Source organism: Diospyros lotus, chromosome 12, assembly GCF_014633365.1.
Source record: "Diospyros lotus cultivar Yz01 chromosome 12, ASM1463336v1, whole genome shotgun sequence".
In the NCBI taxonomy this organism is placed as follows: domain Eukaryota; kingdom Viridiplantae; phylum Streptophyta; class Magnoliopsida; order Ericales; family Ebenaceae; genus Diospyros; species Diospyros lotus.
This window is the reverse complement of record NC_068349.1, coordinates 8453284-8525372: the sequence shown is the minus strand read 5'-3', so window position 1 is coordinate 8525372 and position 72089 is coordinate 8453284. Positions and strand designations below refer to the sequence as shown.

The window sequence follows — 72089 nt, the reverse complement described above, 5'->3', positions numbered from 1 at the left end:
CCGAGCGTAGTTTGAAGCATAAAGGGATGCTTAATGATTAATTTCACGACCTCTAACAAACATTTAAGAAATAGTTTTTACTCTATAAATTGAACATGGCATAGAAGTTTAAAACAGGAACTAAATAAAGGCTTTATTGGGAGTAGAAAGCAGAGATCCCTGCTACCATCGCCGCCTCTCTGCTCCGCTTTCTTCTCCGCTCCCCTGTACATTTCCCCTTCCTCTCCATTAATTCCCGCTTCGACATTTTCCAGCTTGATTCGGCTTCCCTTTTCGTCGTTGCGCCTCTCCCACCTTCCTTCCTTCTCTGCACATCCCCTTTCCTAAACTCTGCCGCACCTTAACCCTAAACGTAACCATGGCTCCTGCCTCTGTTTCTAGAGTTCATCAACAATGTTAATATTTTATGATGCTGAAGGATCATCAAGTACGTTAACATCCAAACTCCTGTAAAGACCGGATTTTATCTTTCGATACAGTTTTCGATGATCTAAGTTAGATTCGATATCAATTAAGGTAAATATTTATATGAGTGAGTCACTGAAGTTAAATTTATTTCCTTGTTGAGATCTTACCCATTATGTAAGCAACAATTGAGTGGATTCCCGCCAAAATCCTTCCTCAAGATTTTTGGACTTTGAGAAAGATATTTTAAGGATGAACCACTTCCCCATTTAATAAAAGAGTTGGTAGGTCACATGTTATGCTCTAGCAGATGAGAAAGTTGACACACTCTAACTGGTGAGACATATGACATGTCGTTATTGGGTTTCCTCAAACGGGGTAATGCGGGTGAATTTATAAATAAGCCATAGTCTCAAGTCCCTTTTTTATCACTTGTCTCCCACTCCTTAAGTTAAACTCACTAGAGATTAGGTGGAGTGTTACAAGTATGAGTCTTTCTATCTCTTCCCTTTTTGTATGTCTTGTTGGGTTTATTATTTTGATTCAAATTAATTGATAAATAAAGGGTATTATTTACTTATTTTTGGATGCTTGACATGTGGCATCAAATAAGCATTTAGTGGCTGTTGATCCATTATAATCCTATGATCTAACAGCTATTGTTGTTTTCTCCTTTATATATATTGGCTATTACAATTTCTAATTGAACACGGAAGACAAATTACAAGTAAAAGAGGAACAATCAGAGCCCTAACCCTAATCAAGTGTTCATTCTTTCACTAAAAAATTCACAAGGTTGTGTATGAGAGAGGTGTAGATGATTGTTTGAGAGTGCTGGGAATAGCTCGGGTTTTTGTGAGCTTTGTACTCTGTTTGATTCGTCTTCTTGATTTAGTAAGTTGGTTTTGATTCGTGTTGTATTCTCGTAATCCGTTTGTTCTTTATATTAGTGGATTAACTAGGGACGAAATTCGTGTCATGAGTAGAATTCATTTACGAATCCGAACACGTAAATACTGTGTTGGATTCTGTGTGAGCATTATGTTCTTGTTCTTTGTTTTGGTTTTTCTTTTTCTTTTTCATTCTTGCTTCTACCATGGTTGTGTTGTGTTGGTCGATTCCAGGTTTTACATGTCTCTTACTCACTCCTTGGGGTTAACATCAAAGTAAACATCTAAGATCACATCAAGTCATCAATCTCAAGAGCAAAGAGCGTGATCGAACATCAATTAAACTCCCTTCTCAATCTATAAATCATTTTTCTCCCATCTTTGCTTCACCTCCTTCATTTGTAAATTCATTATTAGAGAGAGAGAGCTTGTGCTAGGCACTCCCCATATGTCAATCAATCACCTTACTCTGATGCCTTTCATCCATCCAACCAATTTTTCTCCCTCATCAAACATAGGTATTTCTTCTAGTGACTCCCAAAACCCAAGATGTAGAGTTAGTGTGAGCTTAGAAGAAACTCAAGAATACAAGCGATCAAATTCAAGGAATAGATCTTTAGGTTGTAAGCCCCTAAAAAGACCATTTGTAAAAAACATGGAAGAGGTTGATGCCTTCTTCCCATCTTAGCATATTATTGAAATGTCTGAAAATGTGGGAGTAACTAGGGGTCTTTCCTAGGACTTAATGGAGGACCACTTGCACTACAATAAAAATGATTTGTTGAAACATCTTTTTTAGGGCATTTTTTAGAACGTGTTCTCTAAAATACCATTTTAAGGCACAATCTAAAAAAGTGCCCAAATATAATAACTTTAATGAGGCACAACAATTAAGTGCCCTATAAAATATCATTTTAAGGCACAATTTAAAGAAGTGCCTCAATAAAACAATTCTAATGAGGCATGACAATGAAATGCCTTAATAGACAAATATAAGTGTCTTAATAGATAAATCTAATAGGGCAAAATTTTTGAAATGCCCCATTAAAATAATTCTAACAAGATATTCTGATGAAGTGCCCTAATAGACAAATCTTAAGTGCCCCAATAGAATAATTCTAATGAAACTTAGATATACTATAAAATAAACATATGCACATATGTTAATAAGATGATGTGTAGATTAGGTAGTCATGAGTGTGTAAGAAAAAGGAAAGGTTCAGGGTTCGAGCTGAGGGAGAAGTAAGTTAAGAGTTAAGAGAAGGCCTTGTAGGGGATATGAAAAATAAATTTATAGTGATTTTTGAGATATTTTTAAGTGTCGTAACAAATTTAAATTTATAATTGTTTTTGAGTGATTTGTAAGTGCCTCAATATATTTTTGGGGCACAATTACACGCGGCATTTTTATTAATGCCCTAATAATTAAAATGCCCCAATAAACTATCTATTAAGGCATTTTTAAATGTCTCTTAATCTAAAATTTGTTGTAGTGTTGGTTCTCGAGAATGAGAACATCCAAACCTTAGTCAGCAAATGCAATATGCCCATGAAGGACTTCAAGTACCTTGTGTCTGACCTAACTCCTAGCTTATTAGGCCTAGATAGCTAGTTGGGTAATGTATGAGTATGCCCTAAAAGCAAGCTTGTGCCTTTCTTTAACCCATCTAGTCTCCTTGACCTTTAAGCTCCTTGACCTAAGCCCTTCCCAATTGCACTAAACAAGTGGAAGAATTTATTCTTCTTCCTCTTATATTGTTGATCCAAATCCATTCTTCAATATGCCCAATTATTCTCAAAGATGTTTAGGGAGACGTCTTTAGCAAGAGTAAGGTCAAATACACTATCATAGCTACTCAAAGGAAGAATTTTTTTATGGATAAACCCTTCTCGATTAAGAAGTGGAAAGAAACATACTTTTTTGTGAAGTGGATAGGTGGAGAGAGGTTCTTGTTTCCAACCAAATTGAACTTGGGGTGAACTCCCAAGATTAGACTAATTTAGTTAGAGAAGAGAAGCATGGAGATTCTAGTTGATCTAGAGCATGTCAATGCTCTCAAAGTAATCTCAAAACAAGCATTAGCCTTAGGCTTCCTCACTTCGAGTCCTCACCAGTAGTTTGAGAAGACCCTAGGTTATTTGTCTTCTATTTATTTATTTAGGCTTCCTCACCCTTACTTGGCTTGTTTATCTTGGGAATAGCTATGGATCAAGGTGGCAAGAGCCTTAAGCTTATTCTTTTATTTCTTATTCTCAAATGGTCTCTCTACCTTGGCATTTTTCTCATACTCTTTATGTATGAATCACTCTTGCTCTTGCCTTTGCCCTTGATCTTGTTGTTGGGAGTGGTGAGCCAAGGGATTATGTTGTTGCTACTTTTGTTGGTCCTAAATGAACTCTCAAAGCATCAATGTTAATAACCAAACTTGCAACTAAAGATTACCAATGCATTTGGTATGAAGCCTAATCAAGAAGAGAAGGAAGAGAAACTCCATTAGCGCTTGACGAAGCTCGCAACTATCCACATTGTTGGTCTAAGCTAAGGGTGCATGGCAAGGAGGCATGGTGGGAATTTTTGAGAGTTTGATTATGCACACTACCAAGTGATAGGCCCCATAGTGAGTGCCAATTAATGATGCTTGGGAAGATCATCGAACATGTCAACATCCAAATTCTTGCAAGAGTGGGACTTTATCCCTTAAAATAGCCTTCAATAATCAAGTTAACACTCAATGAGGAGTTAAAGTAAATATAAATAAGTCTCTAAATTCAAATGTGTTTACTTGCTAAGATCTTATCCATTATATAGGTCAAGCTTGCAATGGTTAAGCAGGATTCTTGGAAAATCCTTCCACTAAGATTTTCAAATTCCGAACAAGATATTTTAAGTGTATATTGCCTCCCCAACTAACAAAGGAATTGGTAGGCTACATGTCACGTGTTTTAATAGATGAGACACATGACACGTGATTAATTCTTCTCAAATGAGATACCAAAGGTGGATTTAGGATTATAAATAAGTGATAATTCTGGAGTCCCTTATCATTATTCAAAATTTTCACTTGGAGATATATAGCCAACTCTAAAGCTATGGAGCAACTCGTGGGATTTCCTTCGAAGCTTTACACATGGGACCTAGGAATAATTTCAATCCATACATAATTTTCTCTTAGAATGCCTTTTCTTGGCAACTTTTTTCCATAGTTCTCTCAGCCCGTGGCCAATTTGTAGCTTGTTGAGAGACAGTCGATAAAAAAACTTGGTTTGATAGCTGACCCTTGTCCTTTTACATCAATTGTGCCACTAGTAATGCTTTTAACTTTTGGCTTTGGTGTACGGATATGCTCTTCTTTTACATCAATAGTAAAACTGGGATTTAACTATTCTCTAGTATCTTTCTCGTAAATACATATATTAATATATATATATATATATGTGTGTTTGTGTGTGTGTGGGCATCACTTAAAAGTCAAAACCTATCATCATATCCTCCAAATTGTCACTGAATTAAGGTATGTCACCATTTTGAATTTTATTATTATATATATTTCTCCTATTTTAACCATTATCTTATCAAGTTCGGCGAAAACTGGACTCATTGTCATCATCGCTAGACAAGTTTGATTTAATTAGTAAATTAAAGTCAACTATCTTTTTTCTTATAATTAAATTTTTAATTTTAAAATAGAAATTTTATTTATTTATAATTAAAAATACTCTTCCATCTCCATTGAGTGTTCACCCGTGGATAAGATTTTGAGAGGGAGAGAAAATTTATCTGTTGGGGGAGGGAGTGCATCATGAATCCATGTCATATATTCACAAGGCTTGTCTGTATGTAACCACCAGTGCTATCCAACGAAGCAGCCTAGCTACAAACCTAATTTAATACTTTGCTGATGGCCATGCATTCATTAGATAAGCCTATATACATATATATATATATATATCAACAGTCTACCGTTCTCTTAGCCAATTTGCAAGGAGTCCACACTTTTTGGTTCCGCTTAGTTAAAATTGAACCTAACTAATTAGTTTGGTTTGATTTGATTTGATTCTATTTAAGGTTTTTTTTTTTCTTTTAAATGATTTGGTTTAAAAATTAAAAGAAAATTGTGGCTTGCCTAAAAAAATATTTTATAGATAAATTATGAGCCTTTTTTCGGTCTAAGAATTCGTGTAGCAATTTTGTGCAAAGGAGTTTCTATTCTAACTTCTCATAAATTGACCCACCCCCATTCCCATTATTTTGCCCATTCAATCTAATGTCTTGAGCTAATAAAAATGGTACAATTGCATGGTTTGGGACACATTCAAATAGGGACTTGTAATTCAATTTCTACTTTCTTTTAAACCTAATCAAATTGAACCCTACACAATTTTTCTCCACGAAGTCAAATTATAGGCAGCAGCATTAATTGTCACCAATTAATCTTTGGATAAAATTTATAATCCAGTCAGTATTATCCTAATAATATGGGGGTCAAACATTCCATTATTAGAGACATATGTAAAGTAAAGATGAGGTAAGATAGGGAGAGTCTTATTCAAAACTCACCTTCATTAATTCTTCTTGATCTATTTATAGCAATTCCAAGCGTGTTTGGCTACTTCTACGTACTTCAACCTCTTTTGATTTTTTTTATTAATTTCATTTTCAAAATGAGTTCTTCGAATTCTAAGTCTAACACTACAAATGGGGAGTGATGATAATGAAAATGAGATTTGAATAATTATTACGAGTATATTGTTTCTGTACAATCAACAGAAAAGTGTGATAATGTAGTAATTATCAAGTGGCAGAGGTTTATGGTTAGGGCATTCATTCATCAATTTTGTTTAGCTCTTCTAATTTGATGCTAACTAGACTCAAACCAATATTTATTTAACATCAAACCCGAACTAAATTATAAAAAATAATTAATCTCAAGTCTACTCGCATGTGCTATATATAAACTAAATAATTGACAAAACGACTTCGATCAAGTAGGAACGGATATTTCAATGTGATAATGGCAACGAAAGTAATTAAAGAAGTAAAGGTTCCTGATAAATGGCAACAAACATAAACAAAGAATTAACTCAAGAATTAAATATATATATAGCCGCAAATTGAATTGTATGCATATGAAACGATGCTTTTGCCCTTGGAAGTATTCCTCGATCAGATCAGGCCAGCGACATACATGTTCTCCATCACATCGAGGAAGACGAAGACGAAGCAGAAACGAACAGTCGAATCTCCTCCAGAAAACTCCTATCCTTGGACCTCAGCTCTTTCTTCACGTACCCGGCGCTCTCCTTCTCCGAATACTCGCTGAACCCGACCTGGCCCGCCCTCAGCCACAGCATTTTCGCGAAGCTCCTGTGAGCGTAGTAGGCCTCCGCCGCCACCCCGACTGCCTCCGCGCCATCGGGGAGGAGCTGAACGGGGAGGCACTCGTAATGGCCTAGGGAGATGCCCTCGAGGTGGTCTAGGCGGACCAGGCCGGCGTCGGAGACGGAGTAGAGCTCGCCGCGGACCCGGTGGCTCCCCGATCCGGGGAGATTGAGGAGGAAGGGCACGCTTTGCGGGCCGCAAACAAGGGGGAGGGGGTCGACGGTGGCGTAGCGGCCGAGGAAGGCAGCATCGTTCGAGGAGATCAGGTCCTGCATTAGGCCGTGGTTGGCAAAGCCCTGCTTCAGCGTTCCGTACGTGAAGATTAGGGTTTGCTTCTGCTTGGCTTCGTCTCTCTCCGCCATATTTGTGAATTGTGAATCGGAATCAATAGCTAGTGAGAGATTCAGAGAGAAGAAATAGGACGGGGAGAGAACTAATTGATCTAAATTATTCTTGGGCTTCCGATTGGGCTGGCAAAGGACCGAATTCTCATATTGGCTTGTATGGGTAATAGGCCCATTCAGCCCATTATAGCCCCTCCTTGATTATTGATTGTATATCGTTATCGCCATCATAGATAGGACGTTTTATTTTCTTGTGAGATCAGCAGAAGAGGAAAAGAAACCATAAAATTTTGAAGAAATTTGAGCATCCATTATTTTTCTATAATCTTACTATCTGTCATGCCTTCGGATATCCCGAGCCATGACACGCGGCAAATTATAACCAAACAAGGCGTCTTTTAAGCACTTTTTCTAATGGTATTTTTGGTAAGTTGATTGTTAAAATTATTTTCTTCTTATTGTTGGCCAATATATACATACATACATACATAACAATATTAAAAATGCTTCCAAATAATTTAACAAAATACTAAGCCCACCCCAATACCCAAGGAAAAGCTACTCCACCCATTTTTAAATAGAGGAACACATAGAGAATTTTTCTAGTGAGAGAAGTTTTTGGTATGTTTATTTGTGGAGAATGTTTTTTATTTTTTATGTTTCTATTTTTATAAAAAAAATAGAGAAAAATAAAAAAAGTATTTATTTCTATTAAATATGAAACTAGTTTTAGAATTTAAAAAAAAAAAGTGTGTTCAAAATTATGTAGAAGATGAGATGTAGAGATCAATGGTAAGGGAAGAAGTGAACAGTCAAGGCTGCTTGATAAAAAAAGTTGTTGTAGTGACCGTGGCAGAGCAATGGTGTTAGTCAAGGGATGAGGATGGCAAAATGAGAGGAAGAAGAGGCTAGTAGTGTTTGTTGTCATAGTAATAAGGATGAGAACGACAAAGAAGAGGTTGGTTGGTGCTCATTGTCACAATGACAAAGGGTGAGTGGGGAAGAGGAGAGAAAAGTTCGGTGAATGGCTGGCTGGGTAGGTGGGTGCGAATGAAGTATTAGAAATAAGAGAAACAAAAAGGAAAAAATATATATTGTTTACAGAATTTAAAGTATGATCAAATTAAAAAAAAAAACCTATTTTCCTTAAAAATATATATTTTTAAGATGGTTTTTATTATCTAATTTATGAAAAATAATAATTTTAAACACAATTTTCAATTTTTTTTATCTTTATAGGGATATTTTTTTTAAAAAAAAAACTACTCTATTTTTTTACAATTAAACTGACCTTTAAATTTTATTACTTTGAAAAAGTTAGAAATGATGGAAGGCTTTTTAAGGGTGTGCATTCGCAGTTTAAAAAAAAAATTAGAATAAGCTATATTTTAGGGATTGTCTATTTTTTAGATTATAATTAATTTATTATGTATTTAAAATTATTCAAATTATAACTTAATAATTTGAGCAATTTAATTAGTTTGAGATGACAACTAATAGGGTTAAAAAAAATAACAATAACAATGATGGCTTTCTTTTATATTTGTGTTTAAAATAAAAGCTAAAAAAAAAAAAGAAGTTGTCAATTAAGATCGTCACATACCTACATGGGAGGGTGAGAAGTCTACTATGCTTTCGGTCAAATTGATATTCCATCATATCTAGAAGAAAAAAGGTTATGGCAGGGCACACGGCATAGTTTTGCTGGCAAAAAAAAATATACTCTTGATGAAATTTTTTGAGCTCTCAGATTTAGTGTTTAAAGCCCTATTTAGAGAAAAAATTCAGCAGTCAAAAAGATTTTTAAAGTTAAAATTACTTATTACCCTCATTTTTGCAGCAAGACTAAGAATCTGGACGCTAAGGAAATCATTTCACCCCATCCAGATGGACGTTTAACTCAAGTGAGATGGATATGAATTTGAGCAACAAGCATATTAACGTAAAATTTCTCAGAAGATATAATTGAGGCAACTTCACTTCATCCCTTGCGAGTTTGCTACCCAATCATATATGGGTTTTGCTAAGGAGTAATGCTTGTTAAGGTCAATTTTATTTTTTTTTTTTGGAATTTAAAATATTTGTATGGTGAAAATAAAATATATTAAAAATATTTATTATCAATAAAGATATATTTATTATTGATTGATAAAAATATTTACATAATAAAAAGAAAATATATCAAATATATATATTAACAATTATCCTAGAAACATTATTTTTTAAAAAGCCTACTTAGATTCACTCAAGATCATCCTTAAAAAATTGTCCGGTACCAAAGGGATGCTGAAAACAAACACAAACGTTTCATCTTCTTCATGTCCTTCGAAACACACACCAACGTCGCCGTTTTGACCAAGTAATCTCCGCCGGAAACAGGCAAAGCTCCCGATGTGGATTTACACGAATATCACCGTGGTGGAAGTGAAAAACAAAGCATCCATTCACGAATCAGCGGCTGGCACGTCGGCAACGGTTCAGTAAAACTAAGATGGATCGATGCGCCTCGGCAGTTACAAAGCCGATGCCAAGGAAGGAAGTGAGGGGGGAAGAAAGGAATGAATGAATGAAGGAAGGAAGCGTGTGCGCATGTCTGTCGCTATCTGTGTTGTTTGTATGCATGCGAATAGAGGAGTGGGAAAAAGCTGCGATGGAAGTGCGTGCATGGGCCGACCGTTGACATGCGACCAATCGCAACATGACAAGTTCACGTGTACGGTCTCTCCTCACCCGCCCCACGCACCCACACGTGACTCATTCTGCTGCCCACGTGACTCCCACGTTCAACTTTTTCTCTTTTTAATGGACGTTATTTTTAAATAAAATATATAAATAGTGCTAATTATTATCTTAAAAAATAATAATTAAGCAGTAACGCTTCTCTTACACAATTATAGCGAAACTCCTCCTCAAACAGAGCCAAATGGATGGAGACAAAGTTGGGCAAAATGTTCCAAAGGACAGGCAAATTGGGACTAATACGAAGGAAGCCCGAAAAGACAAGGCACAACTAACAAGTTGCGATATAGAAAAGGCTATAAACATAAACAAGTTGCAGGAGGAGACCACGCAAAAACCAATACGCTTCAGTTCAGACCTCTACAGCCCTTAGAAACTTTGTTGGAACCCCCTGTGATAACCTCGTCTGATTGAAATTTTTTAAATTTTGAGTAAATTATAAAAATAAAATACTAAATTTTTAAATTTGTTGTAATTTTATAATAAAATTTTAATTCTAACAATTTATGGACTGAATTTATGTCATGGTGATGAATTGGACACAACAAAGATGATGCTGACAATAAGGTGATTTTTACTTGTTACGCCATCTCTCATTTTATGTTCACCACTTAACAATGTCGATTAATTTATTCAATTCATCTGCTAAATTATTATTAACCGATGAAGATTAAGGTTTGTAATGGTGTTATGATTATAACAAATTAACAAGTTTGATTAATGAATTACTAAAAATTAAAAATTTATTCTAAAATTGTAATCAACTAAAAAAATTAATATTTTTTATGTAATTTACTCTTAAATTTTTGCGTGCGGCGTGTAATTCTATTCTAACAAGAGATATCAAAGCTAATTTTATACCTCTTGTAATTTAGGCTATTTGCATGAAAATTTTGTATAGTTTAAAAACATTTTTGAAAGTATCTATAATTTACATTTTCTACTCAGAAACTCCTTTAATCACAAATAACGTTAATTGAGCCTTAATTAAGTTAAATTAAAAAATATATATATATATCCTAATTAATTTAAACAAGGTTATATTTAACTAAAATTTATATAAAAAGGCAAACGCAGTTGGGACCCCGTCGTTTGGCGATGGGTTTCTCCATTCTGGAAGCATGCTTTTGGGTTCTTGCATGCTTGCTTCACTGTTCCATCACAATTCATAATCTCGTACCCTACTTCCATTTTCAATCTCTTATTTTTTGAGATTATTATCTTTATGCGATCTCTTATCACTCGAATCTTTAATTTTAAAGTACGTGAATTTCAACTTATAGTGAGCTAGATAATCTCTGCACTGAAAGTTCAATCCCTTGTACCTTCTTCTTAGATCCTGTTGGGCAGGGGCAAAACTAGGGGGGTAGGCAGGGGCTACGCCACCCACCTACGTTCTCTGGCAACCCATTTAGTCTTTAAGAAATGAATATCAAATGTTTGTGTTGGACATCATGTGGGGGATACTTATATTTGAATTCAATAAATAAAAACCAAAATATGTTGATAGAAGTCCAAAACCTAGGGAAAGTCACGTTGATAAGCTCCCTTCTAACTCCATAATTGATTTTTGCATTTTGAATTATGTATTTATACTACCTGATATTGTACAAGAAAACACAATTTCTCATAATTCACATGGTTTTTGTTTGTGTTTTTTTCTTTTTCTTTTTTGACTATATATAAAAAATATAAGTAAATAAATATGTGGATCTCATATGTTTGTTACTCGTTACCTACCTTTCTCCCACTTCAATTACAAATTCTATCATATTTCTCTCTTTTAGGAATGTAAATGCAATTTAAATAAAATAAATTTTGATATTTTTTAAATGATTATTTATATTTTATTATTTAGTTTATTGCCCAAAATTTGTTAATGTAAATTTAGCCACCTACCAAAAGTTTTTGGTTCCGCCCCTGATTACCCACATGCATGCTATCGGCACCCCTACTACATCATGATTTTGAGTACCCTGAATGGTGGTGAGCTCTTGGAGCCCTCCGCCTTCATGTTGTTGCATCACCCTCGAACGCGATGGGTTCCATTTCCAGCCCTCAGCTGGCGATGTCCTTTTCTATTGTTTGTTTTATTTAATTTATCTTAACTAGAACTTAATTAATGATGTTTGTCGTATAAATGATCTCTAATTAAAATATGACGGGGTAAATAGTTTACCCCCTCCAATCTATTCCAAAGTGCCTCGTGGCCAAAATAGAGTTGTAAGAATTTGCATTTCATTTTAAGGAAGAATGAGTATTACACTAGAAGAAATAGACAAGCAAAAAATACATTTAGATAATATTTGTTAAATGAGTAAGATAAAATTATATTAAGATAAAGTTTGGATATTTTTTAGATCATGATAGGAAATGGTCAAAATAAGCTTGGGAAGTTTTTTAAAATTTTTATTAAACTGTTTATTAAGATTTTTGGAATATATTGGAGGACATATGTTTTTCTTATCTGTAAGATCTAAAATATGCTTATCTAAAAGGAAAGAGAGATAAGTATATTTGAAAAATATCATATAAGAAGTCATATAATTTCTTTTTTAAAGGTCACTAAATAAGTTTAATAAATACATTGAAAATGATAAAAATTTGAAATACTTTTTGTATATTATCTTTTTCAATCTATATATTGGTTAACAAAACTACCTTGAAAAAAATGACGAGAAGGAAATTTCTTAAGGCTGCTCTAAAGCCATCATCTCGATATAATCCTTTTCTGGGTTTTCAATAGAAGGTTTAGCTTGTCCGCTCCTTGACCTCTGTTAAACATGTCATTTGTTAATGAACAACTTTGGCAGCCTTATTAGCCGATAGTAGCTTGTTGAGATCTTGCTAGGGGAAAGGCCCAACTAACTCATCTCGAAAATGGTTTAATACTATCTTGTAAGGTTGTATTAGCTCGACTCTTAGGATCTTAGACCACCGAAAGCTAGGTGGGATTGCTAAGTTGGATCGTCGGATGATGCAACTACAGTCGGCAAGGCGAGGTAAGACGAGGCAATGGCAGCGAGGTAACAGGGCAGTGAGGCGAAGGCAACAGTGGTCGGCGATCTCATCTCAGCCATGGGAAGGGAAAGAGAAAAGAGGCTAAGGTAGTGGCATCCCTTGCAAATTTGTATTTTGCGGAAAGGCATTTTGGTCTTTTTGACCATATTCAGTAAGCCCATTGGGCAATGTAGGATGGCTCTTCAATTATGGAAAATACTACTTTACTCAAGGGGCTTACTGAATGGAGGCAAAAAGATCAAAATGCCCATGCCACTGCCTTCGCCTTTCTTTTCTCTCCCTTCCCATGGCCACGATGCAACCGCTGACCGCTATTGCCTTCACCTTGTCGCCTCGTCATCTCGCCTACCGTCGAAGGATGCAACAATGGTCGGTGAGGCAGCGAGGTGAAGGCAGCATCGATCAGTGATCGATGGTTACATCATGGCCATGGAAAAAGAGAAAGGAGAAAGGCAAAGGTAGTGCCATCCCTTGCAAATTTGTATTTTGGGGAAGGGCATTTTGGTCTTTTTGACCATATTCTGTAAGCCCCTCAAGCAATGTAGGAGGATGACCTTTCAATTATGAAAAACATTACTTTGCCCAAGGGGCTTACTGAATGGGGGCAAAAAAACCAAAATGCCCATGCCACTGCCTTTACCTTTCTCATCTCTCCCTTCCCATGGTTGCGATGCGACCGCAGACCGCTACTATGTACCATCGCCTCGCTGCCTTGCTGCCATCACCTTGCCGACCATTGGATGATGCAACGACGATTGGCGAGGCGATGGCAGCAAGGCGAAGGCAGCAATGATCGGCGGTCGCATAGTGGCCATGGAAAGGGAGAGATAAGAGAGGCAAATATAGTGGCATCTCTTACAAATTTTTATTTTTAGGGAGGTCATTTTGGTCTTTTTGACCATATTCGATAAGCCCCTTGGGTAATGTAGGATGGCCCTTCAATTATTGAGAATGGGGGGACCTACTGCTCCAAACTCTCTACTCTAATCCTCAATTAGCCCGAGCTCTTGATCTATTGTAGCAATAGCTTCATGGGGAGCTTTCAACTGGTATTTGAGCTTAAAGACCTAGTTCCCTACTAATCGAGCCTCCATTAACTTGATTTCATTTCCTTCAAAAGCCTTTGACTCTAGAAAAAGTTCATTACCTAAGCTTAGGACTTTCTGGAAGGCTAAAGCAAAACTTTCTTTGAAGGTTGATAGCATGGCGATGTTTTGTAAGAAGAAAAGAACAACGTAATTAAGGAAACCTTTAGGAAACACTACAAAAAAGCAAGATTCACTTTTAAACTATACTTAGCCCAAGTGTTTGCCTATTGAAGTCTCCAGGGTCTCCATGGTAAGCTCAACCACTACTCATTGGTCTGTAAGAATAAGAAGAGGCCTTAAAGGAGTTCTTGGGTGATTGCCACATTCTAGTAGGAGTCTTTCTCCGAACATCCTACTTGAAAACCTGGACACAATCCATGTTCACCAAAGAGATGGGAGGATGAGACGCCTAAGAGGTTATCTCTGCTAGACGTTTAGGAATGCCCACCTAGTTGTTTGTGTGACGAGCCTTGCTCAAGGGGGTTGAGGCACGCCTCTAGACATGGTCTTTCAAGGAAAAGGCATTGGCTCTCTTCTTCTTCTTCTTCTTCTTCAACAGAGCCTATGATGCATAGAAACGAGGGCACTATTTTAGTGTTTTCAAAATATTTTTGTTTTTGAGAAGCCAAAAAAAAACATTTTTGGACTATTTTTACAATTTTAAAAATGTTTCGAGGTCATTTCATAATATTTTCCATCCACAAAGAGGTTAAAATTTCATCTTTAAGTCAATTTTTAATTTTTTTTCAAAATTTGTTCGAATGCATTATGAAATTTATGTTTATTTTTAGATTGAATGACTATTTTTATAATTTTTTATATTAAAAATTATATTTACAAAAATACCTCTATATTTTTTTTATTTACGCATTTTTGTTTTCTATTTTTTTGAAAAATATTGTTTCTCTGTCTTCGTTTCCTATCCTATTTGTTTCCCATTTCTATTTTCATGCAACTTAGAACAGAGTACGGACATCGTTCCCATCAGTGTTGAGCTCATCGTCTATTACTCTTAGCATTCTCAATTACTACTTGAGAGGCAGTAAACAACCTAGCCTTGTTAACCATTTTCGCTGAAACAAAAAAGAAAGCAGTTTGATTAAACAAACAAGCAGGAAAAGATCTAAATGCAAAATGCCTTAGAGATGAACAAAAAGATGGATGAAAAACCTAGGGAGGGACTTGGTTCGATATCAATACGGGGAGAAATGAGGCTAACTAATAAAGCTCAATCAGAAACGAGTTTTATATCACTAATATGTTCGAGACTAAGGAGAATTTGCAAGCTTAACTTTTTAGTCTTGGAAAGTCAAACTTTTAAGGCAATGGCGCGCTCGATTTGTTTTCCATCGAGTAGGGATAGGGAGAGGAACTCTTTCCTCTTTCTAAACAAAGAAAAACCTTTATTTCCACCTCTTAATGGAAGAAGGATTATCAACTATAAACTTTATTTGAGAAGCGACCATAAAGGTGTATAATGCCTCGAGTTCAAAGGTTGCTAATCAAAACATTTTTAAGAATAACCAAGCATGGGGAAGCATGGAATTAGCACAACAGTAGATGTGAAAAGTAACCTTACCCATGACCTTGGGATGGGCCTAACTCTACTAGAATCCGAGCTACTACTGGTACTCGGATCTAATACATACACACTAAAGGACCTATTTTGATAATAACTAGTCAAAAAGTAAAAGTAAAGGGAGCTAGCAAAAAACAAGGAACAATTGAGCAAGAAATGTTTAGCACAAGGAACGTCGAGCAAAACAGTAAGAGTGAAATGAAATTGCAAATTAAAATGGAGAAATGAAATTGGAATAGGGTGAGACCATTTATAAGACTCGAGAAGAAAAGTAAATAGTCGCAATGCCTCTTCCCTTTCCTCTCGGTAGAATGATGTAATACCCCGAGGGCCCAGAGAAGTTAGAATATATCGAGGATAGTGTAAGAAAGGAAATAACACCAGCTGGATACCTTTTGGGCTGAATGTTGGCAAAGAACTCCCAAGTTAAGCGTGCTTAACCTGGGGTAATCCAGGGATGGGTGACCCCCCTGGGAAGTTCGTGTAGGCCCATCAGGGTAAGTTGTTCCGGTTCTTCCTATCGCTCGAGCGGGATGTTACAAATGGTATCAGAGCCGACCCTTGGCGAAAGCGGTCCGATGAGGGCGGGGAGTGGCGCCGGGGCTTGAGAGCCTGTACAAGGAGCGACTTCTGGCAGGCTTCTAGGATGGCAGCCCCCAAGGGGAGAAGGTCTGGGACCAGTTGTAAGGTCGCATGACGAGGACGTCATGTGCTTAAGGGGGGGAGAATGTAATACCCCGAGGGCCCAGAGAAGTTAGAATATATCGAGGATAGTGTAAGAAAGGAAATAACACCAGCTGGATACCTTTTGGGCTGAATGTTGGCAAAGAACTCCCAAGTTAAGCGTGCTTAACCTGGGGTAATCCAAGGATGGGTGACCCCCCTGGGAAGTTCGTGTAGGCCCATCAGGGTAAGTTGTTCCGGTTCTTCCTATCGCTCGAGCGGGATGTTACAAATGATGTGGCAGAATGTGGAGCATCTATTAAAATGTCTTAAGCAAGAAAAAAAAGAAGAAAAGGGACATTAAGAGATAGAAGATGAAAGGTTGAACCATAAATATCACTTACACATGAGCAAACTCAACTATAGGAGTGAGGAGCAAATGATGAGGGTTAAATAGTCGATCCTCCAACCAATTCCAAGGTGCCACATGGCCCAAACCACGCCAGGCACATGGACCAATAATTAAGTAGAGGACACATTACTTGAATCTGAAAAGAAGGGCTTGATCGCCACCTGGAGCACATCTCGACCCAGCATGTGACAAATTCAAAAGCTTTGACGATTAATGAGCATGGTTCAACAATTATGGCTCGAGCCCTTAAGCCTATGTTTGGATCATATTTGGTTATGTTGGGACACCCAGTAAAAATCAAGACCATCTCCACGTGGACTATAAAAACTCTTAATTTTTTGGCGGTAGCTATGCGTTAATTCATTTTCCTATTCATTATTTTATACACTCATTCTCTGGTCTATACCAAAAGAAAGTAGCCTTCAGGTTGAAAGGAATTGTTTGGTATTACTGTGGGCCCTCGTTCAACAACAACATCAAAATATAAGAAAACACCATAAATATTTTTAATTATAAAAAATTTGTATATAAATAATCTGAACCACACAAAATTTGAGACAATTTGCCCTTAAATTCTAATAGAAATTAAAATAGCTAAAAACATATTCATGTCTTTGAATTTGTCCGGTTTAACCATTTGTGTTCTTGAATTTGAAGAACTTGAATAGCGACCTATTATGTCTCTTAAATTTTAATTTAAATAAATATTTTTTAATTAAATTAAAATTTAAGGTGCACAATATATCTCCTTTTAAATTCAAAAACACAAATAATTAAATAGAATAAATTTAGAGACATAATATATTGAAACTTGAGTGGCTCAACAAATCTCCTTCAAATTCAGGAGCACAAATTATTAAAGGGGGCATGGGTATCTTTATAGCCCATTAAAACTCACTATTCTTATAGACTATTACCCAGACAAAGGGAAGCTCAAATTTGTGAGAATGGCAGACATATGACAAGATTGAAAAGAAAGGATTAAATGATCGATGGCTCCTCCATGCATGATTTCTCGACTTTATCCAGATATTCATCTCATGGCCCCCTCAGAAGGGCCCATCTGTGTTATGTCACAGTGAGTGATCTCTGGATCAACTGACTGTTAGACTTCTTGTCACAATGATAATTCTGTCCAATATGAATCGGAAGGTTGTCACAGCTTGTATGGCTGTTATCAGAAGCTACTGTCAAAATGGCTTGTTGTGGCTCTGCCAATCTTCTTTCTGCTTTTTTTTTGTTAGAACCTCAGCCACCCACCTGCAGCTCAACCACTCGACTCACTATATCATCAATCGTCATTCAAAAATACATACATATTTAAGTGGGACTCACCAGTCGTCAGTGACTCTAAATGCGCCAACAGTCACCACCCACCCCCCTAACCTCACCGTTTTTATATTTATATATCCAATTAAGAGTTCAATTTTATACCAATCTAAATTCTCCTTTTAATTCATTCATCTTTTTCTTGATTAAAAAACTTCATGGGGCCATGCAGTAGTTTAATTTAGTAGTTAAAAGTATTAGAAAAAAAAATGTTTCCCACCTAGTTAGTTGTTTTCTTTTCTTTTTTTTTTTTATTTCCCATGTAACAAAAAAAATGTGTTTGAAAAAATGTCTCGTATTTTTAGTTCTTTTTATGTAAATTACTGTTAAACCCATGTGATGTACAGAATGTGTAACCAAAATAAATTTATAAATTTAAACACAAAAAATCAAACTCATTATTTTAAATGACTCTAACATCAATAACTATAATTTTTTTTTTCTTTTAATACCTAACATTTTATCAAAATTTAAGTTTAATTAATTATCCGTCATTCAATGTGCTAATGGAAAATACCCTTAATTTAATGTATCGTCATTCAATGTGTTAGAAGAATTAACACATTAAATAGGTTATCACATTTTCTCACTTGTCCTTTCACAAGATTCTTGGCACTTAGGAAGCGTTTGGCACGAGAAAAGTTTTTAAATTCTTGAAATTCATAATTCTTGGAAATGTTTTTGAAAATCTTTGATTTTCAAGATTTGTGCAATTTTATATTTGGTTAGATTTAAACATTCTCAAAAATATTGAGTATTCTTTTCTAGGAATCTTATATTCCTATGTTTGGTTTAAATGCAACATTCTAAAAATTCATGATATTTTTTCAAAATTACCCTTATTTGATTTTTTTTTAAAAATGATAAATTCTTTCTATTATATAAAATATTACGACCCAAAACATCTTTAGAAAGTCAAAAAAATATTATTTTTTATACATTATGTATATATATGCATCTGTATATATATATAATATATTATTTTATAATAAATAATATAAATATATTATAATACATATGTTTATATTTAATATATAACACTACAACAAAAATGATTTGTTGAGACATCTTTTTTAGGGTATTTTTTAAAAAGTGTCATCTAAAATACCATTTTAAGGCACAATCTAAAAAAGTGCCCCAATACAATAACTTTAATGAGGCATAACAATTAAGTGCTCTATAAAATATCATTTTAAGGCACAATTTAAAGAAGTGTCCCAATAAAACAATTCTAATGAGGCACAACAATAAAATGCCATAATAGACAAATATAAGTGTCTTAATAGATAAATCTAATAGGGCAGAATTTTTTAAATACCCTATTAAAATAATTCTAACAAAACACTCTGATGAAGTGTCCTAATAGACAAATCTTTAGTGCCCCAATAGAATAATTCTAATGAAACTTAAATATACTATAAAATAAACATAAGCACATATATTAATAAGATGATGTGTAGATTAGGTGGTTACACGTGTGCAAGAAGAAGGAAAGGTTCAGGGTTCGAGCTGAGGGAGAATTAAGAGAAGGTCTTGTGGGGGATATGAAAAATAAATTTATACTGATTTTTTAGGCATTTTTAAGTGTTGCAACAAACTTAAATTTATAATTGTTTTTGAGGCATTTGTAAGTACCTCAATACGTTTTGGGGACACAATTACACGGGGCATTATTATTAATACCCCAATAGTTAAAATGCCCCAATAAACTATCTATTAAGGCATTTTTAAATGTCTCTTAATCTAAAATTTGTTGTAGTGTAATATATTTAATATAAATATATTACATATATATAATATATATTTGTATGGAGTTATAAAATGGTAATTGGTGTTTTAGTCCTTTTCTTTGGTAAAAACATTCTCAATTCTATGGGAAATTTGGATTCTCAACCCTCTTATGGAAATCTTTTTGTGGAAATATTGCTTAAAAATCATTTTTAGGAATCCTATTTCTCAGAATTTTTTTTATAAAAAAGTTATACCAAATATAGGAATATAGATTTCCAACCAAATATTCCCAGAAATCTTAAAAATTCTCTTGTATCAAACGCCTCCTTAGTATTATCTTTGTCAACAACTTCTCTAATTATATCTTTAATAAAATTGAAAAAAAAAATCAATTATAAGGGCATAAATAATTGTAGAATCAACTTTATACTTACCAAATAATTTATTTTCATCAAGTTCAACTACATACAAAATATTAGTAAATGATTTAAAGATAAAATTTTGTATTGAAAAACTTGTATCCATAGTATCTACGAAAGTAGTCTTTAAAATTAAATTTAGCTTGTATAAGTGACTTATAATCTTGTATTTCATGTTGTTGTATCTACGTATAAAATTGAACATAAAAAACAATTGTTCTTCACAAATCAATGTTGCATAAATCCTTTCACCTTATAAATTTGATGGCAAAATCTATATAAATAATTAACAATAAATTTACGAGGAAAAAAAAACATGTTCATTCATAAAATTCATCTCAATGACAATGCTATAAGTTTCTGACTTATCTTTAAAACATGGAATCTCTCAAAATCTCACGACTCGAACCTTCAACATCCATTGCATTTTGCTAACATTGATTTAATTGACAAAATTAACTCCTTCATCCATATTTTGTAAAGTCTTTATATATATAAAAGTAAGATAGTCATTGCACAAAGTTGACTCATACAATTTTTTGCCTAAACTGTGATAATATGTTTTTTTTTTCCCAAGCTATTACTCTGCCCACATTCTTTTTTTGTTTCACACTTACTCTAACCAAATCGTGTCATTGAAGTCTTTCCTTTTGACTGCCTTTTCATTAACCAACAATTTAATTTATTGAATACAACAGCTTCCAATGCATCAAAAAGTGAATTTGCATGCATATTTAGGACTCTTTATACAAGTCGGAAAAACATTTTTACCTATCATCAAAAATTCTTTCTTCATTGAACCAATTTCTCTACAAACTACAACTGAAACCCAGTATTTTCCATGGCTCAAATTCTGCATATGTTGATTTATGTTGACAACACTCACGTGAATTGGGTGTTCAAGATATGAGTCGTTAGGAAGTGGGAAGTTTAAAGTTATCATAACCAGAACGAGGTTAACAGTGTTGCTTTAGTGTTGTTTGACATACATGTAAGTTCAGAAAATACTATTTTTTGTTCTTACCATGCATTTTTATTGTCTTTGCCATATATGCCACTGAGTTATAGTTTGATTTCTAATCTTTTTATTATTTCCATCCACATTTTTTTTTTTTTTAGTTGTATGTGCGAGCTTTGTAATGTCAGATTACAGTGACTAATGTGTGATACAAAAATGACATTCAAATTGTTCTTTATCTTGTGTAAATTTGTTAGGAATAAAATAATTAGTAAAACATGTAATTGCTTACATTTTAATTTGTTGTTTCTCTTTTCTCAATCATTATAATGAATTTTTTTTTTCTTTCTTTATATTAACTGTCATTATGAGTGACGCCTTCGAAGTGGGTGTGAGTGTACTGATTGATGCTACAAAATTTCAAAAAAATCTGATTTATTTGACTAATATACATGCTTAATAGTTTATTTATGCCTGCATGGAATAATATGGATTGCTTTAGAATATTACCAAAATATAAACAATGTGTCATTTATAATGTAAAGTGTCGTTCATCAATATATAATCAGTGCAATGTGTCATTTATCATATTGTGTAGGGGACGCAAATGCATGCAATAATCAAGAAAAACTTGATGCGTTACTTTGCGGATAAAATTGAAGAGCACAAGTCGTACGTAATGAAAAATTTCATAGTTGATCATAATACTATGACGTTCAAAACTACCACACATAAGTACGTGTTAAGTTTAATGAGGACTACTCAAGTGGCTAAAGTTGAAGATTAATCATTTCCTATTGAGATATATAGTTTCAAGCTTTTTGTCCAACTTCTAGCTAGTCCACAGTCTAAGGAAATTTATCTATTTGGTGTGTTTTTGCCTCTTTTTTTAGTTAATCTTTTTCTGTCTCTTTTTTCAGTTAATCTTTTACTGCATTGTTCGGCCTCTTTTCCTAGTTAATTTTAGTTAATTTTTTTATACACTATTCTTCATTGTTTGCTTGCATCTTTTTTTTTTTTGAGATGCACTATTCTACAATTCTAATATGTTTTCATTTTTTGTTTTGTCCATATTAATCTCAAATTTAAAGATGTGATTGACGAAGTCGTCGAGAATAACAAAGCTAGAACTCAATCATCTTCCAAAGCCACTACATAGTGTATTGATATGGTTCTTGAAGATATGGACTATGATTTTTTAATTTTTTTTATCTGTCTTTAATATTTTTTTTATCATTTTCTATTGTGAAATGTATCTTTATATAACCTATTTTGAGTATTTTATTTATATTATGTTTTGTTGGATATGTGGTCATTTTTTTTTTCTTGTTTTGAATAAAAAATCGAGTATCATGTACTTTTTGGGGTGACCATGTCAATCTGGTCAATAGCTATCTTGAATCTACGTCGAACGAACCTATGATTGTGCTTGTGCAATTGTGTCGTATGAAAAGTTACAATGGCACTGATTAAATGATTGTGATGTATTAGCTTTGTCCTATTGTACAAGTCTATCGCCTCCAAGGGTTTGTGTTTTTCAATTCTAGGTGGTATGAGGTTGACAAGTTCCTACTATGTCACAAAATTTTAAAAATATGGATTTTGACTTATAAATATTGTTGTTGCCCAAAATACAATAATAAAAACTTCTTTAGAGTGAAGGAAACCATTGTCTGAAGTCGAATGAGATGTTGGTCTCTGAAAGTACCACCGTCGAGATGGCCCTCTCAGACAGGATTCTTCCTGAGAAGAGAGAATCGTGGAAGTGCTGGATCAGAGAGATAACGCCTCTCGGAGAGGCAAAGTCTTTCGGAGAGATGCAAAACTAGCTAGGAGCCCGGGTCCGGTAAAGAGCTCTCGAAAGAGGTCTGATACATCCCTCGGAGAGGAAAATCGAACGGCTTTCGAAAAAAATAGAGGTCTCTTTTGGGAAGGTGTTTCAAAGGTCTCGGAGAGAAACATGAACTCTCTCGGATGGACAAAGAAGAACAGGGCTCAGCTTCAAGAATAATTGCGACACACAACAAAGATTAAAAGGCTTGCGGGAATGATCTCCGGTGAAAACCCTTCGACGGTCAAGTAAGTATCCAAAGATAAAAAAAGGTTGCGAAAAGAAAGGAAAAAGGACTTTGAAAAGGAAAGTTCAAGAGATTTTAGATCGATTACCAAATGTTCAGATCTCTTTAATCGTGTTGTACTTTACCTTTTATAGGAGTTTAGGTTTCGATGGTTAATTGGGACACATGTGCAACAGTCTCACTATCCTCTCGGAAAGAGCTTCTCCAAGAATCTTCTCTGAGAGAGAAAAGTCTATCGGAGAGATTTCTTGAGAAGCCTTCCCGAGAGCACTCTCTCCAAGGAAGGAAGGGTATAACAAATATAAATATAAATTAAAACTTCTAAACGTGAGGAAATATGGGTTTCCAATGCTAACTAAAAATTCTATTGAAAATTTTAATTTTTGATCTTGAAATTTAATTTATGCAATGATAACAAAACTTTAAAAATATGAATTTTGACTTATTTTTCTTTCACTATACATTAATTTTCTTTCATAATCTTGAAAATGTAATATTTTCAATGCTAATTAGTATTGAAAAATTTATACGTTAGTCTTGAAAATGTGATATATTAAACCTTAATTAGCATTGGAAAACTCATGCATTAGTCTTGAAAATAGAGGAAAAATAATTAATATTTTTAAAATTATAGAAAAAAAATTAATGCATAGTTATTGATTCATTTAACTATGCAAGTTTTTCCACGGGATTACTACTATGCAATGCATGGGTTTTTGGTAGGTTCATCAATGCTAATTAAGATATATTACATTTTCAAGACTTATGCATGAGTTTTTCAATATTAATATATTTATAAATAAATATAATATAATAAATGGTTTTAATTAGATAGGATTTTTAATTTATACTACTGAAATTTAATTTCTGCAATAATAACAAAACATTGAAAATTTTAATTTTAATTTTTTCCAAAGTTTTGAAAATGTGATATCTTAAATATTAATTAGCATTGAAAAATCCATGCATTTTGACTACCTTAAATATTTTTTTATGAATTTGTTAAGATATTATATTTTGAAAACTGTAATAATATAATAAATGATTTTCTTAAAATTATTAAAGTAAAATTAATAATTAATTAATCACTACCTTTGATTTGATGCAAGTTTTGGAAGAAAAACAATTCACACTTGAAAAAATACTTATAATTTTTTTTATTATAGTATATTTATTTATAAATAAATACTATAAAATTTATAATACATTCACTCAAAGTCTTTGTTATTTTCTATTTATTATATTATATTTATTTATAAAATTTATAAATATAAATTAAAACTCTTAAATGTGAAGAAGCATCAATTTTTCAATGCATGGGTTTTTCAATGATAACAAAACTTTAAAAATATGAATTTTGATTTCTTTTATAGTCTTGAATATGTGATACCTTAAATATTAATTAGTATTGAAAAACTCAAGTATTTGACTACCTTAAGTAATTTTTAATAAATTTGTTAAGATATCACATTTTCAAGACTATAATATAATTATTAAAGTAAAATTAATAATTAATTAATCACTACCTTTGATTTTATACAAATTTTGAAGGAAAAAAAATTCACCAATAATTGTCACTTGACAAAATACTTTGGGTGACTAATGTACACATGTGGATGACGTTTTTGGAGAAAAAAATTGTTGACTTTTCTCTCTGATGACTATCTTTCTTTTATATATATTAAGATTAAGATATTTTCTCTTTATTCATAGGGATGTAATTAGTTATCACAAAAAAAAAAATCTCAAATTTAAGAAGAAAGAGATTAATAATATTGATATTAATTGTTTAAGGATATTCTGGAATTCATAAACCAGTTGAACAACAATAAAACGTCATAAATTGTGTAATATCCCGAAATTTCGGTAATGATATTAATTATTAAATTTTGATTAATTATTAAATTTTGGCATTTGAGGATTTAAGGTAATCAAAGAGTGGTAAAAATAATACTGCTAATAATAAAAAATGTGTAAATTATGTTAACTTAATTTGAATTAATTAATTAATACATATTGATAATATAATTAAAATAATAATAATGAGTTAAGAAATTAACTTAAATTAATTAATTAATAAGTTTAATTTGTGGCTGTGGTGCGCGTGAATGGCTTGGAGGCCAAGATTGACACAGTGACCTTCTCCAAAAAAATCTAAACACAGAGAGTGAGAGACAGAGGGAGCGAGCAGGGAGAGAGCTCACGAGAGATTGAGGGGGAGAGATCGAGACCGAGAGAGATTGAGGGGGGTGAGATCGAGACCGAGAGAGTGAGGAAGAGAGATCGAGAGAGAGGGATGGCCAATCGGCCATGGCAGCCACTGCCATGGCCGACGAGGAGCAGCCGCGGCTTGAAGAAGTCGCGGCCATGGCGACGTGAAGCAGCGGCAGTCGGGGCGGCGCGGTGGCGCGCGGTGATGGCCGGAGGCAAGCCCGGCGACCAGCGGAGGGCCGGACAGAGAAGGCCGGCTGCAGCCATGCGTGGTTGCAGGCGGCCGGATGCGTGGGAGGAGAAGAAGGAGGCAGCAGCGCGGGGAAGAAGAAGAAGAAGAAGAAAGGAAGAAGAGGAAAATGAAGAAGAAAAGAAGAAGAATGAAAGGAAAGGAGAAGAAGAAATGGAGTTGCAGGCGCGGGTGAAGAAGAAGAAGAAGAAGAAGAAGAAGAGGAAGAAGAGGAAGAAAATAAAGAAAAAAAATAAAGGAATTTTGGGATTTTTCGACAAGGGAAGTGATCAGGTACGTGGGTAAAAATTTGTAGAAGCATGTTACGTTTAAATTATAAATTTTACGCGATTAAAATTAATTAATTTGAGTCCCGATTGTGTTATTTGCTAGGAAATGATTTAATTTGCATCGGGAGCTCGAGTGAGGTCGGAATCAGCTAATTTCAGGCAAGTTCCAATCCCTTTCCTCGTATTCTTTAATTCCCGTGAGAAACCCCGTGATTTCCTGTATTTTATCACCTCCCTTACTTTAATTCGGCACATTGCCTTATTGGTTGAACTATTTGTTTTAATTTAAATTAAATCTGAGGCTTCTATAATTTTATTCGTTGTGAGCCTAAGGGGGTTTGTACCGCCCCCATTCCTTTCGGAATGATGCTGAACCCAATTGGGGAATTAGGTTCCTAGTCGTGCGGGTTTTATTTATGGTTTTTCTCGGATTTACTTATGATTTGGTTAGAGCTATTGAGCAGTGGGGCAGGGGTCAACCGTTTGGTGACGTTGGGGTAGACTACGGTACGGCCCTGAAGTGGACCGTCAGGCGAGCACTCCTAGTCACTGGGCATTGACCGGTGCCGGGCACTGCTGACTAGCTCTGCCGGTATGTGATTTACTGCATGATTAGATACCTTGTATTACTGTTCATGATTTGATATGCACATGGGTACGGGATGCATGTTGGGATATTCATTTATTGAGTATGCTTGGACACGGACATTCTAGCTTGGTTAGGTTGCATCCACCGCGAGCATATGCATGGCGTGTGGTTTACTATGTGGGCGGAGCATGGCCTGATGCCTGGATGTATGGGCGCCTTGTATCACGTTGATGCTCACTACGCCATTGCATTTTTATGTGCATTGCATGGATACTGGTAGTATTTAGTTCTCGGACGGGAGTACTGTTCCGATGGAGCCTATGGCTCGGTTGTCGGGAGTACCGACGGATACAGGTGACGGGAGTACCGGCCTGGGACAGCGCGCGCAGGTTTGTGGAGATATTTGTTGCCTTTCAGGGCAGCGGCAGGTTGGTATGGGACTTGGGTGCCAAGTGTCTTATGTGGGCCCCAAGGACCGGTATGTGCTTTTATTTTATTATGCTATTGAGCTGTTGTGTTGTAGCGTCTCATGGCTTGTGTGTACCTGGGGGTTTATTTTGGGGAAAGTTTTTCTGGTTATGTTCAGCCTTCAGCCTTTCTTTTCTTTATGCTTGCTGAGTCTCTCGACTCACCTTGCTTTCCATCATTCCAGGTAGTGGCGGCGTGGGCCATGGCAAGGGAGTCAGCTTTAACGGCAGAGTCGGTGTGGTGTACAGGCAGTCTCGTTAATCCCTGTCAACTCTGATGGTTGTGTAGGGTCTACTCTATTATTTTGTACTGTGCCAGGTGTTATCTCGAGTCTTGTGTATGTCGGCACAGGAGTTTGTGTTTGTTTATTTATCTTGTGACCGCTGTGTTAGCGGGGTACCCATAGTGCATGCATGTCTTGAGCTTTGCTTCCGCTGTTCTTATTTTCGCGTATGCATGCCGGGGTGGTCTTTGTCTCTGTGTTTCTTACTTTTCTACTCCCGTAGGCGCTCCCGTTCGGGTAGTCCTGGTGGTTGGGGATATCCGGGCGGGGGTGCTTACAAATTGACCTTCCCTAATCTAACTTAATTGGTGAGTAAGGGACTATACTTGCTCATTTTATAAATAAATGTTTTTTTTTAAACATTCAAAATTATCCTTTGACCATTTTTGTCTTACTAAAATGACAAGTAAGGACATTTGGGCCAAGGTAAAGGTGATGGAAGTACAAAGTTTTATCTTCATGTTCCTCTTGTAGATTTGGAAAAGATTAGATGCTGAGGCTTTCTTTTTTCTTCTTTTGGTTTGATAACAGTATGTTGAAACAATAAACTGTTAGTTGGGTAATGTCACAAGCAATCAGGAACTTACTCCTTTTTTTTCTTTTCTTTTTTTAACATCAGAAGTTTGCTTTAAATAGGAAAAAAAAAATAGGATCGAGCGTATGGAAGAATAATTTTTTTAATAGTATTTCAAAACCGTTCATAATATTTTATGGGATTTCAAAAATCAAGAGATTTTATAAAGATTTGGGATTGTGACATAAGTATCCATCATTAGAACAATAATTACAACAACTACTGTTTAGAGTTGTGTCCTTATTGTGGAACTATTTGAAAACAGCTTCTGATAAGCAATGATAAAAATTTACATTGAGTTGTACCCTTGAAACGAGGACCAGCTCATCAAAGCAAAGAACATTTTTAAGTACCATGACAAGGTGCGAAGACAGTAAAGCACTTTACACTTTGAAGATTCTTAAAGAAACTAATTAGAAAGCTAATTAACAAGATTATGTAGCTTTAGCGCCACATGATCAGTCAAATCAAAGAATCTAGAGTTTTTTTTTTTTTTAAATATATAGAAACAGAAAATTAATTTATACAAATTAAAAAATATCGCCATTTACTGATTTCGTCACTATTGTATTATTTTGCCGACACTACTCCTTGTTTAAGAACTTCATAAAAATATCATTTTCTTGAATATAATACACAAGTCACGAATGGAGAAATCTTTACGGATCGATGCACATTTATTAATTAGCAAGTTCATCCCCTAGCTAGCGCTCTTAACACGAAGTTTAATTCATGTGGAGTTATTCCAAGGATTTGCATTAAAAACTGCTGCTGTTTGTGTTGATCCTAGCTAGGATTCTTAATTGCAGGATTTGCCAAAATCCCTCCCACATGGTTAATTAAAAAGTCGGCCATAATTTTCTGGAGAATCCGATGAAATGATGACACTTGGGGGTTGGAAATTGATGGGAGGAGCCAGTTTGGAATTTTCTCGCCTTGATGCAAGAAAGTAGGAAAGAAAATCGTGCGAGTCTTGGCAACTAATTAATTAAATGGAAGAATGGGATTCGAAAGGGTACACGTTCATTGCCTCCACCATTTATTGAAATCTTTGCTCCAGTCCAGTATATATGCTTGGACTTTTCACTTGGGACATTTCCAATCAATTATAGTCGACTGCTTTGACTAATTTGCACTACCTCACCAAGCAGAGGCACTAAATATATATTAATTAAGCGTGACAGCTTATGCGAAGGCAACATGGTTTTCCAATCTGTGATTATGGCGAATTTGATTAATAATTCTGGATAATGTTCGACGGTTATAGGAATAAAATTGTTTGTGATACAGCATATATATTAGGACTCAGAATCTAAAATGCGGAGGAGTATGGTTCATTTCAATAGAATACTATATAAATCTATAATTCTGGACTATTACGTTTCCTTTTCTGTCTCCACTGTCCACATTTAATTTCATAAATACAAAATATTTTCATTCAAATGAAGAAAGTCGTGGATTGTCATTGAGCTGGTTTAATTTATTATTAGGAAACCATGTTTCCATTTTAATAATAATATAATAATAATAATAATAATAATATGGTAGCTAATTGGTCCCTATCCACGAGGTTTAATTGTCACAAATCATTCATCTAAATAGTAAAAGTGGCCACATTCCCAACCATCCTGACCAGTTGCGGGATTAGACCACCACGTTCTATTTAATGTAAATGACCCCAAGGCCAATTTAATTTCAATCATTTCATTTGGGACAACTAATCTAACCACCGCCATATCATTGATCGGACAATTTGTTTCGATATCAAATCAATCATAACCTAATAATAATTCATTATTGCACACAAATCAAAATCTCATACGAAGATATTGGACGGCAAGAAAATCTATGGAACAGGAAGAAAATTTACTGTTCGGAGGGAATGGATGAAGAACATGAGAAAATGTCACCTGTCACCTGTGGTTTGTCAAAATTATATGATTGATCTCGAATGACGGGCCGCTGTTATTGTTTCTTTGAAAGTTTAGAAAGAAAAATTATTAACCTCTATACAAAGGAGATCGTTCTCGAACGACTCTGGGAGTTGTCCAGTGCCGGAAAGCTTTGATGGGGCTGGGGAAGTACCAGCCCCTGTTTTTTCCCGGCGATGCTCTGACGTCTCCGGCGACTCGGTTTGACGCCGCCGGCACGCTCACAGATCTTGATCTCATCATCATCCGTTGCACGTAATATTCCGGCCTCTTCGACTCTTCGTCTTCTTCTTCGGCGCCTTTCTTGTTCTTGCGCGTCCTGAACACCGACCAGAACGACGATCTGGACTGAGTTCCCGGAGCCGGAGTTTTGCTGCCACCGTAATCTCTGACTGATGCTAACCGAGAGCGGAGGAAGGGGAGTCCGACGGATCGGGAGCGGTGGAAGGAAGGTTCGCTTTCGATGAGGTTGGAAACGCGGCCGACGGAGCCGACGCCGGCGGCCCTGGAGGACTCCCGGACACTGCGGGAGGAAAAGAGAGAGAAGGAAGAGGAAGAAGAGGAGTTAGACGACGTGGTGGCGGAGGTGGGGCAGCACGCACAGGGGCGCACGTTAGCGCAGTCGGGGCAGAGGGTGTTGAGTCGGTCACGAAGGCAGGTTGGGCAAATTCCGGTCTTCCTCCGCTTGGAAGGGTGTTGTGGACATTTCCACACCTCCTCTTCGTCTGCGTAAAACGCCATTGCCGCTAACACAGAGCTCTTTCTCAATATTCAGGCACTGTTCGAACTCTTCTTCCTCTTGTTCTCGTTCTTCTTCTTCGTCCTCTCTCTCTCTCTCTCTCTCTCTCTCTCTCTGCTCCGGATATTTGATTGGATACTCGTATCTGCGGCTGCTGTTGGGGTTGCTTTAAAAAGGGCCAGCTGGAGAGGAGGACGACAAGTTAACCATGGTTAACAAATTCGGGTTAAGACGGATGGCGTTTTTGGATGTTGGGTTGGTGAATGATGGATCAAACGTCGTCGTCCTTGCTCAAGTCACCCTGAGTGAGAGGTCAACTCACTCGATTACTCGGACTCGGAGTCATCGCTTTTATTTATCATGCCCTTAACCTCGCCAGAATATTTAATTTGGTTTAAAAGGTTATAGTTGAATTTATTTATTTATATATTACTTTATAATAATAATAGTACTTCACTCTTAATACAATTGTGTTACACATTATTAATTCCAATGTTTTGTTAAATTAAGTGTATACTTTATTAGCGACAATGAATGATAGCCTTATACTAGATTTTTTTAGAAATCATACAAATTAAATGAGAAGATTGACACAAATTCTTTGTGGATAAGTCTATTTTTACTATTTTGTTGGTATTAATAATTATATATCTTTTTAAAGTTTTAATTATTTTTCTGAGGCATTGATAAGGATTCACAGTCACTTTTCGTGTCCATCACAATAATTTTCTCATAATTTCTAACATTTTTATTATTTTTTTATCACAATTCTTCTTTATATATTGCAATATTATTTGTCCCTAGTATCTCACTTGAGTTGATCGTGACATTTCTCACAATTATAATTTAATTAATTAATTCTGAGACACATCACCCCGTACATATAAATAAATACAGTAAAACACAGATATGTTTCTTTACTTGAATTTATTTATTTATGATATCTCGGCTCAATCTGCGGGTAAAATAAAACTTGAATATATGATACACAGTTAGATAGATGGATAGAGGGGAATGGAAGGGGGACGGAAATTGTGTGTGTGTGTGGTGTGAAAGATGGAATTTCTGTGAACCTGTCACACTGGGGGTGGGGGGGCCGGCCATTTGGAATTGAAGTGTGATTTCATTTAATCTCCAAATCGCGGAAAATATTGCATGTTTATTGACCACAAAATTTGTTGACTTTGACGGGATCCACCGCGCGCGAAATCATGCTACGTAATATTGTGATTGGGGGGGAATTTTATTTTATGAAAAATATAAAGATATAAGTGCCAATGTGAAGTGAATACTGGTAGCTTTTTGACTTGAACAAACCTACCTTAGTTTGACAAATCACATATATGAGAGTGAGTCGAATCAGTGAGTTGCTGTCTGTTATTAATGTTCAGGGATGGGCGGGCAAACCTGACCCAGTCCAATTTGTATCATCTCTCTTCTCTTCTCTTCGCTTCCCTACGTACCCTTCTAGATGAACCCCGTAAAATATAAGTCAAATTAATTCACCGCTTTTATTTTTCTTTTTCCAAGTCAAACATTTAGCAATTAAAACGATACTAAACTTTTATGGTTTTTTTTTTTTTTTTTGTGTAAATTATACTAAACTTTTATGTTGGTGATCATATATAGATCTTAATTTCATAAATTTTTAATTGCAAACATGCTTGTGACCTCTTCAAACTATTTCAAGATTAATCCGGATTTGTTTTACCCTTCTTATTAAATAGTTTTTTAATAAAATTTTAAAATTATCTACTTGCATTTTTCTCATTCTAGGAATGTCCCAAAAAAGAGTCTCCAATACACCTCGCCAAGTCACTCGAAACTTCCTTTCGTTGGGAATTTGCCAGGAGGGTCTCTAGAGCCTTTTGTGGGTCTCTTTTTCGTTTTGTCCCTTATGTCTTATCTTTAACTTTTGAACTTGGCCTTTATGGACTTTATGGTTGGGATGATGCATATTAATTGAGTTGATTCTTTTGCCCTAAGTCTTTTTTTCTTAGGTTTTTCCTCTAGGTTTTTCTTAGGATCCCCCCTTGAGTCTCTCATTAGGTCTATTTAACTAGAGCTTGGCCCATATACACATTAATTGCCCCCCCAATAACTATTGGCTCAATAGTTATTCTAACCCTTGTATGTTTGGGCAGTTGTTCGCATTTGTTCTTCAAACTGAGACCGAAGCAATCCTAAGTCATTAACTTCAAGATTTTTCATGCTTGACCCTACAATCCTTGTTACTGCATGCATTCTCACGAGCCTTTTAGTTTGTTTCTCAACAACTTTTGTGTTCGAACTGTGTACATCACAATGAGTCTTTTAGCTCATTACATGTCTTAACAACCTTTGTTCTCTTAGATGGTGATCAGTCCTAGATTATTTATAAGCTTTCTGCATTTTTTATTCTAAATCATTCTTACGCATTTTGCATTTTTTATTTTGGATTTGTCTTAAATCATTCTCACACTTTTTGTGTTTTTTTATCCTAGATCATTCTCACATATTTTGCGCTTCTAATGCTAGGTTTATCCTAGTTCATTCTTATATATTTATCGCTTTTGATTTTGAGTTATCCTAGATCATTTTCATGGTTTTGTGTTTCAATTTTTAGATCATTCTTACTCATTTTGTGCTTCTAATTCTAGGGTTTCCTCTATCATTCTCGTGCATTTTTGTGTTTCTAATTCTAGGTCTTCGATGATGATGGACCTAAGATCTCATGATTTTGCATTTTAATTTTTAATCCATTCTCATGCTTTTGCATTTCTGATACTAGGTTTTTGCTGGATGATAGACCCTAGATCATTCTCATGCTTTTATGTTTTGATTTGTAATATGTTCTTGCACTTTTTTTACTTCTGATGCTAGGTTTTTGTTAAATGATAAACCATGGATCATGCTCATGTTTTCGCGTTTTGGTTTTTAATCTGTTATCACGCATTTGCGCTTCTGATTCTAGGTTTGTCTATCCATCATTTATTCTTCTTGACAAAACCTAGGTCGTTCTTGCGTGTTTTTCGCTTCCTATGCCAAATTTGCTTGTTCACCAAGATTTTGGTCTTTTTTCATGCATTTATTGTCCTGAAAAATAAAATACGCAGAAAAGACATTACAATAGAGTAAAAGTTATCATATATTGAAAGATAAATATAACTCGCTAGTATTTCAATTCTTTGCCTTTCAATACTTCTCTGTAGCATTTGGAAAGAACAAGTGTTTTTACAATTTCATTCATGGAATTTTGCCCAAGAGTGATTTGGTTTTTTGAAGGCCTAGACATTTGAGTGGTTAATTGTGCTCCCTAGCCCTTATTGATCAAGGTATTCTTTCTACATATAATCATACCCCCTATCCCTAGGGTAATTTATTTGGGCCTCAGTGTCCCCAAATCTTCCCAGTTTCCCTTCTAATCAAAGTCTCTATTTGATTCATCAATTCATGGCATTTGTTAGTGGAAAGACCATAGATATCGTGGAATTAGCAAAAAGTATTCATTTTTCTCTCTAGAGGCTTGTCAATCATCTTGAATAATTTAGTAAGGCCCAATCTTTTAGTAGTTGTCAAAATAGTGGAACGTGACTCTATAAGTGGGGCATAGCTCCTAAATTCAAGCATGGGAAAATTGTTAGACTTTTTGGCTTCCTTCTTCCTCTAGCTTATCCTTTCATCAGAGTCTCTTTCTTGTTATTTTTATCTCTTTTTTTGTTTCCTCTAACTATTCCCATCATCTCAACCTGCAAAATATACTGGCCGAATAGACTAATATATCCTAAATTTTGGGTTAATTTTTAATTTTATTCAGTGTTGACATTTGTTTAATTTGGTCATCAAACTTTCACATTTGTTTCAATTTTATCCCCAATCGGTTAAGCATGTGCCTCACCTTACGTGGCGGCTAATGTGACCTGTTGATGTGTCTAATAATGGACACATTAGCAAAACACTTGACCCAACCCGTCTTGCCCTGACCCGCTCATTTAAAACCCTTTATGCGCTGCCCTGAGATTGTTTCCAGCAGCGGTGGCTTCCGACCACTGTCATTAAAGGCCACCAAGCCATGGCCATCTTGTTGTTTGGGGCTAGGGTTCATTGTGAAGAAGAAGCCGAAGCTAACGCAAAAGAAGAAAACAATGCAAAGGAAGCAGAAGAAAAAGACGACCCAAAAAAAGCAGAAGAAGAAGCAAGATCGAATCGAGAGATAGCAAAAAGGGTTTGAAGCCACGAACCAAGATACCATCAATCTTGGCCATGGCACAACCCCACACAAAATTGAAATCAATGGAATAACGGCACAGGGCTATGTTCTTATCTGCGATTTCCGGCCACCACCCACAACACTGAGAAGAAGTCAAGCGAAAAAGACTGAGAGAGAAAGAGAGAGAGAGTCGGTTGCTGAATAAATCTTGCAAGAGGGGAAGATGTTACTACCATGGAAGGAAAGGTGCAAGATTGTCGATTCATGAATAGAGAATGAGAAGAGGGAAGCTTAATCCACGTCTCTAAGGAAGGAATAGCGACTGTTGCAAAGAAAAAGAAGGGAGCTTGGAGCCCTAAGGCTCCCTTTGCACATGGGCTCGACTCCTCTTGGCGCCGCCTTCTCAATACCCTCATATGCTACAACGTTCATAATACGAGTTCCATGCAGCTCTTGCTCAAGCAACATTTGGTCTTGATCTTTGCATGGTATAGTTGCTTCGAGCATATCAAAAAACTCCAAAGAATTCTTCTTTTTCGGGATGACTCTTCGTGTTTGCTACATCAGGTTTGGCCGAAGGTCGAAAACGGAACTCTAGTTTCAATTCTGGCATCTGTTTTGGCGACAGCGGCAACGCACAAAGGGGTTAGAACCTTAGCTAAAGGATAAAGATAATGGGTTTTAAGCGAGCGGATTGGGGGGGGACGAGTCTGATGGGGTGTTTTGCTGATGTGTCCATTATTGGCCATATCAACCACCACTTAAGTTGGGGCACATACTTGGCCGATCGAGGATAAAATTCAAACAAATATGAAAGTTTGATAACCAAATTGAAGCAAAGGTCAAAACTAAATAAAATTGAAAATTGACCCAAAGTTTAAGATATATTAGTTTATTCGACCAAATCTACTTGTTGGCTCTAACAGACAAGACTACTAAAGATCCAAGCTAATCTAGAGTGAGGAATTCTTGTAATGGTATCGATTTCGTCCCATGGAGCATTACACCTACTACCACACCCACTTACAAGTTTTGTATTTTCAATATTGTGTTCCTGAAATGATCAACGTATCGTCTAAGAGTTTTTTTGCCACTTTGTTAAATGTTAAGTAGATATATAACATATTTCTTTCTTTGGTTGCTAATACTAAAGGCATTAATGAACTCTTTTCTCAGTTGCTTGAAAGATGAGACAATTTTTTCTGCCAAGCCAGTAGACCATGTGCATGCATAGCTAGTTAGAGTTAAAAGAGAGGCTTGACATATTATAACATCATCCGAGCCATATAGTAACATCACAAAGTCATAGTTTTAAATGTGATCACAATGATAGCTTTTTTCTAGGTAAGTAGTAAGCTAGGGTATCTTAAATTTATAAGGAAGGAGTTTTTCCATGATTAGGGGTAAAAGGAATCTTTCTCTTATGTTGTTCATCTTCCTTGAGTACTAGTTTTTTTTGTTCTAGCACTTGTTCAATCATATTTCTCATGTCAGTAGCTTCGCGACTAGTGAAAATAGATTGACTGCTAGTTTCAGATTCTTTCTAAGGTTGATGCCTTGGTAGAACCACAATTATACTTTCTATGATTTCCTAACATTTTTCCCTACAGGTTGGTCTATCCCAAATTGGTTTCAGATTAGGGTTGCACCTGGTCTTTCTTGGTGATTCAAGAAACTCTCTCACACCCCTTTCTTTTGGCAAGACTTTGGGGAAAAGCCTTACTATAGACTCTCTTGTAGGGTTTCTAGAGGATGTTTTCCCAATGGCCTACTTTTGCGTAATTCCACGGAGTGGTGGAAATGGAGCATGAGGCATGACTTTCTAAAGGAAGAGTGTCATCTCTTGGAAAGCCTTGGTGCTTTCTTCATGCTGTCTATGGAAGACTTCAAAGTTGCTTAGAGGGGTAGCTTGGGGGAGGGGGGGTATTGTTCTAGAGGCTCCAAGAGCCCCTACCGAGGAAGTTTCTCACAAGGAGCTTTTAGGAGCTTTTTTTTCGAGAGATGCTATAGACTTGGAGCATTTGGACTATTGGCTCATAGTTCTTCCTCACTTTGTTTGTTTTCGGTTACTTGTGATCTCGTGCAAATCATTTTGTTTTGCTTTAACTTTTTTATTGAAATTTTTCATAAATGACGTCAATTTTTGTTACCTAAATACAAGAATAGAACTTAGATATCAAGAATGGTCTTCAAACCATTAAGATTCTGTAAGAAAAAAAAAAAAAAACAATCAAAGGACATTAGGGCATTCCCTACACAAATCTTTCGATGCTCAAGTGAAATCCTCATATTTTGAAGAGTTAGTAGAGTTTTATTTTTTTGGGTCGGAATGACTTACCTTTGAGGAATGACAATTTACTTATGTATAGAAAAATTTGAAAGATTTGTGATAATCATTCTTGATATTCTAATATTGACTAAGATTTGGTTTATCCTTATCTAATATATAGTTTTCGAATAAGGATAAACTAAATCCTAGTCAATTTCACTAAGGAGTTTCCAGTAGACCTTACTAGGTCACTTGGACTTTCTTTTTGTCGAGAGTTTGTTAGGAAGGTCTCCCAAATACCCTTCTCCCCAAGTGTCTCCTCGGCCTTTTGTGGCTCTCTCCTTTGTTTTATCCCTTATGCTTTATCTTCAACTTTTGAACTTCTCTTTTATAGCCTTCATGATTAGGCTAATGTGTATTCATTGACTAAATCATTTTGCCCAAGTATTTTTCCCTCATGTTCTTCCTTTAGGTTTTCTTCGAGATTTTCTTCTAAGTCTTCCATTGGATCTAATTTAATAAATTATAATGTCTATTTTTATAATTAAAAAATTAAATTGATTGGATTAAAAAAATGTTTATATAAACATATAAAATGTTAAAAATATCATACTTGACGTAAATTTAAATGTGAGAGACAATTTTATATAACTTTTATAGAATAGAAATATTGAGTGTAATTTCTAAAATATCAAAAATATTTTTTAATTTATATCAAACTTAAGACGATGCTTTCATAAAAGAATAAAAAAATTGGTAGTATATTTTATCTTTTATCAATTTTTTATTATATAAGCAAACATAAAATTTGAAATTACTAAAAAACTTTAGAGTCACAAGTTCTACAATTTATCATTACGCCACAAACCTACAACTCCAATAGTATTAATGCTTGTAGCCCTTAACTCATAATAATATAATAAAAATAACTTTCCGTTATATCATGATTAATTCTAAATTAATTTTTTTATTTGTACATATACCACCCTATAGTGATATAATGGCCAAATTTGTGAAAACACGATATGACATAACGGGGGAGTGTGTGATCTCTATTTGTCGGGAAAGGTGGGCCTGAAGTCGTCAATGGATAAATTGGGCCCAAAGCAAGCCCTCAGGCGTTCCGCCTGGGTCTTAATTCGGTTGTCGGTTGTCCAAAACAATGAGAAACGGCCAAGTCGAAGGGGCACTGAGAACTTAGAAGATGAAGGAATGTTCACTACTGGAAGGACAAAATAACCTGCCAAATTATCAGAAACTTTTTAGGGTTGTAGAAAATATTTTATAATATTAATTTAAAATTAAAATATAGCCTAATATTTTATTTTAAAAAACTAATAGCATTAACTTTCAGAAAATTTAGAGAACTTTTTTTTTATACTTCCAACTAATAGTAGCATAAAGTTGAAAAATTAGAAATTGAATTTTTTTATTTTGTAATTACAGATTGAATCATTTAATATAAAATTAAAATTAAAAAATAATTTCTATAGGCCTGCATTTCCAAACATCTTTTCTGGAAGTGTTTTCGACAGCATGAAAGTGTTTTCCAAACATCTTTTGAGATCAATTTTGTTTAAAAAATAAAAAAAAACAACTGTTCGGACCAAAATTAGTTTTGTAACCGCAACCAAACCAGGCATCCATTTCCTTCTTAGTTCAGAAGAGCAAATTGGGCCAATTAACATCAATTAGGGAAGTTGGGCCTGGGCCTCATCATATTAGGTCCAATTCACGGTAATGTTTCCTACAAAATCATCATGGACCCAATACTTACATCTTTATTGCTTGATTAAGTATCTGAAAACCTTTAAAAAAAGATCCACATTTCGTGCAGTCAACATTCTCGTAGTCGTATATAAAAAAACATAAAAAAAAAAAAAAATGATTACTGTATCGATGGTCATTAATTATTTCACTTATTTCTACATTCCAAACGGAAAGTAAATAGAAAAAAGCTGAATTAATGATTTTGCATGCATTTCAATATTCATTCATTATTCAATACTGGGAAGGGAAGTACCCAAATCAGAAAGAATAAAAGGGGAGTGGAATCGTATGTCGCTAATACTCATGAGTTGGCTTTGTTTCTGCAATATGTAGGGTAGGGCTTTGTAGCATTCACAAAGATGGACCGGAAAGCTGCCAAAAGAACAGCGAAAGAGCCAAAGCAAAGCAGGTAATCCTCTCTCTCTCTCTCTCTCTCTCTCTCTCTCTCTTTATATATATATATTTGCAAATACTATTCATTTCTTTATGATCTAGCTATACGTACCCTTTTTGTATGGAGAAAAAAGTAGTTCTTAAGAGAACCTTTTGACATGAACAACTCAACACACACGAGAACAATGCCAACCCACTTATTAACAGCCATCACAGTAGTAATCTATACATACATATATATATATATCACGAATATTAAGATAGAATTGGTATGATTTGAAAGATCACAAACACAAAAGTTGAAGTGGAATGTATAGTTGAAGGTGCATCATGTGCTTATTTGAGCGGTGATTAATTTTCTGGTTTTCTCTAAAAGTTCAAAGTGAACAACAGGTCAAGAGCCTTTTGGACAAAGCTTTTCAGAGCTTCAAAAATGAAAATTTTAACTTTATATGTGATACTCAGTATTAATATTCAGTTACGTGTCGGCCGGTGATTATTCAAATTAAATCTTTGGTTAGCTAGCAAGTTACCAACCACATTTCATTTCATTTGTTAATTACTGGATTAATTAGTTTATTATTTTTAAAGTAAGCAATTGTACGTAGGTGAGTCTATATATAGGAGAAGGGTTAGCTTTGGAAATATATAGTCTAGCTATAGCCTATGAGTTGGGCATTAATTGCTAATAATGTACCCTTTTTTTTATTTATGATAAAAAAATGTTAAACCACATGGAGTGTATAATCAATTTATTTATGATTAATAGATAATTATATTGAAAGTCAAAACCATCAATTTAACCTTTATTTCTCATAGATTAGTAAACGGAAAAGTAGTTTAAACTATAAGAGACAAAGTCTAAGTAACAATTTCAAATAGTTGATAGGGTAGCTAAATATATGGGAAATGCTATGTCTATAAATAAGTCTGACAAATAATTTTATCCAAATTTATGATAATTATACCCAAAATTAATAATAATTGATAGTAATGTGTAAATTTATTGATTATTTTATGTAAGACTATATATTATAGATTTAGGTAGAACTATTATAAATTTATATGTAGAGCTATTATAAAATTACATCAATTTGTGAGAATTATTTATCAAATTTATTTATAAATATAATATTTTTCTAAATATATTGGCAAATATACTATTTATTCCTTAAATTGTTTAATGTTTAGTGAGCATGACTTTTGCAACAGATCATTTATTTGAAATGATATATGATTTACTAAATTATAAAACAGTTAATATAGTAAACAGTGAAGTAATTGGATTAACAATCACAGTAAGGCTAATCAAAGCATGGCATTGCTATTATTCTTAACATTTTTACAGTTACAAGAAATGAAAAACAAATAATATATAATCGAGGATGAATTCCAAATCATACTTTTCCCATTTTATGTATATATATATATATATATATTACAAAGATTTTACTAACAAGTGTTTTAAGAGTAGTATTCACTAAGATACACTTAATCTATTTTATTTTCAGCATCTAAACATTTTGTTAGTTAGTAAAATATTTTAAAATATAATATATTTATTACGAACTAATAAGAATGTTTAGGTTCTAAAAATAAAATACATATAATTATTTGTATCCAGCGAAAAGTATAATCCTCAATAATGTAATTAAATTTGATTCAAATCGAAATAACATATTTAAGTTTTAATGCTCAATTTATTTTCTTATGCTTTTTATTGTTATGAAAAGAAAAGGAAAAGAAAAATTTAGGCTGCCTTTTATTTGAATTTTAAACTTTAGTTTTGAATTTTGAAATTATTTTTAGTTTTTTATTTTAGTAATTTATTTTCAAAAAATAGAAAATATATTCTATTACAGAAAATTAAAAAATAAGTTTTATTTAAAATTTTGAGAATATTTTTTAATAATATTTTATTTAATAAATTTAATTATTTCATAAATTAAAATTATTTAATATTAATATATTATTAAAAAATATATACATTTTAAAGTTGATAAATCTTGTAATATTTTTTTATTATAAGAATAAAATATAAATAAATAAATAAATTCTCTCCTTCTTTTATATATTTTGGTTGTTTTGGCTAAAAATAATTAAAATAATTTTTTGTTATTTTGAGTTTATTTATAAAAAAATTATTTTTAAAATAATAAAATAAATATATTTTCACTATTTTAAAAATTGAAAATGACATCAAAACAGTAAAGAAAAGGAGCCTGAGGGAATCTAGGGGGGGTAGCGCTGGCCGCTGCTAAATGGAGATGGGACTTGTTGGACATTATATGTGCGCGTGTATGTGCAGAGAGAGAGAGAGAGAGAGAGAGAGAGAGAGAGAGGGCGCAGCACGTGTGAAACGCACGTTAAGCTCTTCTTAGCGGACCATGGATGGCGGGCGGTGACCGTGTTGTCGAAGACAACCCCGACGGCTCTTGACTCTTCTGAGTATCTGACTCACCGTTCAGTGTTTAGAGTCAACTCAAATTACAAGTTCACAACTCTTTTTTTGTTATAAGTAATAATAAATAAAAAAATAAAAATAAAGTCCATCAAACTGTGGTGAAGCATGGCATATATGCCCCCCACCCCCACCCAACAAAACATCTTAATTCAGCTCATTTCCTGACTTACACTATATATATTAACTAACAAAACATTCGTATAAATTACAACACTGGTATTTATTTAAAATCCAACATATAAAAGCAGTCAACTTTTATCACACTGAAGATGATCGCTAGTTAGTTGTAAATTGTGATAAGGGTTCATAATATAACGAAAATGATACTTAAGAAAGACAAACAAAATATGTATGTATGGATATTTATATATTAATGCCATCATTAATAGTTAATGATAACATGATCATAACAATTTGTTAATTTTAAGAATTGTCCCAACAGTAAGATGTTAATTATAATAGTCTTTTTGTCATAATTGAGATGCAATTTTTTTTTTTAGATTGAATTTTGACACAAATTTTTGTGTACTTGTCAAATATATATACTCAAGAAATTAATACACTAAAAGAATTAGTTCTATATTTTTTGATTGGTAAATTATTACACATGACTAATATGCACTCAAGAAACATTGCCTTGTGAATTCTCATAATTAATAGAAAATTACTAGTAACTTGCATATGATGAGTTGTATATTTTTGTGCATGTATATATGTGTGTGTGACATGTTTGGAAATTAAGTAAAATCTAACCCTAATATATAGTATTATGGTACAGTTGACAACCCCAATGAGCGCGCCTAATCAATTATTGGGGTTCCATATTCTAATGCGTGACTGACATCTGCAAGATATGTATCATCTCTAAGATATATCATAATCTATTTAATATCCTCTCTAAAGCTAGCTATGTGCTTTTGTTCTTGAGATGCCCATGCTTCTTATCTTCACCCATCTTTATCCTCTCTCCTATTCCCTTTGTTTAAAAAATAATAATAATAATAATTATAAATTTCTTCATATGTCTGGAAAATGTTAAATTCCAAATTATTTAATTGGCGATAACCTACTTATAATTAAGAGAACCTAATAGTGCGAAGAGGGTATCTATATATAATTTCAGATGAATGAATCTAATAAATTAATATTAAATTAGATAATGGGAGATATTGTGTGTCACGCAAACATAACCATCATCATCAATATTATAATAATAATAATGCGTAGTTAAATGATGGTTAACTGGGGATGATCTCCGTAAGTCAATTCCGATGCTTCTATTTTTCTAAATAGCATTAAAAACCATAGTTGAATATGTCCATTGGCAGCCCCCTTAGTTGATCCTGTGCACGCACGGTGGAGTCTTGGACCACCCCACTTGACATTTCACAAATTATTACCCATGCCCCAGCTCATAATTACCATCCTACCCCTTCATGCCACAATATATATATGTTTAATAATTATTATGAGGGTACGTAATTACAGATCCCTTATCATCTGATCGGGTTTCGGCCATTCTTAATAATGGAGACCACTCAATTATTTTTTATATTTAAAATTTTGAATTTCATTATTTCTTAAAATTACTTTTTAATTCTCGTAATATCAATTATTTTCAAGAAAACTCCAATTAAATAGTTACTTTTGAGATTTAAAATTACTTTATTTTCATATATAAACACTATTGTCCTGTACGTGCTGTGCAATATAACTTTCACTAAATAAGTGAATGCTGATACTTTAAATGTCAAATATAAATTACATAATCTAATAATTTATCATTATAATGCACAATGGCTAACATTTTAAAATTAAAAGTTATATTATTTTATGATGATATATTTAAAAAGAATGTGTGTGCGTATATATCAGACTAAGAAAACTGACCATTCATCAACCGAACCGACCATCAAATTTTGGACCTGACGAGACGAGGTAGGGGCAGTCCCGGCTGGGAAAACCCAATCCACCAACCCTAACACTACCCCTACATGGCCTATTGCCAAAAAAATATCAATAAAATGTGTACTAACCATTATTTCATAATCATCAATGCCTGTCCCGGAAGTATGTGGGATTTGTAAGGAATTTCATAACTCTTTTTTTTTTTTTTTTTTTTAATCTTTTGGGTTTAACAGTATTGTTGAGGGCGTCACTTTATTTTGGTCTTATATCAAGTCATTGATCAAAATGACAAACATTTGTACAAGAAGACAATTTTGATTGATTAGAAAGTGTTGACAATGTTGTACATAAATGTTTTTTCCTCTTTCTTATTTTCTCTATCTTCTTTGCTGTGTCTGAAAAGAAAATACAACCAATTCAATGGAAATTATTCCCCAGAGCCAGAGTCCTCTATTTTGTGGTCCTTAATGGAGTCATAATTTGAAGGGCAAATACAATAAAAAGGGGGAAGAAAAGGATTTATTTACTTGGCTTTCTAGGCTGGTTTGTCGTCAATGCTATTCATTAAGTCATGAAGCATCAATCTCTCTCTCTATCTCAAGCGAATTCTTTTTCTTATAAAAGATTAGACAGTGAGCATGGCACTGGTATGAATTTCAGGAATGCTATTAAATTTAGAAGACAACTACTAAAAATTGAAAATAAAAAAAAAATACAATTGTTAATAATGATACTACTTTTCACCCTCCCCAACTTGCACGAAGATGAGTCCCAAGTCCAACCCAACTTCTCCAGTACCATTATGAATCATGACCCATAACTTACTTTAACCGACCTTTTCTTATAATTAATTCTTTCTTTTTTTTTTTTATGTGGGTGATGCTATTAAAACTTGTTCACATAAATCAACCAAAAAGAAAGCCGTATACCAATTTGCAGAGTCAATGATATTGATCAATCGGTCATGCCAAAACACAAACTATATACTCTTTGAAAAAGCTTCCATTCCGAGACTTCACAGCTTGGAGTTCAAACCAAACATTTCCTACATTAAAACTTGTTAATAGAACCTAACCTACAAGAATTGATCTTCAGAAGGCAAAGTTCATTTTAGGGAAAAGAAATTAAGGAAGGGAGATGAAAAAACAAGCGGAATATCGCATATATAATATAGATTTTTGTACAAAAATTGTTCATATAAAATGATGTTTAGATATATAATAAATGTCATTGCGTTATTTTTCAATTTTTATATTTAGGAATTTTAAATATATATATATATATATACATTTTAAAAATAAAATTATCATTTGTAATTAAGTCCATAACGGTGTCAAATATATGTAAAGAATAATGGACCATTCTGATTCGGTTGAGTTAGAAATAAATGATAAAATAAAAAAAAGGATATTTTATAGTAATAAATGGGACTAATGTAAAAATACCATAAGACCTATGAAAAAAATAAAACCGGCCCCCAAATGAGAACGAAAGGAAAGGAGGAGGTTGGTTCCTTGCTCCCAACGTATCTCTTGGTTCGGGTTGGGAATTAGGCTTGGATGGTAGACTTGGTGTGGATAAGAACGAACCACCCATCTACCTCCCTCCCCCTCCCTCACCGCCTCCATTTCCAAAGCCCTCTTCCCAAACTCTCCCTCTCTCTCTCTCTCCCTCTCTCTCTCCATACACTAAAACGGAAGAGAAACAGAGCCCTGCCATCATCCTGTTGCTTCAAACTGGCGATTGATAATCAGGAAACCACTGTCAAGCCTAAGAACAGGCGAATCATGGTGAGGGGAACTCACGAAACGAAAATATCTATCATTTTCACAACTTTTCTAGTTTTTCTGTTTTGGGCTACGGGTGTTTTTGCTGACTGGGGGCTGTGTTTTGGTGGGTTTTGCAGGGAGCTGGTGGACCGGAGGAGGAAGACAACCGGTGGCCGCCGTGGCTGAAGCCGCTGCTGCGAGAGAGCTTCTTCGTCCAATGCAAGTTGCACGCAGACTCGCACAAGAGTGAGTGCAATATGTATTGCTTGGATTGTATGAATGGCGCTCTCTGTTCTCTCTGCTTGGCTGCTCACAAGGATCACCGCGCCATCCAGGTTTGTGCCTAATCACTCGAATGCCTTCTCGCCCCTGTTTTTATCCAATTTTAGCTCCTGGGTTTTGTCAATTTTGGTCAGTACCGCCCCTTTTCATCAGTTTCTCTTTCTTTCTTGTAATGGAATCCATAAAAATGCTCTCCTTTTTAGACTCTTTTAGCAAGTGGACCTTCTAATTCACTGATCTCTCTTCTGCTCCATGAAATCCCACTATTTATTGGAAGGTCAATGCCTGACTATGTTTCTCATTGGTTTTTTTTTTATTTGTCGCCCCTTTTGTTTTGATAGATTAGGAGATCATCATACCATGATGTGATCAGAGTGTCTGAGATTCAGAAGTATTTAGACATCACATCAGTTCAGACCTACATTATCAACAGCGCCAAGGTTGTGTTCCTGAACGAAAGGCCACAGCCGAGGCCCGGCAAAGGGGTCACCAACACCTGCGAAGTATGCGAGCGCAGCCTCCTCGATTCCTTCCGATTCTGCTCTCTTGGTTGCAAGGTACTACAATGCCCTAAAAAAAATCTACTTTTTTTTTTTTGTGATAATTTTGATTGATATCTGGAGAATATTGTATTGGCTATTGGAATAGTATCTGTTTTCGATTGGCAATCAATGTTTGAAATTTTTGGTTGTATAGATTGTTGGGACATCGAAGAATTTCCAGAGGAAGAAGAAGCAGTCTCCGGAGAAGAAGCGGGCGGCAGTGGTGGCGTCGGACTCCGACGACTCGTACAGCAGCAGCAGCCATGGCCGGCAGGGCAATAACAACAGGGTCCAGAGCTTCAGTCCGTCAACGCCCCCCGCAACTATGGTTAATTACAGAACGGCCAAGCGAAGAAAGGGAATTCCACACAGAGCCCCAATGGGAGGCCTCGTTATAGAATACTAAATTACTCTGAAGACCCCGTATAAACATTAGTTTGCGGGAAGCCCCCAGAAGCCAGTGTATTGTACATAGATGCAGCAGCGAGTAGAAGAATATGTTGAAAATAGATGGGCTAGAGTGAGAATAAGACAATGTGCAATTGACTGAAATAGCCGAAGACCAAAAAAAGGGAAAAAAACAAGAGAAAAAGGAAAAAAAAAAAAAAAAGTTGTGGACTAGAAAAAGAATAAGTTTTAGATGAGGAGGAGGAGGAGGAGGATGATGGGTATAGGAGGTGCCTTAGTGGAGTGGTTAATGTTATATACGCAACATAAGTTTTGTTAGTTTTTGTTACAGTGTGGGTATAATTGTAAATACACTTTTGTGGGAGGGGTTGGCCAGTGAAATCAGAAATGAAAATGCAACTCCTTGGAAATGGGAGGCTGTTTATAATGTGAAATTTGAAATAATAGAACATACCCATTTATAGTTATGTCGTAAAGTTTTTCTTTCCTTCTCTTCTTTTTGTTGGGTTATATTGTTCACTTTTTAAGTTTCAGTAATTTAACCCCTCTTAATTCTTTAAATAAGATAATGCTAAAGGTACAAAGAGGGCAATTCTAAGAAGAATGGTTAAGTTATATGATGGTAAATGTATTTTCTTTTTAGATAAATTTTAAAATAATTTTATTAATAAATGAAATATATCTATTGTTAATCAATAAAAAAAAATAAGATACTATTTAAAAATAAAATACATTTCATTAGTATCTATTTTTGATAAATTTATTAATTATTAAAATATTTAAATATAATCTATTTATTATTAATTAATAAATACATCTAATATATAAAAATAAAATGTAAATGCATGGAAGTTATTAAAAAATGTCATGTGTTCCTTATGATCTTCTTTGTGCAGTATTTGATGTTTGTATTTTTTATTATGTCAAAAAAAATAAATTATAAATTAAATCTTTAATTTTTCAGATAAATCAAACTCACAATTTATCAAATAAATATTAACATATCACTTATTTTACCACTCATACCGTACACCTTATGGGCACTCTCTATCGCTCTAAATTTCGAATTTTAAACTTTAAATTTGTCTGCAATTTCTTTAATGTCCGGACAGTACGGTGGCCGCGCAGTGGAGGGATCAAAACGTGTTCACCTGCAATAGATGTGTGGATCTCGGGATTGTCAATTAGGTCAGCCGCCCTCGGATCTAATGTGCGTGTGTGTGTGTGTTCGGCGTGGGAGGCGTGCGGCTGCGTCACGACGGGGTTTTAATTTATTAATTTATATATATATATATGATTTTGTTTCTTAGAAAGTTTTTTTTTCTATTTTCTGCTGTTTATTTTTTAAAATGAAGCAATTATGATCTTTATTCTATACAATATATTTATTTCAGAAGCAAAATTAAATATTTTCTTCTCAAAATTTAAATTAAATTTTGTAACAATGGCATTGGGGACTAGTAAATTTGAGTATCACATATTTGTTTTAATGAGAGGAGGGAATATCATTCGTGACACGGGCATTTAATGTAAATAAGTTTGCTGGTTGGACTGGACACAATATGGAGTTAATTCCTTTGAAAATTATGATTTAGTTTTAATTAATCTATAAAATGGTCAAAATTGGAGGTTATAAGCATCTTTCAAAGCTTACTTTACAACTTTTCTGTCCAAACTCCCTTTCGGCATTTTATGTTTTAAAAGTTGACAATACATAGAAAGTGGTGAAAGTGAATTTAATCTCAAAACCTATAATTAAGCCTCTAAATTTTAATTATTGAAAAGATAACTTTTCTATTTAAATTTATTGAAATAACTTGATTTATGAAAAGACATATATGGCATTGAAGTTGTAACTTATTAATAATATATTGATACTTTCAGAGTGTTTCACATTTTAAATTTGATTTTATTGAAGTATTTATAAAACTTACTTACAAAGACAAAAATTACTTATAAAACTTACCTAAAGAAAAAGGAAACTTGTATTGGAAGTATTTTCTTTTTTTAACCTTATATAGAACACTTTGTTTTTGTTATTTAAAGAAAAATTAACAAGCAACAGTTTGAGTCTTTTTTAATAAAATATTATTGGTGCCAAATATGCAACCTAAATTTTGCTTCAAAAGAAATAGACTTTGGCTTCACACATCAACAACGGAAATGAACTATACGGCAAGGCTTATGTTAAGTGGCCTTCAAATCCAATCCAATCCATATCAATCCAACATGTGGTTAACGAGGCTTATCCATCTTCCCATAATTAATACAATTCAGACAATGGACATTTCCCTGGCCACTTAACTAATATATGTTATTTAAAATATAAAATAAAAAAAATTAAATATAAAAAGTATTTTAGATGTTTCTCTTTTTCAACGCATTTGTTAACTTTATCTAATCTTTTCCAAAAAAACTCATATGTGACTTCTTATCTTATTTTTTACATATAAATTTATCTAATTCCCTCCTCTGGATAAATTTATTTGATATTTTATGTATAAACTTAAATTACCTATATGTCTCTTATAAAATAATTAATGTCATTTAATATATTTTTAAATTAACATATATTTTGACAATTTTTTAAATTTAAATAAAATTATTCCTTTCACCGATTTTTAAAATTTAAATTTCTCAATACAAATCCCTTTCACCAATTTTTTAAATTATTTAATTTAATTTTATATTTTATTATCTATTATGAAAATATATTTTGATAATTTTGAATTATCTATGTAAAATTATTATAATTCCACCAATTATTATTTTTGCTTGTCGGTCCTTTTAGAATTTATTTTTAAACATTTATTTAGAAAATAAAATATTATTTTTAATTTTAATTTTAATTTTTTGACAATTCACATTAATCATAAAATACTGTTTTGATGTTAACATATAATTTTGAATGAATTTAATAATAGAGATATTTTGATTTAAAAAAACCCTTATCTAAGTGGTTATTATATATATTTAACAAATATATGAAAAAAATATAATTCTCAATAAATTTTAAAAAATTTAATAAACAATCTAATAAAAATGTTAAAATATTTTTCAGTTTTATCTTAATCATTTTATATTTTAATCCAAAAAATATTTTAATCTTATCTTGATATTTTCTTATCTTGTTCATTTTAACAAACGCTATTTTAAAATACAAACATGCCCCTATGATGACAACATATTTAAGCACCATATAATTAAGAGATATAGCTCCAAATATTCTTAATTAATTTTTCTATTACCTTCTATTAATTATTCTCTACGTTGCATATAAAAATAAAAATATAAGTGTTTTATTAAAATTTTAATATTATAACTCTTTAATTTTTTTTTATTTTCACTTAAACTCTCAAATAAAGAAGAAAATTCCCTTTTTTTTCCAGTAAACATTAAATGAAGTAACAATATCTCCACCTTGGTTTGGATAAAAGTCATTTTACTATATCATTTAGAATTATAAAAAAATAACTTGAGTAAAAATTTAAGATAGATTTGGAAAAAAAAAAAAGTAAAATAAATTAAAACAAACACTAACATAAATATGATTTCAAATAACAACAGTTAGAATAGGTAAATTAATATTTTTATTAATTATCATCTATATTCATGATATTAAATAATATTTCATAATGGTATCCTGTCATTACATTCTTTGAATAGTTTGTCGGTAACGTGGGAGAGCATCATATCTTAAGAGTCTGTAAATGTTTGATATTGAAGAATCCTCATTACAGATAAAAGTTTTAATGTCACATTAATGGTGTGATACTTTATAACAGACTTTCATAATTATTTTAGATAATATAAATTATGTATAAAACAAGAATAATGTTAGGGATCATAATTAATTACTGATAGTATTATTAGTCATCTCTTTAATAAAAAAATGATTTATGACTGTATTATTCATAAAATAATTACTCAGAAAATGCCAAAAAACGCATTTGACAATTATTGACATTATTAATTTCTAGAATTGAGAACGTAGGCTATGATCTTCTCCCAACAAAGCATAATCGGAAAGCATGGTGGTGGACACGCGACGCGGCCTAAGGATAAAAGATGAAGACGGGGTAATCACTATCCGTCGTCGTTTAGCTATCTTTTACGGCAAGTTCGTATGTGGTGACATTTGCAGGGGCACGTGTCAAGTAGGTTCCAGAGGATCTAGGACCATTGCGCCACGGCGTCATTTTCCATGCCGCGTCTACACAGCTGATGCGACCGTGACGGCTGGCAGGTGCCCCTTGGCTAATGTTAATGTGGCGACGACGAATGACCTCACCTCGGACAACATCGGAAACTGACGAATCTTTCCTAAATTTTATAAAAAATTCTTCAAAATCAGACAAATTAACAATCAAATTTGTTAAAAAGATTAAAATATCCTCATTTATATTATAATATATTTTTTTAATATAATGTGGACGATGATATTTTAATCTTTAATCTCTATTCTATAATTCTGTCTGGTCCTATAAAAGAACTTAAATTCTTTATACACATCACAGATATCGACATAATTATAAATATTTCTAAATATATAAATTATGGACAATGAAGTTTAAAAAATTATTTATAATATAAAATAAATAATAATTTTTAAAAATATTTATAATTACTTTACTTTAAAATGTTAATGCGCTTTTAAATTTTACTAATATTACCGCCCTAAATTATTAGCATCATGTTACTTTTAACATATTATTTTGAGTAAAAAAATATATTTACATGTCATAAAAATAAAATAACTATAATGTCTTAATTAATCTTAAGTAATTATAAACAATTTTATTATTATTAATTAATTAAAAATATATTTCAAACTTACCATTAGTGGACAAAAATGGCACCAGTCAAGAATTTGAGAGATAAAATAAGAAAAAAAGTGAAAAAATATAACTGCTAATCTAAAAAGAAAATAAGAAAATTTTAACTTTTTCAAATTAGAAATACAAATATAGTGTTTGAAAATTTTAATCAAAAATTATATTTATTGAGAAAAATAAGAAAATTTAAAGAATTGTGTGTTTGAAAATTTAACCAAAAATTGTATTTATTAAGAAAAAAAAATCAATTGTTTAGAGATTACTTTAATTCCACCATTCAAAACTAAATTAGTGACTAATTTATTTTAATTAGATTTCTCTTTAACTTGTGGACTAACTAATTGCTTTTACACTTTTTTTGGAGATAAATTGAGATTTTATTTAAGTTTTGCAATTGAATTAGTGGTTACATTTTCTTACTTTCCAAAAGTGGATTCTTTTGTTAAATAAATCAATTTAATTATATTTGCTCTCATGGAAAATATAATTTAGTTTTTATTTCAATAAGTTGCTCTGATCATGGCAATTGTAAATTATTTTTGTTTTGGCAATTTTTCTTAACATGTAATTATTAGCAAATTGATTTTTTTTTGAAAAATTTAGAAAAATCTTTTATTTTGCATTGTTTCCATAAGTTGAGTTCTTTATATAAAGAGAAATACTATATTCACAAATATAATAAATAATTTTTATAAATTGATGAGATATATATATATATATTTATAATAAATGTATTCAAATTTATAATAGTCTTATTCAAAATTAATAATAATTTATTTATGTGTGCATATAGTGAGTAGATTTATGTAAATTAACAATAGTTTATACATTGAATAGATTATTGTTATTTTTTAATTAGAATTATTATGATTTTTCATAAATTTGTTGTGAATTCATGTATGTAAATTTATTTATTTATATAGCATTTTTTATGTAAAATGTTTAGTTAAAGCGATAACAAATTATAAATTAGTGGTAATAGTTAAAGAAAAAATGTGACAGATAAGGCATTTGAAGCTATAAAAATAGAGAAGATAGGATAATGGTCAATTGGCTTAGAAAAATCTTCGTAAGTGATAATAAATTTGAGGGTATGAAAACAAGTGGCATGACAATAATTGATTTGTTTCTACATATTTTAATTTATATAAATTTTATATACCATATTTGACATTTTTGGTCTTCACAAATATAAAAAATATTTTTTTCAACTTATCAAATAAATGGATAAAATCACAATTCCCCCTTTATACCCTCTTTTTCGTTAATTATATTTTCTCATAATTTTTTCAAAGTACTTAAAAAATGAACTTGAAATTCGTAAAAAAAAAAAAGATAGATAACAAATAAATCAAAAATGATACTTGTACATTCAACTTCGAGATTACTACCCTTGCGCAGTTCTTCGCCGCTTGTATTCTCAATTTCGATAAAAGAGGTAAATCACAGGTGGAGATTTTGCCTCACTGCGTAAGACAAGAAATTGAATCCACGACCTACTTGTGCGAATCTTAGCTTATCATGATCCAACTACTTAACCTATGACCTAAGAGTACTTATACACTCAACTTTAATCCTTGGAGTGATACTTTTACATTAATGTATTAAATTATGTATTATGTCAATACAAATATATAATACATTAATGCACAAATGTTATCTCAAAGGTTAAAATTAAGTATCTAAATAATATTTTTTTAAATAAGAGGTCAAATATTTTATCTTGATCATAAGTATTGAAAAAATTTAATTAATTTTAATTTATTTCTTGCTATTGAGAACCCAACCATATATGAGATTAAAGGCTAAATTGTAATAATCATCTTTTATGTTTGTTTTAATTGCAGAAATTATTTTTTATACTTTGTAAAAATGAGGATCTCTCCTACTATTTAAAAATAACCCAAAAAAACCAAAATATCACTATCTTATTTCTTCTCACTTCTTTTTGATTTCTCACATCTCTTAAAATTAATGAACATAAAAAAATAAAAAATAAAAAGAGAAACAACTGATAGTGACTATTGGTGGGGTTCGGCCTTCGACCATCCAAACCTTCAACCATCCAACTACTCGGGTTGGGTTCAAGAGATGGAATCCAAATCACTATCATAGTTGCCATCATCATTATTGTTGAATAAGACAATTAAATTCAAAATTCACAATAGGTTTCAGGCTTTGAATGGAAGATCAAAGATTCAATTCAAACCTAGACCCAAAACCTAGAATCCAAAATGGGTTTTTGGCTTTGAATTGAAGATTGAATCTTCACTACGAACCTAGGAAAGAATCTAATTTGAGAAAGAGACACAAACAAAGGATTTCTCAAAAAATTCGATTGTGTTTCATTAGTTTTTAGAGAAAGGAAGGGTGAGAGGCAATAAGGTTTCTCGAGAAGCACAATTGAAACAAATGGGGTTTCATTGAATGAGGTTTTCACTGGGAAAGACAGAAGGAGAGACTTGTATTTAAAGATACATTGTCATCACCAATCGCATCTAATCTTGTGTCAATCTATGGGAAAGAGTTGTTGAAAAAATTGTATATTCACGTGTCCAAATTGATAAATGCGTGAATAAAAAATTGATTAAAAATTTGTGTTGTTTTTTGTTCTCTAATAAGACCCAAGGCAATGACGATTTTTTTTCGGGTGGGTCTTCATAGGTTTCGGCCCAGGATTGAAGGACCCAAGACCGTTACCGTCCTCTTTAAGCAACCCATTTTAGAAGTCGAGCCACAAGCCCACTCCCCATTTTAGAGGAGAAATGGGCCTCGGCCCATTTGCTCAAATGGGGTGAAGCCCACTCAAGCTTAGCCCATATCTTCTTTAGCTCACATATAAAAAAGACTTTTGTCTCTTCTGTGGGCGTCTCTATCTTTTCGGCTGAGCCCTAGTTTCCCCCCCTCTCTTTCTCTCTTTCTCTCGTGTTTCCTATCTTGGCCTATTGCTTCATCGCTTCAGTCCTTGTTCATCCGATAGCGATGAAGGCACTCTTGCCTTCTGTGGATGCTGTTTCCTTTGGTGGATTCAACCGCCTTTCCTTTTGTGAGGAAGGCGGTCCCTTTGATGTCGCTTGGAGCACCCTATTTATTTTGATCTGGGTTCTTCCTTTCGGGTAAGTGATTCTTCTCGTTTTGAGCCTTGATCTTGCTGTCTTTGAGACCAATCTACCTATTGTGTGTGTGGCTGTGATCGTTTGAATGAGAGAGGGCTTACTTTGCTGGTTTGGCCGAGAGGTATTGGGCTTTTCTAGGCTAACGGTTTGAGAGCTTCATTAGGGGCTTGTGGTTCCTATTCGTTGGTGTTACCAAGAGAGGTAGCTGGTCTTTCAGATCTGAGCCTTGAACGGACAAAAACATGGAGTTTGTATTTGTTGACTTTACGTTCTGTCTTTAACCTATCTTTTCATTTGTTCTATTGCACTAACCCTTTCTGTTTTTGAAGAGATTTTTCGCAACAATTTGTTTAAGACATGTGTAATATAATATATAATTTATATTATTATAAAAGTAAAATAAAGAAAAAAAATACAATAGGTGCATTAAAGAAAGAAAAAATTATGAGGATGCACTGTACGAGACGATTGATTGAAATTAATAATACAGTGTATTATGTAAATTACTATTTTAATTATTAATATTAATATATATATAAATATATAATTAAGGGAGGCAACAAAGGCTCTTAGATTTCTCATTTTTCTCTCATTCTTGTTCCCTTTCTATTTTTCCTCCTCTATAAATAGAGGGTTATTCCATTAAAAAAAGATGATAGAATTTACAGCAAAATTGTTTTCTAAAAATTCTCATACTTTTATAGTTTTAATAGTATTCAATTCTTGTTTCAGTTCGTTATTAGATTTTGAAATTTGTGCTAACTTTTCAGTCTGTAAATGGTTGTATCTTGAGAAATAAATGTCAATTAGTCTCTAATACTTTCGGTTAGCCGACGAATCTATTTCAAGAAAACTGCATATTACACACACCTTGATTTTATTAATCCTTTATATACTTTGAAAGTAAAACAATAACAATTGGAAAAGTAAAAATTCCTTAAGTAGGAAATTGCGTAAAAGCAAAGCACATGAAAATGAAATTCTAGGATGTTCTCAAATAATAAAGTGAATTTAGAAGAATATCCGTTTATGATGTTACTTGGGATTTTTGGGGAACTACTTTCTTGTATTTGTGTTCTATAAAAACATATCATATTTTTCATTTAAGTTTGTTGCTCTCTGTCACTTGGTTTTGTTTGGACTCATCGCTACACATGAAATTACCATCGAATCAACTTGGCTGTTTTTGGAAGTCCTAACTCACAATCAAGAGGCCAACCGCTGAGTTTGGTTTAATTAGTTCGAAATTAGTTTTGTGGTTCTATATATTTCTCCCTTTTATATAAGACAAAAATTAATATTTATCGTACCACTACAAGTGATGGCCTGACAATAATAATACTTGTGCTGGTAAGCTCAAAAGATTGCATGTCGTGCATGAGGGACTTCGCTCCATCATCAATGTTAATTCGTTGGATCGCTTGCAATTGTTAGATTGGATTATTAAATGAATTTTGGTAGAAGTCATCCTTAAAGAGTTAGTTGAGAGGAGGAGGATATTTAAATTACATATAAACAACTTAATAGTCTAATAATTTAGAGTGATATGAGACAAATATAACTTTTAATAGTCTCCCTCACACGTAGTGTGTAGAGTCTAAACCCAATATCGCAAACAAAAGTTTGCTTTGATACCATGTCAAATGACTCTAGATAAAACTCATTTTTAAAACTTAATTTAAAAGAAGAGGGTGTCCAAACCACATATAAATAACATAACAATTCAATAATTTGACGATATGAGACAGATACAACTTCTAACACCCTCACTCATGCGTAGCGTACAAATGCATGCATGGCAGGGCCCAAACCCAACATCGAAAAAGAAATCATATTATAATATATACTATGTCAAATGAGTTTAGGTAGAACTCACTCCTAAAAACTAACTCAAATGAGGAGGGTGTCCAAACCACGTATAAACAAGATAATAGTCCAGTAATTTGGTGACACAAATGTGACTTTTAACTCGAATTTTTATGAATAAAGTAATTTATAATATTATTACTAAAATTTAGCGAAGGAGAAAAATTAAAGGAGACCTACAAAATTTACATAAACAATCGCATTTAGATTTAAGTTATATTTATTTCTTTCAACAATTTATCATGCTAGCTAATGATCGAGATGGATGATCAAATATAACTCAAGATTGAAAATCAAATAAAATATTTCACGTATCTATCAATCCATGCTTGAAATATGGGATGCAAAATAAGAAAATGAAAGTTAGAAAGTCATGATATACTGTTTTTAAGGTAAAACTTGTTTAGTCTTATGTCCGTGCACCTCTACCGAATGCAATCAAAACTTTGATTGTATATCAACAGTAGGCAGCAGTACAGGTTCACAAAAACAGCAGTACTTGTAATTTTTTAACCACATTGTTGAATTCAGAGCACATGCAGGGGGGGGGGGGGGGGGGGATAATTATGTTCTTTGTTAGAAATAAAAGAATGGAATTAAGAAAGGGCCTTTTGATTTCTGGTTTCAACGTGAAATAAAATATATATAGGACAGTACCACGGGAATTGAGCCGGAGAAACTCAACATTTAAGTGTATTAGAATATATTAAACTTAATACAATTAAACTAGCTGGGAAGGAACGCATAGTCTACAACCGTAACGTAGTCAACGAGACACAACTTAAAACTAGAGTTATAGATGTAACCACCTTTGAAATTAGCGCACGCACACACACACACACAAAAAGAAAAAAGAAAAAAGAAAAAAGCATAAGGTAGCCAACAAGCCCCTGTTGATTTATTTATTTTTCTAATGAATAATGGCATGCTTTTTGGCCCTTTCCAAACTACAAAAATATATAGTTGAAATTTTGATGGGTGTTTCAGAATAAATAAACTTTCCGAATGGCCATCTTAGTCATGTCACAACTCATGTAACTGCAAGTGAGTGACGACTGAAACAGCAGGCTTATCCTGACCTCCATGTATGTCTCTGTGTACGTAAGAATACAAACAACTTGCAAATAATAATATTAATAACAAGAGTTAATGTTTAAGGTTAATTATGTATAGCTGCAGAACTACGTACTGATGGTGGTGGCCACGTAAGATCCACTCAAGCCTTGAAAAGTAAGTGGAATAGATGTGGATCTCACTCATCTACGTACGTATATCTTCCCTACTACTTTCTCTTGCCTTAATTCATCTGCTACTTTCCTTTGATGCGAATGCCCCCATCGCTTTCTTTTTACGCTAATTCCAATATACAACCCTCTTTTATCACACTCAAGCTAATTATATCAATTTAATTTGTTTAATTTTTAATTTTATTTATAAAATTAATTAGATATATAATGTGTTTGATAATAAAGTGGCAGTATTAATTAGTCACATCTAAATTGTCATTTAAAAAAAAAAGTCACAATAAAATTCTTTTAACCTTAATTACGTCATATTGTTATTAAATAATATATCTAAAAAAAATTAAAACTCTTAAACTCACCAGCATTTCGACCTTCCACTCGAGTACATATTGTAGATACAATTAAATTTGATGAAGGTATCGTATTCCATTTGGGTATGCATCATTGAGGTGCTCCTTTTACAATAATAATAATAATAATAATAAAAATAAAAAGGGAAGCCAAATGAACATACATAGTTGCTCCATGAGTGGGCGTGGGTCCCACCCTAAATAAAGTTGCCTAAGCCATGATGTCATTTGGGTTTACTATCTTTTTTTTTTTTTTTAAGCCTATGATGATTGGGATGGGTTGATGAATCAAAGGCAGCCCCTTTCATCGTCATCTTCAACCCAATGCTCATTTGTCCCTTCCTCCTCTTCCAAATTATGGGGCCCACCCTCCATTCCCAATTTGTTTATCATTCAGTCATTCATTCATTCATTGGTTAGCTCTGTTTGGTCACCCACATTACCTAATTTGGTAGATCAGAGGATCATGCACCCGTCGGTCATTTTAGCATTGCTTCCCCCCGGTATTGCTTCTTCACCTAGATTAATAGATATCGATAGATGATAAGCGTCCTCCTTTCCCTCGTTGGCATGTGACTTGTCTCTACCCTTCATCTCTCTTCTTTCCCAAATTCTGTTTGGGTGTGCGTCGCCTACTGGAAAAAGCTTCATTTCTATTTTTCCTTAAATGTTATTAAATTTAATGTTTATTACCATACTTTTTATTAATATCTTAAACTTAAATATTATTTTCATTCTTTTTCCTTTAATAAATAGTGTTTGGATAAAGCTAAAATTGATTTTGTACGCCAACAAAAATTATGTCATTCCTCTTGGTGATTCAAACCTTTTATATATATATATATATTTATTTATTTTAGTAATTCAAGTATTAATTTTAATGCAAAAACATAATAGCTTTTCTATAATTAAAAGTAAAAATTTATTCAAAAAAATTTGAAAGTTATTTTTAGATTATACCCAAGTTGTTATAAAAACTAGAAAAGCACATATGGTAATGCTAGTGCCCTTTCTAGTAATTTGGTCGTTAAATGTATTTTAACAACCAAATACATATAATAATAATAATAATATTAATTAAAAGCATAGTGTAGATGATATAGTCAAAAGCTAAACCATTTTCTTAGTGATTTGTCACAAAAATGATTCTTTGTCTTGCAACAAAAAAATGTCACAAGGACGCTAATCTAGACCGTTCCCAGTTTGACGGGCCCGACTTCATCCTCGATGATCGTCTTCTATCACTCTCTTTAGGCGAATGTTTAGAAAACTAAATTGGGGTCAGCCCAAGCGATCTCACACGACAAGCTAAGGGACCAGCGATTCAGTGGACATTGTGGGCCTAGATTTCTTTCATGGGCCCAAAATGAAGAAGGAAATTATACTTTCCTTGTGCTTGACGCAGTTGAATATATATGCCTATGCTACGTACGTACATATTCCTCATTGAATGGCTGGCTGTGGCATTTATTGAAAAGAGCTTGGAAGGGGCATTATTAGGTGGGAAGGAATCATCTTTCCCAAGCGGCACCAAATTTCTTTACGACACTTGTTTTTAATCATCATCATATTTAATTTAATCAATCTCATAGCTTACATACATATATATATCTTGTATAAAATTCTTAGTGGCTGCGGAAGATGCAAGAAGGCCCATATATCACAATTGGAATATAATCTCAATTATTATTATTATTATTATTATAGACTTCCGAATCAAATCTTATCTTTACCTCTATCTTAAGTTTCAGTGTTAACTCAAATGGGCAAGTCATGCATATAACCTGCTGTATTAATTGTTGTTAAAGGATATGGAAAAAGTGGTAGCATTTCGATGCTTTCCCTTTGTAAAAATTCAGAGCTGCTTCTATTTTAGTGATTTAAGGATATAATAATATAATAATACTTTTAATTAATTCAATAAAAGTCATTACATCAATTATGTAAATGATATAATGAACTCTTAACACATTTAAAATATTATAAAGGAAATAGTACAATAAACGATGATCTAAATCTGAATGTACCACTTCAAAAGAGACTGTGTCTTTTAGTTCAAATTTGTGTGACAAATCAGGATCAGATGACCTTTCAACCATGAAAAGAAACGATTCAAGTTGGAACACCAAGTTGGGAGGAGGGACCCTCCTCCTCAAGAAAATAAAATTGTTGGGATATGGGTTTTGATTGAAGCATGTTCCAAATGGGTCCATCAATTAAGTGGATGGCTTTCTTTTTCTTTTTCTTTTTTTTTTTTTGGCTCTCTTTTCCGATCGACCGTCACTTAAAAGAAATCCTCCTAATTGTGGACACTTGCAATGCGTCGGATTTCCTGCTATTCAATTTTCGTGGTGTCAAAAGCCTAGAAGGTGCAGGCAGGCAGGCAGGATGATATCTTAGATGTTGAATGTGTGCATATGAATGTTGAATGCGCCCCAAAAAGTCAGCTAGTCCCCTTCAACGAATTTTCGTCACCTTTCTATCTTGCCCTAAAAACCAAGAAAATGTAGAAGATGAGTCAAAGGACTCATTTTCGTACCACCAGCTTGTATGAATCTCTATTTAAACTTTTTTAAGTTTAAATAGTATTTTTTTAATAAATCATTTGCTATATAATTTATAAGTTTAAGAATAAGATAATCAATGATATTGGCTTGAATGACTTAAATTTTATCACTAACGTTAGAAGTGAACAAAACTGTTTCTAAATGACTTAAGATTATTCGACTTGAATAACGTGTTACTCAAACTTTTAAATTTAATTATGAAAAAATTTATATAAAACTCTTTTTAGTATAAATTAGCTAAACTTGAGATTGAGCTCAAGATTGATAAATTTCTACAAACAAACTTGAGTATCATTTTTTAGCTTAATTCAAGCTCGAACTCAACTCCAAGTTTAATAAATTTTTAAATAAATAAGTTTAACCTTTTATATTTACTGTCTTATCTATCAACTTGAAAGACAATACATTGTGTCCCTATTCCATTTTGTTTCGGCCACAATATTGAACAGAGCCAAGAGAACATGATCAAAATTAGTGGGCTCATAGCCCATTGATTACTGGGCTTCTGCGTTCATTTCATTTGGATCCAAACTCAGGCCTATAATTAAACCCAATTAAATTCTTGTCATCATGCTTGTTATATTCGCAATTCAATTGGGTTCTTTCTGCACATTGTTGTATGGGCTTCGGCTATTGCTAGGGCAGGATGAATGGGCCCAGAAACTGGATCAACAACAAGCAATCTTCAATACCTTTGGAAGGCAAAAACTTCCGGCCTGTTTGACAACCATTTCAATTTTAATTTTTTTAATTTCATTATCTTAAAGTAAAAATAAAATAAATTTTAATTACTTGTTTCATTTTCAAAAAATTTAAAATAAGAAATGATTTTTTTATTTCTTCCTCATCTCCTACCTTCTCCTAAAAGTATTTGGATCTATGAATCTATTGACAATTGAGTTATGCTATTTGTACAGAAAAGGAGTTAGAGAAAGGGAAATTCTATTTGCAACCATATTTTTTGCTCTCCGCAACTCATTTTTAATATTCCTAAAATACCTTAAGATGAAAACTCATATTTGCCCTTCATTTAAATCTTTGACGCTCAACCACCCATCATTACTCTTTAAGCGTGTTCACTCACTTTCTCAACTACGATTGCCACAGTCATTTTACTCACCCACAACTATAATTGAACATTGCACAATCACTATTATTCAACACCGTGCATCACACAACCATTATTATTCAACACCAAACATTGCTCAGGCAAGTTTTCCTCGCCATAACCAATTACTAGTTAATATCAGCAGTTACTATCAGTGATGGAAAATTATTATCCACTATTATTTACGTAGAGTTTGACGAAAAAAATAACGAGTATTCTAGCGAGAAACAACACAATTTATAACATTTATCACTAGTTTAATTACATAATTTACATATACATACATGGGGGATGAATTACAAAAATAAGATTAATTAAAAAATAAAAAATACGCCTTGAAACCTCGAACCCCGAGGTTCGAGAGCTGGGGATGCCCTTGAACCCCAGGGTTCAGGGATGCGAGATGCCCCGAACCCTGAGGTTCGGGGGGTGGGAGATGCCCCAAACCTCAGGGTTCGGGGGCTAGGGGAACCCTGAATCTCAGGGTTCAATAAGCATCCTGAATCCATGGATTCGGGAAAAATCAATTCTCCCATAGTCATGAGTTCGGGAAAAATCATTAATGCATTATATAATTAATATAATGTTAACATATATTAATTATATAATGCCCGAATTTAGTTATATAACATATTATATAATTAATATAATGTTAACATATTATATAACTAATATAATGCATTCTCCCGAATTCAATTATATAACATATTATATAATTAATATAAGGTTATACTATCCATTCTCCCGAACCTCTTCGGGAGAATCTATTATACTATTATATGTATATAATATATTATATACATATATATAATAATTTTATATATAAATTATTTCAAATGTATATAAATTATTCTGAATGATCATGTTTTTGAATTAATATTATATTTAATTTTTATTGAATTAATGTTGCTTTAATTTTAATTTTTTTTAGTTAAATGCAAATCGTAATAAAACTATGTTTATTTTTATTTCTTTAAAATTTATATTAAATTTATGATATTTTGTCATAAATTAAATAAAATTAAATTAAATAAAATCTAACAACAAATACTAAAATAAAATATTATCACAAATAACCTAATATACGTTAAAAAGTTATAATTATAATAATATAGTAAATAACAACAAATAATTCTAAGAAGAAGAGGAGGATGGGGGCTTGATGTGCGTGAGGTGTCTTTTTTGGGGATGGTGTTTGGAGGGTATATTTGGAATATAAATAGTTGCAGAAAATAATAAATGTGGTTGTAAATAGTAAAATCTAAGGTTACGTTCTCTTTACTGTTTTCAAGTCATTTTTAGTTTTTAATTTTCTAAAATAATGAAAACGCGTTCTCTTTGCTATTTTTAAAAATGTATTTTTGAAAATAAAAAAAAAATTATAAAGAAAACTTAAAACAACAAAAAGTTATTTTGAGTGTTTTCATCCAAAATAAACTCAAAACTCAAAACATATTTATTTATTTATACTTTATTATTGTAATGGAAAAAATATTACAAAATTTATTAATTTTAAAATGTATATATTTTTTTAATAATATATTAACATTAAATTGTCACGACCCGAAATCTGATAAGTTATGACCGGCACTAATCCCTAGGCCCAACGGCCCCACAATGGACTAATAAGCCTCTTCTCTAGCTTTTATTTGATTAAAACAATAATACTACTGACAAGATATAGAATATGGAGTAAAATACCATTTCACCTTCTAATATAATATTTCAATATTCCATATACAGCAGCTGTACAAAATTGTTAGAATGGGAGATGCTATGGCACACACCAAGAGGGGGGGTGAATTGGATATTTAAAAAAATCTTGAAAAACTTTTTAACCCAATTGAGGTTTTAGTGATTTAAAATATAGAACATATGAAATGACAAATGTAAAGCAAGGAGAATAAAAGACACAAAGGATTTATAGTGGTTCGGCTTAAACCAAGCCTAATCCACTACCTTAGCTCCCACTAAGGATTTTAAACCAATTCACTAAAACCTCTTACTTACACAAGTAGGCCCTCTAGCTACACAAGCTAGGAAATACAACCTCCCAATTTAATGGGCCCTCTAGCTACACAAGCTAGGAAAATAGAAACAATACAAATGAAAGAGATAAGCTAAGAGTTAACACTCTTAGTTACAAGTTCTCTCACAATGAAAAACAAGGCTTAACAATAAATTTACAATGATAGAATAGCAAAGCCTTGAAGAGAAAAATAAAACAATGAAAGCCCAAACACTGTAAGCTCGAATAAAATTGTTTGCAATTGCTAGATCATCTCATTTCAGTCCATTTGCCTCACCTTGATCATCCATGAGTTGTATATATAAGCATCCATAAAGATTGAAGAAGAAACTAGCCGTTTTTGTGACCGTTGGAGTTGAAAAACTAGCCGTTATAAAATCTATGAAACATAATAGTCGACAGAAGAAAAGATTAGTCAACTATTTTTACAAGTAAAACTAAGAATAGTCGACAGACATATACTGATAGTCGACTATTTTTATTACAAAAATCCAATAGTCGACAGACAAACTTGAATAGTCGACAGAACATCAAAAATAGTCGACTATTTTGAAGCATAGTCAACAGAAAGATCCTGATAGTCGACTATTCTTTAGAAAAACTTGAATTTTCAAAACAACCTTATTCGATTCTTTAAAAACTCATTTTGATTATCTTTAAAACAAGTTGAGATTATCAAAAGTATATTTTGAAACAAATCACACTCAACCTTACTCAATATTTCTTCTATAGGTTTTCATACCTTGCTTCAAAACTCATATATTAAAAATTCATTTTCTCATTCACAAAATCCATATAGATTGATTTTCATATATTGATTTTCATATAGACATTCATCAAAACCATTTCATTACTCAAGAGTAAAATATCAATAAAATAAGAATATCCGTCACACTGCTATCATAAATACATATCCGATCTCGTATCTCGGGCCCTTGGCACAAATATGTGCCACAAAAATAAAAGACAAAATATCAGACTCTACAATACGTGTATGTCTTAACAGAGCATCTTATATCACACCAGGAATCAAAAAGGGGTTTGATATCATACTAGAAGATCTGTTGGACCAATAATAAAAAAGGAGCATTCCCTGAAAATATTTTTAATAAAAAATGGTGAGTTTTGTGGACTCGTGAGTATAAGGTATGTCATGCCCACTAGAAGAGTATACAATAAAATGTTAGGATAATCATCATGAGTACAATAACATAATAACGATATAAACTGTAATATCCCAAATTTTGAAAATGAATAATAATTATTCAAATCGGTGTTTGAGGACATTAATGGATATTTGGGAATTTAAGAGGAGATATTTATTTATGTAGTTTTGAGGAAAATAGGAAATTAAAGGTAATTAATTAAATTATTTGGAAGTGGTTAATTATTATTAATTATTGTATTTGTGGGTTTAAAGGAAATATTAATTTAATTTGATAGAATTTTTGGAGAATTCGGGGGTTGAGTGTAATAAGAAGGAAAGTGGAGTTCGGGCAGTGTGCAATTAATAAAAAATATGGGCGCTGAAATGTAAATTTTGGAAATGGCTATGAGTCACCTTAAATATAGTTAAATGCATAAACATGTATGAAGGATGCAGCAGCTCAGGCGGCAACGTGCGCGTGTGCGAAGGGCGAGGTCGCGGGATCAAACCGCGGCTGTGCTCGCGCGCTGGAGAAATTGGCTGATTTTTATCAGCCACAAAGCGCTTAAAACGGCGCCGTTTCGGACATAAGGCGGTGGGCAGCCCTTGGCTGCCACGTGGCGCGCGCTGGTGCATCTGCGCGGCTGCTTCTTTGCCTTCTATTTTTACACAATTTTTAAGGCCAAATTGGCCATATTTTAGGCCGATTTTTCTTGGTTATTGGCTGGTAATTTTGCTGCTATATATGCTTCAAATTGAAGCTAAAAATTGAGTTAAAACAGTGAGCAGCAGAGGGCTTTCGGAAGAAGAAGAAGGCGTTTTGAGGCTAGAAATGGTGAGGAAATTAGGAGAAATTGAGCAATTAAACCAAGTTTAATTGTAGTTTAATTAGCGGGTAAGTAAGCTATTATGTATTAATAATTCTGTACAGTTAGATTTTAATTATAAGTGTGATTTTGTTAATTTGGGTGATTATGCTGTGTTGGGTGTATTAATTTGATGTGCAAGTATATATATATATACATACTGGTGCACTGTGTGTGTGAGAATTTATATTATTTTGTCTGTGAGAGTGGGTGTGTTGCTATGAGAGTGTGCCGATATATATATAAACGCAGTGAATCGGGTGGGTGAATGGCCCTGTGCGTAAGTATATACATATATGTGGAGGTGTGAGTTTTAGCGTCCATTTAGTTGTGGAGTGTGGACAGTAATTGAATTGGACTCGATGGAATTGGACTTGATGAGGTGATAAGTAAAGGAGTGTTATATATGTATATAAATATATTATGGATGAGGTAACAGCGAGTTGGGGGGGGGGGGTGGTCGTGAATGTAAGAGAATGGGTTTAATAATATATATAAGTGGAGTATATGTTTATTGATAATATATAATTGGGACTTATGATTTTATTAATTATTAAGAAACGTTTTACTTCGCAGCGAAAGTGTAAGAAATACAAGAAACGGCCATGTAAAGGCAAGCTCTTAACCCTCTCATCGTGTTCTTTAATTCCGATGAAAGATCCTGTGATTTTTCGTATTTTATCACCTCCCTTACTCTAATTCGGTGCATAGCCTTATTTGTTAGATTATTATTCATTTGTTTTAATTTAAATTAAATCCGAGATTTCTAGAATTGTATTCGTTGTGAGCCTATGGGGGTTTGTACCACCCCCACTCCTTTTGGGAATGATGTTGAACCAGTCTGGGGACTAGATTCCTAGACGTGGGGATTTATTTATGCTTCGGTTAGAGCTATTGAGTAATAGGGCAGGGGTCTGTTGTTGGTGACATTGGGGTAGACTATTGTACGGTCCTGAAGTGGACCGTCGAGTGGACACTCCTAGTCACTGGCCGTTGATCGGTGCTGGGCACTGCTGACTAGCTCTACCAGTATGTGATTTACTGCATGTTTAGATTCATTATATTACTGTTCATGATTTGATATGCACATGGGTACGGGTTGCATGTTGGGATATTCATTTATTGAGTATGCTTGGACACGGACATTCTAGCTTGGTTAGGTTGCATCCAGCACGGGCATATGCATCGAGTGTGGTTTATTATATGGGCGGAGCATGGCCTGATGCTTGGATGTATGGGCGCCTTGTATCACGTTGATGCTCACTACGCCATTGCATTTCTATGTGCATTGCATGGCTACTGGTAGTTATTAGTTCTCGGATGGGAGTACCGTTCCGAGGGACCCTATGGCTCGGGTGTTGGGAGTACTGACATGGACGGGTGACGGGAGTACCGACCCGGGACAGCGCGCGCAGATTTGTTGGAGATACATGTTGCCTTTCAGGGCAGCGGCAGGTTGGTATGGGACTTGGGTGCCGTGTGTCTTGTGTGGGCCCCAATGACCGGTATGTGCTTTTATTATGTTATGCTATTGTGTTGTAGCGTTTCATGGCTTGTGTGTACCTGGGGGTTTATTTTTGGGATAATCTCTTCTTCTGTTTCATTTACAGCCTTCCTTTTCATATAAACTTGCTGAGTCTTGCGACTCACCTTGCTTTCCATCATTCCAGGTAAGGGTAAAGCTAAAGTCGAGGGCGAGGACCGCGCTACCTAGCAGCCAGCCGTGTCGGTAGGGTGTACAGTTAGCTGCCCCCGTTTTCTCTGATATTTTGTTAAGAGTTCTGACTCTCATTTTTTACTGTGCCCAATTGTTCCTTGTATCTTTTATCGCTGGCACAGGTGTCTGTATATTTTTATATACTCCTTGACTGCTGTTCCAACAGGGTACTTGTAGGCATGCATGTATATTATTTTGCTTCCGTTGTTCTATTTTTCGTATGTATGCATGCCAAGGTATTTTCGTCTTGTGTTTGTTTCTCTTCTCTTAGGTAGGCGCTCTCGTTCGGATAGACTGAGCGGTTGGGATATCCGGACAGGGGTGCTTACATAATACCTATCCAAAAGTTTCTTTAACTCCCTTTATTGAACCATTCTTCAACTTGTTCCTCCATTCTAAGTTATTAAATTGTTTGTGCATAATTGATGCGTATGTTGAATGAAGCCTGGAAATATGGTTGGTATATATGGCAAACTTTTTGTTTAATTGAATAGTATTATGTATCGTCAATTAGATTAATTGCCATATTGATATTGATAGAAATAACTAGAGAGATACAATCTATGCAAGTATGACTAAAATTTGTAATAATAAGGATGAGTATCAGAGTATCATCGCTTACATTTTAATCAAATACAAGTTGAAGGTGGTAGGAATTTGTGGGACAATAATAATTTACTTAATTTTCTAAAGAAATCACTACTTATGTAATTAATTTTAGGGTTTAAAGTTTCAGAAGATGCTCACCTCACGCACCGCCCACCGTCAATTGAGATCACCTTCCATTCAAATGTGGTATCCAACATTTTTTTTTTTATAATTATTAATTATTTTAACAAATATCTATAATTATAATGATTATTTAATTATATATATATATATACAAACTTACGTATATATTTGTTGAAAAATTATTATACCCACAAATTAAATTTACATACACACATATATATATATATATATATTTGTCAAACATGTTCGTGTCCATGTTGATGGTATATACCATCTTCCATATTTGTTTGCCATTTTCCTTGTCGCCGCCAATTCCAAAGCAATCAGCTTTCGGCGCATCCTGGAATCACTCTCACCAGCACTTGTCGATACTAAATTAAATTGGGGAGCCCCCGTATCAGCAACAGTCAACACCATCGAGAATCCCAACTACACCTCTTTTACATCTACAACCAAATGGAATGGAAATAACAAAAGCATTTTCTTCTGGTCCTAGCTTCCAAAGTCACAACAAATCCAAACTAGATTCCCAACTCCCATTATTAATTCACATTTCACAGCCATAATCATGTATAGCCTTGCTGATACTTGCGGAAGAGCTCTTCAGTCTTGGCGTTCCTGAAGGAGCAACAACCCATCAAATAAACCGAAACCAGAGCAATCAGAGTGATCAAAAGCACAATGTCGGCTCGCCTCCAGTCCGTCCTCAAGCTCTCCAGCAGCCCGGCTTTGCACGAGTTGCAGCCGTAGCACAGCTCGGCTTGGTCGTTGTTCCACTTCAAGCAGTCCATGTCCGCCGCGTTGTTTATCGGAGCAACCCAGTATGTTGGGGTCTCGAACGTGTAGCCGCACTGGGTCGGCGGCTTGCAGCATCCGGACTGTGAGTTAATTAAGATGGCAAAATGAAGAGAAAAAGATGGTGAGTGGCCATAAGAATATTAATTTGGAAAAGATATGGAGAGAGATGACCGCATTGTTCAGGAATCCTTCTTTTCTCTCTGTTCTTTTGTAACGTGACTGTTTTAATTTTAACAGCTTTTGTAATGTAATTATTAGGAACCTTGCTTTGACATGGACGTCACTCTAAGAATAATTCGGCAGACCTAATTAAGTAAGGCTTCACTTGGATTTTCCATATATATGGAAAATTCAAAATTCATGCAGGCAAAACTGAAATTCTTATTTGGTAATTAAGAGTAATACCGTACAAATAAGATATAGATATATATATATATATATATGAAAGACTCAATATGTACAGCTTACAAACGGTGATACCCTTAAAAACATAAATTTGAAGCAAAAACTTTGACTTTGGTGTATGATAATTATTTAGATTTCATCCTACGATATGTTTTATGTACTACAATATGTTTTATATACAGGCCAGTTTAATTTTTAGAACACATATCAAGTGATTGGATCACGATAAATTAAAATTTATATTAGTAGATCATGAGTTCGATTTCTTACTTTGCGCAATGAAATAAAAATTCTACCTACAACTCCAAAATGATACAAGTGACAAAAAATGACGTATGAGCAATAATTCCAAAAGTGCAGGCCAATTTAAGGGTGGGAGAGAGTTGATGATGTCTCAAATAACCTCTACTAAAGACTTCTCCAAATGTATTGAATGTACGTTAATGTACATAGTCCATCGAGTTAAAAGACATTAGTACACTAGTGATAGGCCACGTTCAAATTTTTGGAAAGAGAAACTATACTAGATTAAGTAGTGAGAATTTTTATACCTGTAAGGGGGTGAGATGTGCATTAAAGAAGTCTAGTGCCATGGTATAGCTCTGGTTCAATTGAGCACACGTGCTAGTGGAGCTGAGGCAGTTCTTGATCCTCTCCCACTTGTAAGAGCTCCGAACTCTCCGGCGAAGCCAGCCGGAGAAGTCATCGAGGTTATATTCCAAGTAAGCCCGGCTGGGTTCCAGGTGGCCGGAGCCTCTAACAGTGACCATGTAGATGAAAACCACCAAAGAAGCAAGCAATATGATGAGGACCAGCATGGCAACGAGGTAGAAGATAAGCAGCCAAGGGATGCGACAGAAGCCTCCCACAAAGCCGGCCAAAGCCACGGCCAAGATCAGAACGCCCAGAATGATAATCGGCCATTGCAGGATCTTGACGCAGGAGTTGTTTTGCTCGGTTGCTAGCCAGATTCCGGCTCCGATGATCGGAATGGAGAGGAGAACGGCCACGAAGTTGATGGCTCCAATAACATTGTTGCTTACGGCCATCTTGAAGAAGGTTATTGGAGATTCTGTAGCTGGATCGATCTAAACAGAAGAAGAGAGAGATTCAGCAAGAAATTAAGAAGATGAAAGCGGAGGAGGGAAAGTGTAGAAAAAAGTGCATTTTTTGTTCCTTACCTTGGATGCATGAAAGCTACTAAAGGCAATTAACAATTCTTCTTAAAGTATTTATCTTTTGATCCTTTGGTCCAAATTTCCAATCGCTTTAGTTTTAACTTTTTGAAAAGGGTACAGGTACAGCTAGGTTTTGGAATTGTAATAATGGCAAGAAGAGAAGAAAAGAAACAAAGGACTGAGATACGACCCCTCTCCTCATCAATCATCATCTTGCTTGTTACAAGAAAAGAAAATGTGGAAGGCTTGTTTTACTATATTATTATTATTATTATATTAATATAGTATTCTATATCTTATTATATATATATATATGAGATCATTTTTATTTTCCTTTTAAATACTAAAAAATTACTGATAATATGATGTCATGAAAACGCGTTTTTCTAAAATACAATATTAAACTCTAGTTTAGCATAAATATAAGTAATATGTTTGTTTTTTCTTTCAAAACCCAATCTGATTAAATGTTTCTCCATAACTATAAAAGTATCATGATATTTTATTAATTAAGCCGAAAAAATTCTTAAGAGTCCTAATAATCTCTGATTAATGTTATTGTTCCTTCCTGAGTAATGTAGATGAAAATTCCAAAATTTAACGAGTTGCAGCTCCCACATGGCTTACAACACAATCCAACTTTCACTAAGAAGAATTGTTTTTGCTTTATTACTTATTATACTGTATTTGACTCTGTCGAGCAATTTTCAGTCTACTTACCTTAGTGGCTAAGAGGATCTGTAACCTTTCTATATATCCTTTCTTTTTGAATAAATAATCCTATTTGGAAAAATAAACTTTTTTTTGCCAAGCACAAAAAAAAAAGACTTTTTAATTTCTTTGGGTTTGGGCTGGCCCAATACCTATGTTGCTGTTGGACAGCATGAAATGAATCCAACAAATTCTAAAAGCCCATTTAAAAAACTGTCCAAATTTTGGAAAAGAAATAGAGTCCAATCCTCATGATTCAGGAACATTGTTTTCTGAACTGGCATGTACTTAATAATAATTGATATAAAAATTTAACCTAACCTATGTAACTCATGTGAAAATGAAATTAATATTAATATCTATTTCTATCTAATATATATCTATTTTTTGTACAAAATGTAAATGATGGGTGATGAATGGTGTAAATGGGGAAGTTGAAAAGATCAGTAAATTAATTCTTTAAGTTACATTATTTTTTGTAACTCAAAGATTTAATGTAATATTTATTCATTTAATTTAAGTTCTTAATTCATCTTTACCATTAATATATTATGCAGTGTGATGATGATTATCTTTATCTATAAATAGATGTAACTTCTTTTGTTATAAAATATATGAATAATGCTTAAATAGTATATTAGAATTAATAAAAATTAAATATTATTTGATTTTTATTTTCTAACATATTTTATACATTTTGTAATAGTTCTTATCATATCAAATCTCACGAATCTTGAATTTATATATGGCCCTTGACATTGGGAGTAAGAATTATCTATCATGATTTTGGATGTTAAAATTCATTTAGATGCTTATGGGTCTTGGAGACACCATCAAAGAACGAAATAATGAATCCATGAGGGATTGAAAATTGAGTATCTCATGGTAAAAGATTCATTTGATCTTTGGAAAATTTTGAAAGAGAGATATAACTATCAAAACACGCACAGTGATTCTACCTATAGATTATTATGAAATTGGATACATTTATGATTGCAAGATTTTAAAACTGTGAGTATAATTCTTAATTTTTTGAATCAATTCTCAATTAAAATTACATGGAGAGAAGATTACTC

General features: G+C 33.5%; 4 protein-coding genes across 5 annotated transcripts; 1 reads left to right on the top strand and 3 right to left on the bottom strand.

Moving 5' to 3' along the window:
* Positions 1-6325: 6325 nt before the first annotated feature.
* On the bottom strand, positions 6326-7158 carry LOC127787043 (putative gamma-glutamylcyclotransferase At3g02910). Its single transcript, XM_052314885.1, has one exon. It carries the CDS (start codon positions 7035-7037, stop codon positions 6492-6494), a length of 546 nt encoding a protein of 181 aa, XP_052170845.1. The 5' UTR covers positions 7038-7158; the 3' UTR covers positions 6326-6491.
* A 22522-nt stretch (positions 7159-29680) lies between these two features.
* Positions 29681-30352, bottom strand: LOC127787469 (uncharacterized). Its single transcript, XM_052315530.1, has one exon. The coding sequence runs from the start codon at positions 30350-30352 to the stop codon at positions 29681-29683; it is 672 nt and encodes a 223-aa protein (XP_052171490.1).
* A 14535-nt stretch (positions 30353-44887) lies between these two features.
* Positions 44888-46811, top strand: LOC127787440 (protein RGF1 INDUCIBLE TRANSCRIPTION FACTOR 1-like). The gene is made up of 4 exons (XM_052315494.1): positions 44888-45133; positions 45250-45447; positions 45736-45951; positions 46091-46811. Exons 1-4 carry the CDS (start codon positions 44903-44905, stop codon positions 46340-46342), a joined length of 897 nt encoding a protein of 298 aa, XP_052171454.1. The 5' UTR covers positions 44888-44902; the 3' UTR covers positions 46343-46811.
* Positions 46812-68336: 21525 nt separating this feature from the next.
* Positions 68337-70410, bottom strand: LOC127786973 (protein TORNADO 2). 2 transcript variants are annotated; one of them, XM_052314788.1, is made up of 3 exons: positions 70306-70410; positions 69676-70212; positions 68337-68799 (listed from the first exon to the last, which is right to left on the bottom strand). In XM_052314788.1, the coding sequence occupies exons 2-3, from the start codon at positions 70171-70173 to the stop codon at positions 68488-68490; spliced, it is 810 nt and encodes a 269-aa protein (XP_052170748.1). In that variant the 5' UTR covers positions 70174-70212; positions 70306-70410; the 3' UTR covers positions 68337-68487. The 2 variants fall into 2 exon arrangements, with proteins under 2 accessions (XP_052170748.1, XP_052170747.1); XM_052314787.1 differs by lacking the exon at positions 70306-70410 and having other exon boundaries at positions 69676-70299.
* Positions 70411-72089: the final 1679 nt, after the last annotated feature.

Bases quoted from the DNA above. Each gene is read 5' to 3' on its own strand.
- LOC127787043 (XM_052314885.1), bottom strand. From the start codon at position 7,037: ATGGCGGAGAGAGACGAAGCCAAGCAGAAGCAAACCCTAATCTTCACG.
- LOC127787469 (XM_052315530.1), bottom strand. From the start codon at position 30,352: ATGGCGTTTTACGCAGACGAAGAGGAGGTGTGGAAATGTCCACAACAC.
- LOC127787440 (XM_052315494.1), top strand. From the start codon at position 44,903: ATGGTAGACTTGGTGTGGATAAGAACGAACCACCCATCTACCTCCCTC. The intron at 45,134-45,249 runs GTGAGGGGAACT...TGGGTTTTGCAG, and splicing joins CTAAGAACAGGCGAATCATG to GGAGCTGGTGGACCGGAGGA. The intron at 45,952-46,090 runs GTACTACAATGC...TTGGTTGTATAG, and splicing joins TCTGCTCTCTTGGTTGCAAG to ATTGTTGGGACATCGAAGAA.
- LOC127786973 (XM_052314788.1), bottom strand. From the start codon at position 70,173: ATGGCCGTAAGCAACAATGTTATTGGAGCCATCAACTTCGTGGCCGTT. The intron at 68,800-69,675 runs GTATAAAAATTC...ATTAACTCACAG, and splicing joins CACATCTCACCCCCTTACAG to TCCGGATGCTGCAAGCCGCC.